Source organism: Manacus candei, unplaced genomic scaffold, assembly GCF_025592945.1.
Source record: "Manacus candei isolate 608988 ecotype Guabito, Panama unplaced genomic scaffold, ASM2559294v1 h1tg000065l, whole genome shotgun sequence".
In the NCBI taxonomy this organism is placed as follows: Eukaryota; Metazoa; Chordata; class Aves; order Passeriformes; family Pipridae; genus Manacus; species Manacus candei.
The window spans coordinates 3,351,821-3,423,909 of record NW_026138113.1 but is presented as its reverse complement, the minus strand read 5'-3'; the positions used below and the strand labels follow the sequence as shown (position 1 = coordinate 3,423,909).

The 72,089-nt window shown below is 41.7% G+C and overlaps 1 protein-coding gene and 2 long non-coding RNA genes across 3 annotated transcripts in view; all 3 read left to right on the top strand.

The window, feature by feature from the left end:
- Positions 1-1,358, top strand: part of LOC127479118 (uncharacterized) — a 3,914-nt gene extending 2,556 nt beyond the window's left edge. Inside the window, exon 3 of the long non-coding RNA XR_007907465.1 lies at positions 1,174-1,358. This is a non-coding gene — a long non-coding RNA (uncharacterized LOC127479118). The remainder of the gene's footprint in view (positions 1-1,173) is intronic.
- Positions 1,359-32,417: 31,059 nt separating this feature from the next.
- LOC127479117 (uncharacterized) lies at positions 32,418-38,693 on the top strand. Its single transcript, XR_007907464.1, has 6 exons — positions 32,418-32,462; positions 33,555-33,597; positions 34,560-34,668; positions 35,812-35,942; positions 36,472-36,520; positions 38,563-38,693. It is a non-coding gene; the product is annotated as an uncharacterized LOC127479117 (long non-coding RNA).
- A 4,696-nt stretch (positions 38,694-43,389) lies between these two features.
- On the top strand, positions 43,390-46,415 carry CBLN1 (cerebellin 1 precursor). Its single transcript, XM_051805683.1, has 3 exons — positions 43,390-43,992; positions 44,186-44,305; positions 45,477-46,415. Exons 1-3 carry the CDS (start codon positions 43,726-43,728, stop codon positions 45,672-45,674), a joined length of 585 nt encoding a protein of 194 aa, XP_051661643.1. The 5' UTR covers positions 43,390-43,725; the 3' UTR covers positions 45,675-46,415.
- The last annotated feature ends 25,674 nt before the right edge of the window (positions 46,416-72,089 follow it).

The following is a 72,089-nucleotide window of genomic DNA, read 5'->3' as shown; positions in this document are numbered from 1 at the left end:
CCACATAACAGTACCAAGTTTTTATGTTGTAGATGTAAATCATAATTCGAAGTCAGGTGACTCTTAATGTATGGACTAATTATAGAGAGGATGGATCTGTGGTATAACAAAGTTCTAATGGGTCAGAGCTGAAATACTACAAAAAAAAAGCAACTTTTTTTTTCCCTCTTTGTCTTGGAGCCATTATCTATTTTAATTCCTCTCTATTGAAGTATGAATCATGTGAATCCTACCTTTAATTTGTTTCTTTATCAGTGCTTTGTTGACTTCATAGGCTATACAAAGCACAGCAGGGGAGAACTGTGAGACTATGTATCAAGCATTATAGTGCATTAGAGTAATCACTTTTCTCTCTAACACATCAGATGTTGCCATCAAGTTTTATGAGTATAGGTGTTATTTTTCTCAGAATCTCCTGAAACTATTAATCTTAATTAGCAGCAGTATAAGCTTCTTCATAAAGTTGGAATACATCTTATCGTGAAGAAATTTTGTGGTAAATGCACCTGCTTAGTATTTATAAACAAAGTGAAAAAAAAATAAATTCCGTAGTTCAGAAAGCTTTCTTTTTGAAATTAATTTGAAACTGTTGGTGTAAGATTAGAAGTTGCAGTATTTTCCTCTCAAGAGATGAGATGGTAAACTCTGCTTTGTGGTTTTCAGTCTGACTGCTCTGTGTTCCTGAGCCCCAGCCTTGCTCCTGGCAGACCCCAGTAACTGCTGACACGGTGCCGGTTTGCCGGGTATGCAGGTTGCTGTTGTTGCCTTTGTTCTCCTTGCTGTGATGTGGCATGTTTTTTATCATCCTATGTGAATATGTAGATATTTCTTCTTTTTCCACTTTGGTCCAAAAAAACCCACCTTTTAATCGGGGTCAGCAAATGCACCACAATTCCAAAAGACAAACGATTGCAAAGATACAATCCAGCTGTTGATGTCCAATGCTATGAAAAGGTTTCTTAAATGTATGCTCAGCTGTTGCTCACCAAATTTTCAATGCAAAAGAAAATAAGGGCCAAATAGTCCCTGTTCCCTGAGCAGGGCATAGCAGTCAGCTGGAGTACCAGTTCACGAGCAGCTCCCAGTAAGCTGGCACTGGTGTTGAGAATGCTGTTCTACACAGTGTTATTTCTAGTCCCAGTCTTTTGCTCCTGTTTTTTTTTTTTTCTAAAGGGATTGATGAATAGAAGACCCTGAATGAAGTGGTTTGGCATTTGTTTCCTGATGTGGCAAACAACAAAAAAAAGCACGACCATAGCGGTGTTCAAGGCCTCCTTATTCATCAGCATCCTTAAAGTAGCTGTGCCCTGGCATTATGAAACGCTGTGGATATTTTTTTCGTCGGTTGCAAAGTGGAATTTGACAAGGAAAATGCTCAAAGGGCGATAAGCAGTAAGAGACATCTTGTACATTTGAATAGAGCACTTATAGATTATTTTTATTATCACCTTTTTTGCTGTGGGGTGGTTTACTCTTTAAAACTCTCAGCACTATTCCAAGTTATCCTTGCAAGATTTGCCTTTGGGTGAGCATATCCCCTTCACCTCTAAATTCTTTACAACCTCGTGCTGGGTACTGTGAGGCTTCTTGTGTTTAAGAATAAAGGTGTCTTACGGTGCTGATTGTCTGAGACCAGGAGCTGGTTCAGCACTGTGAGGGCCTTGGATATCATCTGCCCTGCTCTGGCTGGGGCCAGGCAGGAGTCAGCAAACCTGCTGACCTTGCCCTCTCATTCATGGGTTGTGTCATGCTGGGGGTAGCTCACATGCAGCATGGCTCTGAGTGTGCAAGGCAGCTTCATGTTGCTGTCTGAACACCCTGTGCTTTCATTTTCTGTTTAAGTGGGAATCCAGCTGAACTAGCATGTTTTTTATTGCAACCTTACTCTATGAAAAGATTATTTGAACTCTGAGAGCAATGCACATTGAATTATTTCCCCCCCCCAATGATGTTTTGTTTTCTAGTGTTGAGTTGAGTATGTGAATTTGGGTGTCAAAACATGTATCTCGAGTTCTGAAAAGGTGAGAAAGTGTGTCTGTATATATGCAGTCAGCATCACAGCTTTGTGCAGATTGTCAGTACTCTATATAATGCCTGGCAAGACAGGTTATAGCAAGTTCTGGCATTTATGGAGAAGCAGTTTGTCCGTTCATGTCACTCAGTGCAACAGCTGCATCTGAAATTTGTTGCCCTTTGTTTATAGGCTGATCCTGGTATTTGGAACTCTTAGAGTGTTTCACTGCTCAGGTGTCCAGAATTTAAAACAAAATCAATTATAACTGCCATAGGCAAGGGGGTTTATGGTCATAATGTTCCAATGACAGTGTCAGGGGAGAGCATCAGGAACTTCCAGCAAATATTTATTTGCAGACATTTCTACACAGTCATCTTAAAATAGCAGTAATTGGTACAGGAAAAGCAGATACAGCATGGTCTCTGTCCCCGCAGAAGAGTAACTATATAGATAGGTAATATAATGTTAGAAATAGAAAAATAAGATGTGATACAAAAATGCAAGTCATTTTTTAGATGGAAGATAGTTGGTTTTGCTGCACTGGCTTCTAATGGCAATGTCTTTGCAAGATACTTCAAAAGTGATGGATTGAGGCACACACATAATGACCTGTTCCAGTCAGAAACAGAGACAGCCTCAAAGGGTGTTGCCAATGAGATCTATAGAATGGGACGTGTGAGTGTATACAAGAGCAGTGTTGGTACCATTTTGCATGTATATCTTCCTGACAAAAAACTTAAAGAAAAAAAAGTCAAGACTGCACATTTTGGAGGATTAATCATCTGAGATTTTTCTTTAATTTATCACCAACAGGAGTAATGTTCACTTTCTGTTTTACAGGGACACCCACATAGACTTTAAAAAGCATAAATAAAATTATGTCCACACAGGCTGTGGGTCTGTGCAGCAGCTGTTCACATGACACTATATTTTATCTGCATACATTTAATCATTTTTTTTCCTAAGCAACTGTCTCAATCTGTCAAAATATTTGTAAATGGATTCAGTTTCCAGTGAAATTTGCTTTCACTAGCACAACAGAGAGACAGGGAAGACTTATGCCCAGTGGGAAGAAAAAAAAGCAAAATTGTTTTCCGTTGCAGGTTGAACAGCTCAGTCCTAAGGCGTTTGCCTTGATGGCTGTGTGAAGCCAGTACTCTCACTTAGCAGCTACCTCATTTCTGGGCCGAGATGTTTCATTTCATCAGACGGATTTCTCCACAGCTGAACAAGCACAAACAACATGGTAGGTGACAGAGGACAGCTCTGTATCTCAGTAGAGGAGGGACTCACCTGAAAAGAAGGGATATTGGGGATTTTTTCCTATTTTTACCCCTAGCACTCTGTGTCCTTCTCTTGTTTTCCTCCTCCATGTAATGCATTAATGCTTCCCTTTTGGTACCTTGGAAACCTCCATAGTCCGAGGGTGTCTGGGGATTTAGTGATAATTTACTACAACTAAACAGATGAGCTGATAACTGCCTCCTGTCAGTTCTGCAGCAGATTCAGTGTCTGTGTTATCCCAACCTCCTTGTAACTGACCCTCTGAGTGCACAGCTGTGGGAAGTAGATCACTTAACCTCATGGCTTTCCAGATCCATGGCTGTCCTTTTTGTGAGATAACAGAGATCCTGAGAGACTCATCAGACAGGGAGGAGCAATGTGTCCTGAGAAAACGGTGATGAGGGCAGGCATTATCATGATGCAAAATTGCTTTCCAGAACTCTCCTGGTTTAAAGCACAGGATATGGGATCCCTTCCCAAAGTGGAAACACACAGATAGGCCAACTCTGCCCACCGGTATGGTCTCAGTCTTGTCTAACTTCAGCTGCCTGTGGGCTCCCACAGCAGCTTTTGTACCTGCAGTCATACCAAAGCTGTGCACTTGTAGCTGCAGAAATCCACATGTTTTGATTGCACCCTGAAGGAAATAAGCCTTACAGCTCATATCAATATATTGAACTTTAACTTTGTTGTATAAACCAGAAAATCCTGATGTCAAGTCTGCTTTTAAGCCCTAATCTGTAGCAATGAAAGTGAGAGATTGATGTGTTTGCTAAAGCAAGGGGATTTCTATGTGCACAGGACTACCTGAGACCTTACAGAAGGCTTTGCAGGGGGAAGGAGCTGGTTCACTTAGTTGTGTAACTCGGTGGATGTTTTAGTCTGGGCAGGAGCTGCTTCTAGGGTAACTAGAACAAAGAACACCCTTTCCTTACACACCAGCAGCACTGAGCATTGACCACACTGTTTTGGCATAGTCTTGAGCCCATCCTTTTTGCCTCTGAATTAGGTTACAGGTACCTTATTTTCAAAGCAGAAACAGTTAACAGCCACCCTGCCTTGGCTGAGACTGTTGTGTATGCTTCCAACTGGGACCACTGATGCTCTTGTTGCTTCCAACTGTGGCTTAAGGCAGGCACTGGGACAAGGCTGACCATCTCCTGGCAGAGATAAATGCCTTCCTGTCTTTCCCAGACTTATGTCCCACCATATCAGCAATATAATCTCGCCTAGGCAATATGTGCTTCTTCAGATTGTTGTTCCATCAAAACTTTTTGTCATTTTCTGACAACCACCAGGAATGTTGAAATCTCGTGCATTTCACACCAAAACCATCTGCTGATGTCAGAGCTATGCACAGGGTCTTCAGTACTAAAGAAAATTAGACCACTGATTATTTTGCTTGTGGCTCCTTTGGCATTCTGGACTCGATACTCAGTGATTAAGTGGCCAGATGTCCTGAAGCTGTTGCATACAGCTGGACAATAAACTGTCTGCTACAGAGAAATAGCAAAGGCCTTCCTCCTTTATTAGGGTAAAACTGACAGTTTTATTGACTGGCTTTTTGCCTTGGTCATATTTGCAGTGTTACACTCGACCTATTTAAATCATTTCAGTAGCAAGCTGGATACTCTGAAAGCAGTTCTGATTCCAGACTGAAGAATAGGTAGTTGTTTAATGAATGCAATGAACTGTCATATAGCCACAGTTTAATATGAAAAATAATTATTCCTCTGTAACAGCTGACAGTTTGTTTTGCTGTGGGCAAAATACAGCTTTGATAAAGTACATTGCCTAAATGAACTCAGCTAGTTTGAGAAACACACTGCAGTAGCAAATCAGTGCTTTTACTACCTGTGTACAATGCATGATTTTATGTTTTTATACATAAAAGAATCTACTGCAGATATTATAAACACAAGATAAATAAAAAAAAAACAACCAAACCAAACACAGCAAAACCCAAAAACAAAACCACAACAACAACAAAAAAAAACAACCAAAGAGCAAAGAGAGCAAAGCCAAGAGCAAGTATCGGTCCACATCAAATTAATCATGTAGTTGATAAATGAAGGATCCCTGCAGCTCCATCTGTGGGGCTGTTTCTCAGGCTCTGGTCTTGTAGGCCACTGCTGCTCCGTAAGACATCAGAAGGACTTCTGTCAAACTGTGGCAAAGAGAAAAAAAGTCTCCTCTTAAAAAGACCCTAAGCATATTCCCACAAATGTAAGCAAGCAAAGTTTGTGTTTGCATGCAAAATTAACAGTGAATGTGCCTTAATTAGTTGTAAATTAAGCTATTGTGACAGCTTGACAGAACACAATCCTGGGAGAGGAGACACTCCTTTACTCTAAAGACATGACTTAGAAATATTATTCTAGGAAATGCAGCTACACTCTTCTTAATATACCATCCTGGTCTGCTGCCACACTTGTATCTCACCCCTCTCAGCCCTGTAAGATGTTCCAACAGAGGTGCCAGATGTGTTTCTGGGGAGCAAGTGACAGTCTCCCACTTCAGTGTTTACATTGGTGGCCGCACTTAATCAGAATCATACCAGTTTTTTTCTTTGTTGGTTTTATCCTTTTTCACTACAGCAGAGAAAGCCGGGATTTTAGAACCACTCTGCTGGAAAATGTCACGTAAATATTACCGACCCGCTCGGCCAGCAGGAGCTTTGCAGGGCACGCTGCGGATCGGGCTGTCCCCCATAAAACAAATAAATAAAAAAATTTGCTTTGCTGTTATTTGGACACTCCAGCGAGGAAAGTTCCGTGGGGCTTCTGTGCTGCCGGGGCGGGGCAGCAGATGGTGCTGGTGCTGCAGGAACCGCCGCTCGCTGCCTGTTCATTGACTGGAAAAGAGGTAAAAAGGGGGAGAAAAGGAAGGCATTTCCAGGGACTCATTTCTCTGGCTGTTGATATCGTTTAGGGAAAAAGAAAGTGGTAAATATTAACAAATTCTACTCAAAAATAGCGGACTGTGTGCCCAGCCATTTGACTAAGCGCACCAGCACAAGGCTGTTGCCAATAGTCTCACAAATAACTGAGATTTGATCATACAGAAGTAGTAGTTGCAGTAAAATAATCGAGATCTTATCATATAAAAGGAGTAGTTCGATTAAAGGTAGAAAATTGTGAAGCATAATGTATAGAATTGTTAGGAGTGCTATATTTGAAGTATGCAACCATGGATACCTCACCAAGAAGTTACTGGACTGCTTGGAAATCCCCTTATCCTTCCCATCTTGATCTGAGTTTCAAGAATTCCAGTCATTACAGCTAAATAGAACTAAGCAATAATTAGTTTTGAGTAAAGATATATAACCTATGGAACTGATCATTGTAAAGGTTAAATTCAAGAATGGACATATGTAACAGAAAAGAAGTATAGAAATGAATGGAAGAATGGGCTTATGTAACAGAAAGGTATAAAAATGAATGGGTGTTATTGCTAAGTGGAACAAATTTGGAGGAGTGATGCCCGTGTTCCCAGCAAACTGAATAAAGAAGTGTCTACTTGTTCACATCAAATTGGTGTTGGATAAGTTTCTTTTGTCCTGTTTGGTGACAAGGCTGTGCTCAAAATGTGCTTTGTTTTCAAACAGCTTAACTAAGTAAAAACCAACAAACAAAGAGCCAAAAAAACCCAAACACAAACAAACCCAACCCAATCTAACCAAAAAACCCACAAATAAAAAAAAAAACCAAACCAAATTGGAACAAAACAACAAACAACCCAAACCCCCAATCTAAGGTCTGTATGAACATGCTGAAAGACCCAGGAATGTCTCCATCCTCAACTGACTGAGGGAGCGCTGGAGAAATGTGGAGAAATGATGACAAGCACAGCCAAAGAGGGGTACAAATGAAACAGTTTCAGAAGAGAAGACAAGTTCGGAAAGAAATAAAAAAAAAGTATTGTGACGTATTTGACTACCCAGATCATGCCAGAAAGCTAAAGGGAAGCGTACAGGTATTGTACAAGAAAGTTTATTTCAGATTCTCTCTCCTGTACTAACAATATAACGTGATCCCATTGTACCTATTATCTCATCCCATCTATTGTTTTGCACAGCCAAATCCTTTTATGTAAGTTGTTATATCTCACCTGACTTCAGTCAGCACTGGTAACATATACCAGCTGTCTGTCCCTGTGCATCCCCCTCTGTTCCTGCCAGTTCTCTAATCTTTTCAGGAAGACCTCCTTTTTTCACCAATTGTTCTGTCTTTCAATTCTGAGACTTATGATGATTTACAATCCTTTCCAGTCTCATAAACTTTGTACTGCTCTTAGTCCTTGTAGTTGCTTTCTAATAGTCAACCTTCCAGTTACCTTAAGATCTCTTACCTGTATTTGTTGTTTCTACTTAGGTACTTAGCATCTCTCTAATTTAATTCTCTGTATTCTAATATGCAACTTGAAAGAAATACAACTGTTTATAATTGTGTGGAACTCCATTGTTGCCTACAGCATGTTGCTGAAAGGGCTCATGAAAAAATTAGAGAAAATTCCACATGATCTCATTGATTTTCCTTCTGGCTAGGAAAAACATTTGTTTAGCACAACAAACTTCTTGAACAAATGGAGTATAACATACATTCACTTGTTTGTCATGTCGGTGATTTATTTCTGGATGACAATAAAAGAATCTCATGTTCAGCTACTTCAGCATTGAAGTTAGCCACATTTTCAGCAGAACTTTGCTGCTATTTGGACACCTCAGTGAGAAAACTACTGTGGGGGACCATTGAGTTCTTTGCTATTTCAGGGTGTCACAATGGTATCTACTATTTAAAAAGTCTGGACCCAAGTGGATGTGTAGCGTTTTTTAAGTAAAAGCTAATAGCTGTTGCTGCTGAGTAAAAGAAAACTCTGTAAACCAGTGCCTCAGGGGAATTGTACAGGATGCATGTGTTGACTGTCTGAGCTGCTATGTATTAGCATAAATCCATGAGTTAAATCATTATTTGTAATTTGGAGTTTGCTGAAAATCTTCTAAAGTGAGACCAGGAAGAAGATGCACAATTATTTTTGTTTTGCATAATGAGCTTGGCTAAGTAGAAGATCACCTCAAAGTAGAATTTTTCAAGGATACCAACATTTCCTTATCCTATCCTGTGTGTCTGATAAAATGGCTGGGTCTCAAGATATGTGCTTCACTAATTGAAGGTCATATTAGCATGAAAGAGTCTAACCTTGGCTGATAGCTACCATTTCAATTTAACATTGGTTTTCTTATAAAGTAGAAATATGTTTCTCCTACAAGAGTTACTCTTCATAATGCAATCTCGTAAAATCTAATGTAGAATGGTATTCATGTCTATCAATTTAATCTTCCCCTTATTTTAAATAATTAGAATGAATGAATAGAAATAAAATCCACATGTAATAGCAAAGAGATAATATCATGTGTATATGAAATATCACTTGACACTGTTTCTACAGTGAATTAAGGCTTTGTTGATCCTAAGTAAAAAAAAAAAATAATCAACTGGATTATAACACATAGCTTCAGTGAGGGTTTCCAGGATCTTAGAAATTAATGCAGTGTTCATGAATATGGAAAAGGTTTCCTTGTGGGATTCAGAAATGAGGTGACAGTGCAGCAGCTGGCCAACAAATCCATGTGACTATTGGTACAAGGGTATAAATATCATCCACTGCTGCAAGCACAAGTTAAAGATGTGGCATAGATCAGTTTTTAAGTTGTCTGCTGTGCAAAAGAACTGTTGTCTCAACCAGGAAACACAAAAAATAAAACCTATGGTTTAGGTTTTATTGTGGGGCCAGGGCATTCCTTTGAAGCTTCAGGTGCTGGCTGAGGCAGGACACTTGCCTCAGTGATTCATTGCTCCTAATCAGGTCAGTTGTTTCTTACAAAACTAGCATTTACTAGGTACTTTGGTCTTATTTTAGCATTGAGAAGTGTTCTGAAAAAGGAGTATGACTCAGGTTCCTAACAGCTGTAGATTCTATTCAAGTAGGAAGAAGTTAGGTGCATTTTAAAAGTATTTAGAGCTAATGAAAAACAAAGTATTTTGAAATTAATGTCAGGTGATAAAACCATGATCCTAAATTGAAGTTCTCTGTAACTATGTTAATGCTGTCCAGCATAATTGCCTCGAATTGCCATCTAGATGTTAAAAATATCAGTCACCTCAGATAAGCTGTTATCAGGTGTGCAAATTAGTTTGCACATAAAATAGGTCTTGACAGGTCCCAAAATTAAAACTGCCTGGTTCTGTGTGGCACTATTTAGTCCTACTTCGCCAGAACCCCCCACCTGAAAGTTGTCTCTTTACTGATTTGGGACATAATGGAGAACTGGATTAATGATAGCTGGGATAGCAGCATGATATAGCATGTTAGGAAGGGGACATATTACAGCTGCCTTTGTCTGAGCATCAGTACGTGACTCTGGGAAGGTTTTGTGCCACGAGCTGAATTTCTTGTAAAAACTTGTCAGAACGATTGGCATTCTTGATCAAGGGGTTTGGGGTTTTTTTCTGCATTTGAATGAGAATAAATTATAACAGTATAGTTAGCATTTGTTTAGAGAGAAGAATTTGTAACCATACTGGAGAACGCTGAGCAAGGAGACAAATCTGAAGGGATGCCTCTCTTTTTCTGAGTAATTGGGCAGCAGGATCCCGAAGCAATTTGTTTCTTATACAATCTTCCTCGCAAAACTCTTTGCTGAAATATGTGGATACCTGAGATGTGTCACCCTGAAAAAAATCAGCAGAGGAGTTCCTGAAATTTAATTTTGTACACATCAACACGTTTCTTGATTAAACTTTAAGCTTTCAAAAAAGATGCCAGTGTTTTGCTGCAGTAAAATTAGGACTTAAATCTTCATCCAGTTGCTTTTTCTCACAGCACTGCTCTCTGTGGACAGAAGCAGACAATCTGCACATGCTTTGTTCTCTATCCACATCCCTGGCACATGGTCAGTGACATTGTATAGACCAAAACATTACTGCAAGCTCTGGTTTCCCAAACGCTGTCAGGTCAGAAAAATGGTTGACCAAGCTCAGGTGACTTATTTTTCATAGTTGTTGTGCTTTGTTTTGTTGATGTTGCTTTGTGTTTTTTTAATTATAGGTCAGAAGAAGAAAAGGCTCATTACAATCACAATATATGCCATGCATAAACCCTAATTTACAACTGCTGGGGAACACTGCATTCTGGATTACCTGTCAGTTGTAGACAGCAGCTATCACTTCAGAGTTACAACAAAGGAGAAATGGAAGGCTTCTCTGCTCCCAGGTACTGTTCTATTCTGCAGTGTCATGGTGAAATATTAATTACATTTATCAGAGCAGGATTAAACGTGGAATGAATGATTAATTATTTGGCACTGGGATAGATTAAAGTTCTGTCCGGGGTTTATGTATTCATTAATTACTTGTTAAATTAAAGCCACACCACTTTGGAGGAGGAGCAGTCTTTTCAGCTCTGCTGGTGCAGTGGTTTGTACAATTTATTTGGTGTTCAAAGGTGCTATCTGTAACAAATAATTGTCATGATAATATATTCTACTTCTTAAGCATGATGAAGAAACCTTTAAGTGTGTACTGCACAGTTTGCTTCCTTGCAGGTATTAGCCTTTTATTTTTGTCCTGTATGATGTTTTGAAAGGCCGTTTAAGATTTAATGTAACACATCCTTGATGAATTTTTGCTATCAGAGCAGAAGCAATAGGCTGAAATGGCTTTACTCGTGATCCTCAGCAGAGGAACCTGCTACCAGACAAGAGATAAGTGTAAGCCCTCCCTGCTGGATGGTTACCTGCCCAGTACCTCCACTGCTGTGGTCATTCCGTGCCAGAGAGGTCACGTATTCTTTAGCAGGACAGGACAGCAGGAGGCTCATATTAATGATAGTGTCTAAAATATGTATCTTAGAGTGTTTCTGAGCTGATAAGATTTTCCAAGAATCTTGGGAAGGCTCCACTTTTGTGTTGATGGCTTTGTGTACATGGAGATGTGTCTTGTGGTATTTTCACTTAACTTTTACTGGGCCGATGTCAAGATTGACCAGTTACTGCAGTTACTTGGATTTGATAGCACTTTATGCATATACTGGCACAGACTGAAGGCTGCCAACAGGTTCAGCTTTGCCCTGTCCTACCTTCCTTAAGAGTAGGTAGCCATGCTGTTCTTCATCATTATATTAAATAGCTTATAAATATAGCTGATATTAAATAGCTGCTGTGTTGCCCTGAAGTGGGGGAGTAGGGGACCTTGTAGTCATGTGTGCCATTGAACTCTTAGCTGATATTTTGTGAATGATAAAAGCCATCAGGTACCTTCATTGTCTTCTTTGTACAAGGAATTCCTCCTTTCTCCTCAAAAGACCTGTTTTCATGATGTTCAGTATTTAACAAAGGGAGCCAGGACAAGGTTTGCCACTTTGTGACTAAAGGTTTACTAACATAGGTAAATACTTATCCTTCAGCTTTTTGTTTTCTCTGTTCCCATTGCATATTGTTGAAGTGCAGAATCACAAGCTGTAGGGTTTGAGTGTTTATAGGAGTTGCAGAGGTTGATTAAAACCAGATTCTGTCTGGGTCTACGTGGATGTCACAGTGTGAAGAGAAAATAAGAGAAGTGGTCAGGAGCTCAGGTACTTCTAGAAATGAAAAATGGAGGGAAAGTGTCAAAATGTATGAACACGTTTGAAAATATTAACCTCCCCCAAGCACCAGCCCCCCCTGCTCCAGAGAACTCAGCTGTTTGGGACATTGCTAGGACCACAGGCAGCAATTGCAATGAGATGGTTATCCCTTCAGGAAAGCCCTACAGTTCCAGGACTTGAGAGAAAATATTATGAATGTAGCACTGCTGAGAGATGCTAAAGAACGTGTCACACTGAAGATGTGATATACCACACGGAATCAATAAACTGGAAACAGTGGTGCAGTTTCTCATTTCTGCCTCATTTAAATAAATCCATTAGTATCAGGAATCAAGTTGTGTGTCCCAGTGGTGCTGTGTCATGAAAGGATATTCACTAACCTAAGTGTAGGGGACACTTTTGGGGGAGCATGCCTTTTCTGCAAAGCACTTCCCAGGTTTTGGAGGCTGCTGGATTTGTGAGTTGTCATATTTATTAGTCAATTCCCATTTGTCACTATTATTATTAAAAATGACAATACCAGTTTTTGTATCCTGGACTGTATTGTACTGGTCTGAGTAATAACATTCTTTATTTTTAAGTCAAGAGCATTTTGTTTATGTACTCTATCCACAGGGGAAAATATACTTCTTCTATTGCTGTAATGCACAAAGGACAGTTAAATCTAATAAGTTAATCTAGACTTCTAGAAACAAAATTAAATTTTCAAATAAAGGCAAAATGACAGCTAAGGCATAAATCTTTTATTTAAAATAAAAAATAAGCTCATTCAAATGCAATCAGAGAAGACAGATGTAGGTAAAAAACAAGTAGAGGCAGGATATATGGTGCATAAATTTACTATGTCTATGTGATAGATCAAACAGGGTGACCTTAAAAATGTTCCTAAAACATCAGCTAAAATATTAAATTTGCATATATTTAAATACTGCTTGTTAATGAAAGATGGACTAGAAAGAATGTTAACACTGAAAGTAAAATATAGCACAGGTGTAAAGTGTATAACAGAAAGGTCACATTAGCTATCAGTGGCTAAAATGTAAATATTTACTAGCTTGAAGCTGGCAGGAAGTTCCATAAATTAGAAATATTATCTTCTACTGTTTAATGTATCTTCTTAGGGAAATATTTAGATGAAAAAAAAAAGACAGTGATTCAGCAAAGTTCATAACTAACTAAATGCTTAAAGTCAGACATCTTCTTAGATCCAAATTACCTTAATGGGACGACTCACAGGTGCAGTTATACTAGAGACAAGGGCAGGTCCCTCTGATGAAGCCAAAATCACAGAGGCTGCTATGAAATTCTGCCTTTGGATTGGTAAAAAGACCTATTTATACTCAGATTTTTCGAGTATTTTTCATTCTCTTTTTCTGGTCCAAGCCTGTGGTAGATGGTTGTGTTTCTAAGTGTCAGATCAGATGGGCATCTGGGAGGTGGCATTTATTTCCTATTCAGGAGAGAAAATGCGGCTTGTCAAGAGGACCTGATATTAAGTCATAAGGAGCTCTTTTGTGTAAATAGTCTCCTTGGACAAAAAAACTGCCTGGGGTTTCTTGATTCCTGCTGTCATTCTTTCCTGGAGACCTTTTCCTCTGTCACCCTGTCCTCACAGCAGCATGTAAGCCATGCTACTTCCTGGGCTAGGATGTGTTGGGATTGAGTCCCCCCAGGGGTCTGCAGTGAGCCTCCAGCTTTTTCACCATGTCCTCAGAATGGGAATTTCTCCAACTACGTGGGAAATGGCATAAGCACCTCTTGTTCAGCTCCAGTGCCCTTAAAGAGTTTGAGACTGGCCTGTCCATCTGGTCATCCCTAGAAGTACATTGTAATTATCTCCTGGTTCTTAATAAATCTGGGTTTTCTAGAGATTTCCTCTGTAATTGGATCAGCCATTAATGTAGCCCAGATTTCCTACAGTATTCTGCTGAGATTACACCTGTTCCAATATAGTGACCCAGTTAGAGCCAAGATACTTGTGTGACTATGAAAGAGGAAATCCATTTGTAAAACGTTATAAGTATTTTGATGTACAGTATCACAATAAAAGACATGTATTTAATGTGAAAAGCATTGTCCAGCCCCTGGAAACAGCAGATGGATGTGTCAGTGGCTTTCCACCAATCCAGATATGGATGTAGGTACTGATAGGCAGAAGGGGATTTATCTTTTCAATTGCCTTGTGTGATGTTTTGTTCTGCTGTTTGTTAGCTCATTAATGTTCTTTTGTGGGGGTTTTGTGAATGATTTGCTTTTAAAGTGGTATAATCCTGAAAGGTCTTTTTTGTATTCATTGCTAGGAAAAGTGTAAGTTCTTCAAGCCATTGATTAGTGACAAATGCCATCTTTTGAGAAGTTCTCTTAATCTTTGAGATGTCTGTTTTGAAGGTCACTCCCATTTATTAAAGAATTGCAACTGTACACCTGAATATTTCATGAATTGCTGGTATTGTTTTTAGCTTTTGCAACACTTCTGCATAGGAAACAAGTGAGATAGCAGAAAGATTTTTAAAATAACCCACATATTGACCCATTATTATATTGTCATTGGTAAAGCTGGATTTTTTCTGTCACATTTTTATTACATAACACAGGACAAATAAAAATCTGAGGTAGTGTATATGTGCACTGTGGGAATACTGTCTTCACACTGAGTGTCAGCTGTGTGGGGTTGTTCAAGCAGTCCTCATAAACCTCTGGTAACATCTGCAGCATATAGGGTGAAAATACAAACCCAGAGAGCAACAGAAAATAGCCAGGGGGGCTTGCAATAAAACTGTGTAGGTTAATCACTGGATTCCCTTGAATGAGTTGCATGCTACACGTCTTGGGCCCTTTTCTTTGGCCTCAGTTGCTGAGGGATGTCATTCTCTGCATAAGACAGGCTTTGGTGCATCATAAAAAGCATAAGTCTCTCACTGTTTCTTGATGAGGGCTCTTTCTGCATGTGGCAGGAGCCTGTCATTCCATAACAAAGGTCTTAGACTCAGTCTCCACTGATGATTTGTGTTTAGGTGTCTTACATTTGCACTGTCTCACCCCATGGGAATGGGCTGTTGAAGACAAGGTCCCTCACACTGTGGGATCATTAAATCCAGGTCATCTATAAAAGATTTGGTCTGTGAAAGAAACTTTCCTATATGTTGTTGTAATAAAACATGCCTTGGCAGGAGACATTTTTGAAATGCTGCTTGCAGGACTGCATCAGTGTAAAATTTAAAATTTGCCCTGTACTCTCAGCACTCTGAAAACTCAACTTCCAGGATTACGAGTGAACTTTACTCACCTACTGTCTTCTTTAAACTTGAAACTTTTGGCTGCTTTGTAGACCGATTTAGGTTACAGAATCATTACAGCTTGCTAATTCAGGGAAATTAGGTTTATTTGTTTACAAGAAGCCTGTTCAAAAAATGATATACTGTTCCAGTGTGGTCTTTCCTATGGATAAGGCACAGTAGAGTATGTGTATTGGGGCAGCCAAAATACAAGTAGACAATTAGCTTTTCTACCAGAGACTAGTTTTGTTAACATTCCCTTGATTTGACAGCTGGAATAGATGAATGTCATTACTGACCTTTTCGATTTTACAGCTTCTTCACTTCCATAATTCCAACTCCTGCAGCTGCACAATGGAAATGAACTTTAATAATGTTCCCCAAACTCCTGAAAATGCCTTACTTAAGTCACATTTTACAACACTCTAAACAATTGGAACCTTTCATACCGCTGCTTTTAAAACCATAGACTAAATCAATTAGCATTAGCAATTATGTGGTGGACATTTCTGCACTGTTTAGTAGAGCAGATCTGAATAATCATGCATTAGGTATCCACACTTCAATGTGATATATGATGATGGAAAAATTTATTCCTGAGTTTTAATTATTGCTGGAAGATATTCTCTAGGTTCTGCAATTAATGCCTTTCATTTAATGTTATAGGGTCAAATACTATTCACTTTAGTAATGTGAATTATTTTATTGAAGCTAATATAAGTAAATATAAAGAGCAGAAACCAGTTATAGAATGTAAGTTCCAAAGGGGCAATTGTGTAAGCTGTGGTATCCCACTGAAATAGAAGTAATGACAAGATGTTTTTCTAGATGAGACTGCTGTTGTTCTTAATGTAGTTAATCACAGTCTGCATTTTTTTGAATTATGTTCTAGTTAAAAAAAGGAGAGAATTAGAGGGGATTCCATCACTATGGAGAATGTGAGGTGAAGTAACTTAAAGCTATTATTACAGTTGGGGGGTTTTGTTTTGGGGTTTTTTTGTTTGTTTGTTTTATATACAAAATAAGACTAGTCCAGATTTGACTATCCAAATCCGGTAAAAACATAGGTTTCAAAATTGCAAAACAAGGTGAAATTGTACAGAATGGCAAAGTTAACCTTAGAAACAAGAATCCAAATTGTTAGTGATGTTACTTGATGGGCTCTAGGGGTGACTGGGGCCCGTTGGCTGCCCTGACCGTGGGGTTTATGGCATTGACCTCTTGGTCTTCCTCCTGCCAGACAGGCTGGTTAAGTCCACAGTGTATTAACCACATTTCAACATATTCTAATAGTCCTTTTGAAAGGCTTATTTCAAAGCTCTTATGTGTCTAATGGGTTGAGTCTCTTCTGAGAGTTCAAATATCCTAATGAGATTAACTCATTAAATAACTGCCCATCACTTAGTTGCTGATAATCTGTTTTGTTTCTCTTTGGAAGAGAGAGCTGCCTCTGAAAATGTTAGCACTGCTTGGAGATGATTTCTCTTTGAATATTTTTAGATTATTACGTTTTCTACCCTAGACAAGCCAGTATCATTTTCCCTGTCACACAAATGGATTGGACTGTGCAATAACAGTCTTTCTCCCTTCAGGTTGGTCAGGCAAAGGTGACAGGTTTTGCCACCATGACATTACCTCCTTCTTTAGGGAACAAGACTTAAACTTCCCTGTGACTAATTAGTTGTCTCTCAAGGGATGGATTTGTCAGCACTTACACAAGCAGAATGGCACAGATGCCTTCCACAGATCCCAAGGAAGGAAAAAGTAAAATAATGTCACCTCAAATTCTACAAATTGGCAAAAAAAACCCACCACAAATAAAATACACATATGAATATATATGAATCAGTAAAAAACATGGCAGAAAACACAGGATAGCACTAAAACTGTATGCTAGTGTCAAGTGGCAGGAGATGTTGCCTCCTTTTAACAGAGGTGGTCCGAGTCTCATTTCTGCTGCCTTATTTGTGCCCCAGTGATCAGGGACAGCTTAGGAGTGAGTGGCTCATTGGGGAAAGGCCAGAAAGGAGTTTGGTTTTGGAATGCCTCATGCAGGGAGCAGATGAGCCTTGGCATGGAAACAGGTGGCAGAGGCGCCAGGAAGAAGTCCAGGCAGCGAGACCTGGTTTGGCTGTCGAGTTATGCTGGTTGCTCCAGTTTCAAGACACAAATGTTCTGTCCCTGGACAAAGGACACACATAATGCCAAGCCTGAGATTCCTTTGAGGAGCTGGCTGGCCTTGGAGTCCTGGCATGCTTTAGCCTTAACGAGCCTGGGAATTTCCAAGCAGGATTGCTCTCAGGAGTGCTCAAAAGAAACAAGGAACTGTTTCTGTCACCTTGCACTTACACATGGGTAGTACCTGTGTACTCACGGCAGCAGCCTTTGGGAAAATAACAGTGCCAAGCTCTAATCTGAGATGTCCCTATAGCACAACCAGCACATAACCATGTTGGTTTAAGGCACAGTTTGAATGGTCTGAACAAGCTGGGATATTTCTGTCCTGTTAATGAACCCACACTTGCAAACGAGATGTGCTATTATGATGACTGATTAAGACCACACTGGTATTGTGATGATACTAGTGTAAAATCAGTAATTTCCTTTATAGCTCTTTAGGATACAAAACAGTATTACATGCAATGTTTAAAAGATTTCAGATATTTTTCTTACAGGCTATGCTGCTCAGGTGTTTGTCTACACACAGTCTTTCTGGTTGCTTCTAAAGAAAGCTCTGGTTTCTTGATGGTCAGCTGTCCAGGAAACTTGAAGGGTGCTCTTTAACATTTTTCAGTGGTATGAGATTGTCTTGCTTTTCAGGAGTTATTTTTGGTGAGAAAAGCTCACCAAAATTTATAGTTTGCAAATAAAATGTGAGGAGTTTGACTGTTGGTAAGGGAAAAATATAAACAACACCATTACATTTTTTTCCTGTGTTTAAGCTATTCTGGTATTGGTTAAACCATTTAAAATAAAAATGACTTTTGAATTAGGACAGAAAGTAAGAACGGAAAGTATTTTGTCTTGTTTTTTTGAAGCCGTGGTCTCTTATTACTGTCACCAGTAGAAGGACACAGAAAAATTCTTAATTGTCTTCACAGGGACACAATACATGTTCATTGCTAAGGTGAACAATATCTGAACTATTGAACCTACTAAAATAAATCCTTCTTGTGTTTGGTGTGGGGGGTTTTGTTGGCAATGCATTTTGAGCATAGCCCTATGGTTGGTCAAATTTTCTGACATGATATCTTCTATTAATATATTTCTGAACAGCCTAGGCTGTGACCCTAAGCACAAATACTGGAGCCTAAATTACACGTCTTTACTTCTTTTGCATTGTAAGATAATGTGTTATACTTCAGAACTGTTCTCCACATTCTTGGAATGAAGAAGTGGAAATATCTCTGTTTCCTAAGGGTGGACCCTGTTTCATTCAGATGAAACTGCAGTCAATGTCTGTTTGGATGTAGCACCACTTAGTAAATAAATCAAAACAGAGAGCAGCAACATTCATTGCTCATTTTTGCTTGCTGTAGACTTGTTTTAAAGACAGCAGAAGGAAATGGGAAAGGAGGGGAACTGCCAAAGTCACATCTGTACCTAACTGTGTCTAACATTATCTTTTATGTCAAATCATTATCATACCCAGGAAAAACCCCTGGTGTTTAGTGCCAGCTGTCTGCTGATTCCAGCAAAGGAACTGGGAGAAGACACCAGGAGCAAGGCAATCATTATAGAGATATGGTACCTCTGTACTATTGACACATTTAGGTGTTTGCAGTGTCACTGTGGGATAGTGGCAGGAGGCAGCGTGGTGTGGAGCTGGGAAGCACATGGAAATGACTTGGCCACTCAGCTGAGCTGTGGCAGCAGTGCTTGCTGCCAGTCCACTTTCCGGGAGGGAAAGGGCAGCAGGAGTGCTCTGGAAGAGCATCCAGCACAGTTGCTCAGGACTGGCCCTGACAGTAGGCATCCTAGTACTGCCTTCTGTTTGCTTCAGTGATGAAATTTGTTGACTCAGAAGTTTGATTAATATTTAATGTGAGGGACAACACGTTGATGCTGATTTAAAAGAAGTGAATGTACACTGTTATCTCTTGTGCTTTTCACAGATATGAATGACGACAGATTTCAATATTACATTCAGAATTACTCTGGGAAAGGACATGTTCAGTCCAGGATGCTGTCCATGGTGCGGGGTGTGCTCTGGAAATGCAAAATAATAACACCTTATGTTAGTAGCATAAACCACTGATTACATGTGCTTTGATGTGAAGAACCACACTGCCAATTGAACTTGTAGCTGTAGTCAGGGACTGATTCACCACATGATCATTTTTAGCCAAGCAGTTTCTGAATCATGGGTCTATAATTGCTTCAGATTCCTGGTATTGATCTCTTATGTCAAAATAATTGAACTTTATGGCTGACTTCTGATGCTTATTGAGAAATCATATAATTACTTCCAACCAGCTGTGAGTCAATAGCAGTTGAGTATATACCACTACTCAGAGTGCTTGATATATAAATTTCCTTCTAAATAAACACAAGACCTACAACATATTAATAAATCTAGGAGCCTGGATGCATGGTCCTAAGTTACATATTTTGTAATATTTGTAATACCTGAAATATCTGTTGTGTGTTTGCATATAAAATATGCCTACTCCAGCCCCAGCCCTACAAGCTGTGGGACTGCTGTGCCTGCAGAGAGCTGCAGCAGGCTCTGCACCAATGCAGCAGTTTGAGACACCGAGCAGGGATCGAGGTCTTGTTGGCCTGGTAGAAACTCTTCTATTTCCATTTGAAGTTCACACCAGTCTAGAAAATCCTGTCCTGAATATCACTTGCTTTTTTTAGCTTTGCCTTTACTCCTTTGTTTATACCAATGAACTGTCTGGAACCTTATTTACAAAGCCCTGTATCCAGCACACAGACATCCTTGTTCTCCTTCAGAGAGGGTCTTCAGAGTAGACATACATGTATAGTCTGTTCTTCAAAAAGCTTATACTTCTATGATTTCACAAAAACCTATCATTTCTGTTGACTGCAGGTTGGTGACAAATAAACAGTTGCAATCCTTTTGAACAGGCAGCTTAAAAAAGCTCCCTGATAAGCTGAAACTCTTTTTCCAGAATGGCTTAAACCGAGAACTTTTGCGCCCCACTGCTGATGGGGAATAGACACACAGAGAGCTGGTAAGGGACTTAGGTGATTAAAAAATGTTTTACTTGAAGGTAATGAAGGCTTCGTGTTGCCTCTTTGAATAGCTTTAGCTGTCAATTTCTACACCAAATCCTACCTGAGAAAGCACATTAGCTTTACTGAGTCTTGTTTCCCATGTAATCACTGTGCTGCTAGTGCTGGTTTTATTCACTCCTGCATTTCTTTAAATATTGTTTTATTAATTCTCTTTCCTTAAGGGGAATGAAGCATTAATCAGCCAGTGCATTTAGTACCTACTTACATTAATATCTAGCCAATGCAGTGATTTAGAATTCTTTACACCTTTTTTTGCAGGTTTTTCGTTATATTCCTTACTATCTTGAGGATGCCTTTCCTCATGACACTTTACAATAAGCCTTTGCAAAATGAATAGCTTTCATTATGAAATCAATGATATTCCCTCTAAACTTCAGGGGCAATGTCAAAGAAAAGCTACTATAATTGCTAATGCTGAGCCGTTTTTTATGGCCAAACTCTACTTTCCAGATGTCACAGCAATTCAGCCATCACCTTCCTCAGCACTTTTGCCTTCCCTTGTCACTGTGGTTCTCTTTCTCAAGAAAGTGATTGTCAGCCATGTTTTTTTCTGTTCTTGTGTCTTTACTCTGTTTTCTGTTTGAATCCAACCTTAAACATACCCTTTTAAGCATAAATGGCATGAGGTTTATACTTGTGACTCTGCATAGCAGGAACCTCTGGCCACTACCTCTCCTAAAGCATGATTATAAGAATGAATTTTAATTCTGAAGCACAAGAAGTAGTTACTAAGAACTTAATGTATTAATTTTAACTGCTTTTTTTTTCAGGAAGATCTACCATACAGACACAGAATACTACCTGTGACCAGTAGACTCTTCTGAGTACTGTCTTAGGTGTTAGAGATTTTAATTTGAAGTGGGGTTCACAATAGCATTTTTAAGAAGCCAAATCCAGGGTGCTTACTGGGACTAGCCTGGGTGCTTCTTGCTTGCACTGGTTGGGTCCAGATGTGAGCATTCTGCTCAGTTTGATCCTGGTTGGCACATGGAGAGAGTTATGGATCTCTGGGGCCCAGAGGAAATGGATGGACAGAGAACTTCCTGGGACTGCTGCATCGGCTGTAGACATGTAAGTTCCTCAAAGCTCTGTTCAAGATTCAATTAGGTGCATTGTCTCTTAAGGTGGACCTGTGTTCTTTTGTGTTTATCTATCACAGCAACAGGCAATGTGGACTACTGAGTTTGGTAAAAGCCCTGTGAACTAACAGGTAGAAGTACTCAGCAGTTGTTCATTAAAAGCAGATAGTGTGGCTGTTCCACTTTTCAAAATCTTACCAAGGTGCAAAATTGCATCAGCCTGTCTCTGTGTCAGAGACACGGTTTCTTCCCTTTCCATTTTTTAAGGTAATCCTGGGGTTCAGAAGAAAATGCAATTGAAATCCTAAAAATTGTCATCATCTTGGTATTCTCTTGATTAAAAAGTTTAATGTGTCTTCCTATTTTTAGTACAGAAATAGACATCTGAGTCACTAATTTATTTGCCTTCTTTGAGGCTGTTGAAATGCAAAAAAGATGAGTTAGCAGCCCCTGGCAGTAGGGGCTATAATGGAGATGTTGACAGGCAGACTTGTAGCAGGATCAGGGTACCAGGCACTACAATTAGATTTCACTCAGGGAAGTTACTTTGGCTTCTTTAAGTAATAGCTGTAGTTAAACAACTCTTTAAAGCCTGTCTCACTACCATACATGTTTAGATGATTGAATTTTTCTCATAATCAGTGTACCATACCAGTGGTTATCCTGATGCTCTGTTTCACTTCAAAGGCATACAGTTGTCTTATCTCATTTCCTGCCTTAATTACTTTAAATGTACTGACAAGAACAACTGACCAATTATTAGTACTTTTTCTCATCTTATCTCATTTGTTATCCGTGATGCTCTTCCACGTTGTAATTACTTCTCAATTTTTCATGACTCAAAATAGGAGATGTACATAATGAATACAAATAGCAAATTGATTAAATGTAACATGCATTGTAGCACCAGTGAGATTGTCATTTGTTATTAATGAGAGAGATTTGTCAGGTGCTCGTGAAAAGGCTTGTGACGCACAGCAATCCAAACCTAAGAGCTGGAAGGCTGTGGCTGACCTTCAGCAGTTTAATTGTCATTCAGCACAAAAGGAAGCTATGCATGATTTTCAGGATAATTTGATATTTCTCTGTTTTGGTGCCATCTTAATTTTTTGGGCTTTAAGAGTAGAACTTGCAATTCAGGACAACTAGGTATATTCCAATAAATGGCATGTCATTGTAAGGCACCAAATTTCAAAGCCAAAGCTGTCCTGTAGGAGCTAAAATACTGATTTTACAAAGCCTTTGCCTGCACTGGTGTGCAGGGAGCTCATGCAAGAAACAGAGGAACCTCCTGTTCAGATCTCTATGCTGGATTTAACCAGGCACACAAATGTATACCTTTTGCATCCTTACTAATTTACCAACCATCAAGCAATGGATTTTTCCAGGGCCTTGTTCAACTGCTCCTGATCAAACTGGTTCATGTTACATAAATAAGTATCCACTGGAAGCTGGTCTTCTACATACTGGAGGGAAATATTTACTCTTAGAGTTCGTGGCTTTGAGAGGCCTCTTCCATACCAACGTCTGACAAGAAGTTTGACAGTCAAAAATCTGTTGTGGAACGAGGAAAGTTTTCTTTATTGTATTCAAGAGAAACAGATCGGAAAGCTCAAAAATGAAAATGGCAATGCAGGAAATTACTTCCCAACCTTGAGCTCTGAGCCTTAAAATTCAAACAGCTGAATCCTTGCCCCCTAGATGCAGCTTCCTAATTTCAGTGTGGATCAACAAAGGGGTTTTTTTTCAGAATCAGAGCCTTGATAATACCTTATTTCATTGTTGATGTACATTGCTTTTTCTGCATTAACTTCAAAAATACTTTGCACCAGGTGAAGGTCTGACTCATGGTCAGTTGGTTTTAGGCATGGACCATACTTAAGTAAAAAAAACATAAAACATTCTTCCTTTCAAATTACAGTGTGGACATCAGTATTATTTACCTGAGTCTAACAAATCAAATGAAGATTAAACCTTGTTATTTAATTCTTTCATCTTCTGCTTTCATAAGTGAATGTAGGGATTTTATGGGCATTATTTAAAACAAAAATTTTGATCATAAAGCCTTTGAAGAACTAAATAAAAACATTACGCAGTTGTTACACACCACAAAAAGAAAAGAATCTTTGAAATTTACTGTGAAATTAGAGACTTTATTCTGCATAATTTATACAGTGAGTATTCATAAAAAGGACTACAATTGAAACTCACCTGTCATTGAAAGTAAAAGGATGGAAACAATAGCTAAGGGAGACAGGGAAGTAGTGTTATGGATGTTATTTCCTAAATATTTTCTAAGGAACGGTTTCTACCAGTTACTGAGGAAATTAAGGAAAAGTGACAAAGCAACAATCATTTGCAAGTAATAGTTCTTTTTTCTTTTCATTATCTGTGCTGCCTGCCCTCAGATCTCCTGCATTGTTCAGATTTAAAAACATTTCCTGCTGTAATAGACAAGCCAGAGACTTTGCAGCCAGTCAAGGAGGAGAGCTGGGCTCCTGCAGTGCAGCTCTTACCCAGGGCAGTGCTGGTTCTGCTGCTGCAGCTGGTACTGAACAGCCACCTTGGCTGTGTCCACTAATGATGGGTAATTTTGCTGGCTCAGAGCTTGGTTTGATTAAACGTGTGAAAATTGGGCTATAATTTTCAAATAATAAGTTGGGCTTCCCCCATTCTGCTTATTTTCTTTTCCTGGCTCCTAACCTCCCCAGAGGGATGGGACTGCTTTTTCTTGCCTTTGGAAACACTTCTGGCTCATCAGGGTTTTCTTTGCCCTGCTGCTGCCAGAGGTTGCCTCAGGAGCGCCTGTTTTATCTCCATAAGGGATCTTATGGCTAAACAAGAGTCCCCTGGGCAGGATTTACACCCTTCCTCCAGAAACACCGGAAGATTGTGTCAATTCCTGCTCTTTCACACTCATGTCAGCTTGTCAGGGACTATCACTCACTGAAAATTTAACAGAGGAAACCTGATAGGATTGGTCTCTTGGTGCTACAAAAAATAAATGTTTAATAATGACAGGATAATACATTTCTACTAAACAGCTGACATTCTGCACCTAAGCACAATGGGCTAACAATTCCCTTTAGGACTGTGCACCCAGTAAAATACTTACGTAACAGGTGGATGGACCAAAGGTACAGTGAACAGTGCAGAAGAGGCAACACCTTATGACCAAACTAGCAGAAATCCTTAGTGATTTTCTCACAAAATATGACTATTTGTGAACTCTGGAAGAGTTTCAGGACTCTTGGCCCAGAATTTTTATGTATGTTTGCCCACATCCATTGAGTATTAAAGGTTGTGCCATCTATGAAACTACTATGCCATGTTTCCAGCCCTTGTAGAGATTTCAGGTGCTTGTTCCAGATGTGTTATGAACAGGTGAGTGACTGCTGTAGCCATACACTTCAATAAACTCTCCTTTCATGATAAATCTGGCTAAATTTTGAAACTTTATGCTGTTAACGCCTAAGTCCTTAAGTTGTTCCACTGACAGCTGTGGGAGACTTTGTGGAGCAGCAAAATATCGAGCTTTATCTCTCTCTCTCTTCCATTTATTCACCTTCTTTCATGTATAAAGTCATGTGGTTAGGGATTGTTTGACCTGAAGGAGGAACAATGCATTTATACCTTTAAAAGTGTACCTGTTTGAGGTACCTATCAAATCCAGTTTACCCTAGTCTTCCAAAGTATTTCTTGAACATAACCACTTGAACCTGGACTTAGTTCATAATTGGAAAATTTTTAAGGACATTTTTCCTCTCTTGGCCCTTTACACTCTATTTGAATTGATGTAAATAGCAGAAGCAAACAAAAAATATTTAACGGTCTGATCAAAAGTACTGTTTCTTCACTACTTGTATTTTTACTTCTTTGTTGGATAACTCATGACACCACACAGACCGAGCAGTTCAAGGTAGGTTAGAGCAGAGTTACTCATTTATCCAATTAAGTACTGTTCTTCTCTACACCCACAACTGAAAAATCTGTGCCTCTCAGTCAAGTAGGGGTGGACACAAGGCAGTGTTCAGCAGGACTGTTCTCCATCATGGGAGTGGTGACACTGGACTGGTTCACCCTGGAAAAGCAGATGGTACAGTGGGTTGATACACCTTATACAAGACCTGCTACATTCTCCCTCTGAGCTACTTTCAAACCTGGGGCCTGCAGGCTGAGACTTAAGTTAGCAATGCATCTAATACATGTGCAAACATAAAAGGAATCTTTCCCTGCCTTTCTTCTCAAGTTACAGAAATATTCTAATTAGTTATTTCAGGTGGGAGAAGGGGAAGAAATTTGGAGCAGGGCAAATGTGTGACTGTTGACTTTGCAGTAGTTCTGTCAAAAAAATATATTCTACTTTTAATACACACCATTTGGAAAGCAAAGCCCCTTTTAAAATGCTTCAGAACTCATGTCCTTTTTAATTGCCTGGAATTCATGGTGGCTGTGTGAGAAAGCCATAAACATATACAATCATAAAAACACATTTAGACAACCCAAACAGAATCAGTGCCATATTATTTTAGTTTATTATTCCTGGTGGAGTACAGATTGGTCTTCCTGCTTTGATATTTATTTATACCAAGGAACTACAAGAACATAAATGCCACTCTTGGGATAATCCTAATGCTGGGGCCGAACAGAATATGCATTGCATCTGTCTCATTTGCAGTAAAATGAAGGAGTGTTTAGGTGTAATCCTGCTAATGAAGGACAAAGTTGAAGGTCAAATGTAGTTTTCAGAATGAATGTGTCACTGTGAAGCTGAGAGAACTGTAATTCTGCATTAAAAAGTTTTCTTAAAATATCAAATAACTAAGATGAGGAAAAGGAAAATGTAGCTCTTTGGTTTTATTATTCCTTTTTCTTTGAAGCCACTCAAGGATTGTGCTCGAGACTTTAGTGCTCACATGAAAAATTAATGATGGGTTTTTGCTAGACAGAAAGCCTTCTTATTTTGCACTTGATTAACAAAGAAAACTCAATGCAAAAGTGAGATACTCAGCAGGGGGTGGTTCTCTCAGAGTCCAGCTCACAGCTTCACACCACAACATTTATTGACACGGGAAAATACCCACTTTTATCCCAAGACAGTCAAACAGGATATATGCAGGGCTGTACGTACTGAATAACAAGGAACAGATTCTCCACAAAGGAAAATGTCAACCAAGATAAACAAACAGCCTCGCAGCAGGCTGACCCTGCCGTGCCTCTGGGCTGTTTGGAGTCTACTGCAGAGCCAAGTGCAATGTTAGTCTTTTGCTAGTTATTGTCAGGAAGTAGATTATGAGCTGAAAGGCTGGAGGGTGACTTCAGACAGTCTGCCTGTAGCAGAAGAAAAGCCAAGGACATGTAGGCAGTATATAACACATAGAAGCCAGGTCTGCACTCTGCTCACATGCCACTGTGATTTGATATTCCTCACCTACAAAGACCTCAGGTTTTTGGGGGGAGGGAGGAGGGGCCTGGGTACTTTTCCCACAGATCTTTTCCCACAATGTAAAATCACAGAGTAAGCTCACATGAGCTTGTCCAACTGAAAGCATCCTGCTTTAACCCTGTCATTCCTGTGTGCATCCCTCAATTTTTAAACCTTCTTGTTTTGGTCTAGTCAGCTAACTGTGCATTTTCTGGGATTCAGAAGGGCCATCTGCTACCCACACAGTCAAGAGGAAAGCCAAACAAAAAAGAAGGTATGAATTTTACAACTTATAATGGAATTACAGTGAGTTTTACTTATTTTAAGCTTAAGAAAAGACAGACATCTGTTACTAGCATGTATTTATGATTTGTCCCCAAATACAGGAGACTTCCATAAATCTGTTAAAAATAAAGGTGCACAGTAAAGAACTGAGTGGGGTTATAAATCTCAGGTCAGACTTGGGGTTTCAAGTGTGAAGAATGAAGCAGATCACTCGGGACAAACTGGACCAGAAAGCTTTCTTTTCTTTTTTTGTTATACTAGAAAATGTAGAATGACATTCACCCCCATGCTCCCTGCCCACCCCCAGCACCCCCTGCCAAATACTGCCAGTATGAACTACAGGCTCTATTTGTATGTAGGTTCCAAAAGGAGTTTTGAAAATACTATGCATAAGTACTCTTGCTTTTGAAATAAGGCAATCTGGAGAACGTTAAAGTTGGTAAGAACTGGTCTTTTGCAGGAGGATGCAAGGCAGGGTGTTTAAGTTATAATTTCTAAATGATAGGGAATCTGTTACTCTATGGATAAGAAGACATGAAGCCACAAATAGCTCACCTGATAACAGCAGTTGTGAGCTTTCCTGAAAGATTTCATATTTGGTCTGATTTAGTTACGATTTGTTTGCCTGAGCACTTCTTTTGAAGTTATCTACAGTGGTGGCACCAAGGTGCAGTGGCTAGTGTACAATTATAGAACCAGGTTGGCAGACTGATTGAACTGGCTAGCTGCCATTTTCACAGCAACTATATTTTTTTCTTGTGGATTTTAGATCAGATCCCTGCAGGAACAGATTGAGTGGAGTTTTTATATTGTTGTTATTAATGTTTTGATATTGCAGTAATGATTTTTTGATATTTGATAATAAAGCCTTGAGATTATAGCAGTGGAAGCCTCAGAGTACCCTTCATAATCTATTGATTTTGTAGGATTTCCATGGTGCTTTTTTTTCTTAGCTGTCATTGGTTGTTCATTTTTTTAATTATTTTTGTGGGGATTTCTCTCACTACTTTTGCCTGCCACACAGTGCTGCTGTGTATGAACTATATACAACCAATGCACTTACATTATCCTGTCAAGTGCTGCTAATCAAATACAAGGCAGCACAGCCCAAGTTTGGTCCTGCATCACTAAATTCAGGGAAAGCTTTACTTCAGCTACACTAAATAAAGGATCAGACCCTATCTGAGAACAGCTGGATGTTTTTGATACAGTGAGGTTATATTCCAGTTTGTAACTAAAAATTTAGACAGCTAGTAGGTTTTAGGACTGAACATAAATTATATCCCTAAATTGTAATCTCTCTAGAACAGGAATGGTATTGCTGTGTGTAATCTGCAAAACATCCTGACTATTTTGGCAGGGAAGGCAGAATTTGATGACAGACTTGTAATTGCAGCTGTGAAGCGCAGAAGAGGAGATGTGCCTGGGAGGGAGAGGTGCCCTGCACTCCTGGGAGCCTCCCACTCATGGGAGCAGATGGGTCACTCTTGCACCCTTGCCAACCAAGAAGCTGTCTCTGCTCTGGCTTGTCCAAATTTATCCTCATGCTGCTGAGTGGCCAGTCTTGGTTTGTCCATCAGCTGCTGCCAAGCAGATGGCACTGGCTGTGTTTCCCTCACCTTTGCTCAGCAAAAGCTCTAATTTGTGTGTCCTGCTCCCCAACCAAAAGTGTCCATGAAGTCTTACAGGCATGTATTTATTCTTGAGACTTACAAAGATTTTTTACTCTGACTGAGGTTGACTGACAGGCTCAAAGGTTCCTGTAAGGCAATATGACAGAAAAATAAGAACAGACAGACAGACAGTAATGGCATGACCCTCATTTCCTTAGGAAACCAAGCTAAAAATGAAAATGTAACCTCAGACCCTTTGCTGAGGGCCTCCCTTTTGAAAGCCAGGATGAGAACAGATATATTCCAGATCAGAAGAGACATGTGGAGATTATTGTATTCTTGTGACTATATTAAAGGAGCCAAGAAAAGAAAGTAATTGTGAATAACTTTTAAGTCCTCTTAAATCACCATTATTATTAAAATTATTAATAACAATGTTATTGTATTTACTTTTCAAAGGAAAAAATGGTCTCATGGTACAGTTAAAACCAGAGAGGGATACCTGGGGGACAGAATGCAGAGGTGCTCCCCTGCACCTGCTCTCTGCCCAAGGGACAGACTGAGGAGTGGCTGCTGTCCTGTACTGCACTGGGCTGCAAACCATGCAGCAGGTAAAAACAAGTGAAAAAGGAAGCTGGCATCGGTGCCCCTTCCCCAGGGAAGGTATGCATACAGCAGAGAGGTGTTCCATTTCTGTCTCATGTAACAGCAGCTGTGTGCAGCAAGCCCAGGAGAGGAAAGCTCTGTGTCCTACCCAGACTACCCTCACCTACAAATTGTAGGAGCTCACAGGCAGTTTGTAACCATTCAGGTGAGTGTTCTGTATCTGTATGACTTTTAAGTTTTATTGAAGCTCTTCAGTCAATTCACCAGTGACCTTGAGAGATCCTCTCAGATGTGCTGGCAATTGTGTAGTTGATGCATTTCCATACAAGGCACTAAACCCTTACATATTGGAAAAGTCATTTGGTCTGTCAGAACTTGCATGGAAAAATACAAATATTTCATAAGGACAAGTGGGCAGATTATTCTCAGGGTATTGATTCCACATTTTGGTTTGCTGCTAAATAGACCTCCCTACTGGAGAGACTGAGCAACATGGCCATTTCAAGGAGACACTCTGGGGATTTATTGATTGGACATGAGAATACTAATCATGAAATAGCATAGATTGAACATGCTTTTGTGACTACCATTTGCATAAAAAGGTAACACTTCAATATTGGGAAGGCAAGACATTTCAGAACATTAACAGTAGCTGTCTCAGATTGAGTCATATTCCTTTACCAGTTCTTCAGGCTTCTCATTTTCCAGGGTCTAGAGAACTGGGACAACACACATATAATGAATGCTGTCTGTAACAAGTAAGTTATCAAATACAGTTGCTATACTGGACAGATACTGAAAATGAAACTCCTATCTCCAGCAAACCTAGAGAGTAATGTTTTCTCTCTCAAACTTACTGGAAAACTGCATACATTTTGGATTTTGAAATAGCTTTCTGTTTGATTCTTGTAATCAAGAAGTTAATTCAATTAATTTCAATCAATTTTTGTAATCAAACACTTTAAACTTTCCTTCCTCTTTACATATTAATTTTGTCAGCTTGAAGTATTCAAAACTCAAAAATGAGGAAGCCCTTAAAATTTTGAGCAAGACTACACTGTTATATAGTTTACTCTATCATATTTGTATATTTTGCTCTTTATCTTTCTGTTGTGTTAGGGGGTTTTTTGTTTGGTTGGTTTGTTGTTTTTTTTTTACTTTACTTTTTTAGAGTAGCTCATCAAAGATAGAACGTGCATCTTCTTAGGCACTTGCTAGTCCTCTGCTTTGTCAGTGGACCCCCAGGCATCTCCACTGGCAGCCCCAACAAAAGGACTGCAAGCTATCTGCAGAGGACAGGCAGTTATGTAGGGCTTGGAGGACTTATGTCTGTGTATTTTATCTGGCTTGGGGCATTTGTCCCTTGTTGGCCACACCAGCCACCCTGTGAATTTTAGAGGTCAAGATGAAGAAAATAGGCACCTAGCTTGAAACCTGGACCCCAACAAACCATTCAGAAGGACCTAGATGTAAAGGCTGAGACAAATAATGTTTTAGGTTTGTTTGTGCTAGTGACGTAGGCTAGACCCAATGAAAGGTCTAATCTATGCTTCCATGCACAAGTGGATGCAAACTGCACTAATTTAGTGCAGAACACAGAATCACTGGAGTTTTCTCTGCTGCTGTACATTTGGGTATGTCAAAAGCAACCAGTATGAAGACACTGCACTTTAACTCCTAGAGTGTAGTACAATTTTGTTTATTAAGGTAGAAATCAGAATGGCCCAGACTGAGCTCTTCTACGTTAGGTGCAAATCCCTCTGATTATGGGCTGATGGTATGTTATACCTTGTGCCTGCTGTTCTCAGTTCCCTGCAGATGGGATTCAACAAGGTACCTCAAGCACCAATAACATGAAGTACTTTACTAAATAGGGTCCTGAAAGACATCAGACCCTTAAAAGCCAGTTTGGTCTGCTGAGAGATGAGCAACTTCACTCCACATCTGATGAGAGGATCCAAATTGTCAGTTCAGTGGGAGAATCTTTCTATTGCAGGGATGAAAAGCTCAGGGGATCTCACTCATGCTCAGTGGTCTTGTAATTAAATGTTACACACTTGATGAGCATTACATTGCAAGCCTCAAGGCTAATTTACATGTTACCACCAAAATGTCTTATTTTATTTTGCTTGTAAAAATACTGTGCAAGCATCATTGCATGTCATTGCAAATGGTTTGTTATCAATGATGCTTGGGTGACTCAAAATTACTAAAAGCTGTACATAATTACTGCTAAAAAGCCCCATACAGAACCAATAGTACTTCCTCTACAGTAGATATTTTATGACTAAGAAGGGTTTCCTGATGTGACTGACAATGTTAGGATCACAAACAAGTAGCCTGCCAGCAAATAAAGAATAGCATTTTGGGGAAACAAAGTAGTTTGATTCAATTATAGTACTACATGTATCATTAAAGTGGATGTTGCTTTTCTGGGAGCTGTCCATTAAATCAAAACAGGAAGGCAGGGTGGGAGGAAAGAGAGAAAAATGAAAATAGGTAGGAGCTTGTTGTAAGAATGGTGATAGGTATGATGTCAATATAAGATATTTACTGGCATATTTAAATGCTTTATGTTGTAAAAGTTGCTTTTACTGATTTGGGCCACATGACTCATGCCACTCTTTACACAAGATAAGAGAAAGGAGACGAAGCTTCTCAGGACTCTGGGATCCATTTAGCACATACTCCTGTATCAGCTTCTTGGTCGGAGGAGGTCATTCCACAGGAAGCATTTCAATGCACACGTATCAGATGGACTGAACGGCTGTTTCTTACAATTCTCTCTTTCTTTTATACTGGACTGACTTCAAAGCAATGCTAAAGCACTGCAATCATTTACTGGAATATATTAATAATAATAAATTACAGTTTCATTCACTGAATTCCAGTTCTTAGAAGAATAAACAACCTTGTGCAGATGCAGAAGAAAGGCAGAGAAATATTAGATGACTTACCCACAGTCTGCAGCAGGTGAGTGAAAGAATTAGATACAGAACCTCTGGCCTCTGGCCTTTCCTTCAAATAATCTTTCCTGTGTTTGTGCCACAGTAAAATGATTTTGCATATGTCCTGTCTCAGAAATATGAAAAATATATGCAATATGCAAAGCAGCCAATTGGGCTGCCTTTTGGAATATATCATCATTTATGAATGGTGCATCTTGAAGCCTAAACAGATTGTGTGCAATTAATTGCAAACTGTCAAAGAGACTACAGCACTTTACTGCCAATTTGTAAATAAAACCTACTATGCAAAAGGACGGAGGCAAGTGAGGTGAGTTTCTCTGGATAAAGGAAAGGCAATGCACAAATGCAGTGCAACACAATTTTTACACTCCAGCCTTTAAGAATTTTGCTGACCCTGTAAAAAAATGGTGTGGTGCAGAGTCATTGAATGCAGGTAAGCTTCTCCGTGGGTAAATATTTTACATAACCTAAATGAAGAACTCCCAGCTTACTTGATAAAAGAATAAAGAAGTCACCATGTGCAAAAAGAAAAACGTTCTTTTTAGTAAAAGCTTGGAAAATACATGAGCATTTTTGTACCCTAAAGATGTGCCGAACAATGGTGATGATGATGTGCAAACAAAGCAGATTCCCATTATGTCCCGATTATGACCCTCAAATGATCTTTGTTATAAATATACTCATCCTGGTGACTGGCCAATACCCGACTGGATTCCTTATCCGGTGCTGTCTAGCTCCCTTTGTATCACTGCTGTTACCATCCTACAGCTCATTGTTCCCCTCATAATATTCAATAAATACAATATGTTTGGTGCCACTGCTGATCTGCTGAGCCAGTCAGTGGCCAGCCCAGTGACTCAGTCTTGGTCTCAGCTTCAGAAGAAAAATGATGATGCCTGTCTTTCTAGGTTTGAACCCCCCTCCAGTGATATCCACAAATGTGATACAGACCCTCAGTAATTACTGAAACAGCAGTTTGTCACAAGCTGCCTGCAGCACTGATGGACAATCTGCTTGTGGATATAGTTAGAGGAAGGAATATGTAAGAAAATATGATATTTGTGACAGGCTTAACTTGGATTTTTTTTTGTTTCAGGGGATGAAATGTACATGTGGAGGCAGTGTTGATGAAGAACTAGGTACCCATTTTCATTAACAATTCTTCCCACCTCTCTGGTATTTAATATATATACAAAATTTACTCCAGTGTAAATAAGAATTTGGCTCAAGTAGCAACCACATCTACATGAAATGCAATTTGTATCTCCCCTGAAGTTCACATATATCAGCAGTTTTCAAAACAAGTAGATTTAGCCCTCGAGGAAGAGCAGATCTGCCTACATAGCCCAGTCACCCTTCACACTGGTACCATGGAGGGGGTCCTTGTGTCGCTCAGCAAAAAAAAAAAATCCCTTCTCTACTCCCCTGAGCCTCGTAACAGCCCAGAGCTTCCTGCAGCATATAGGCACTTCCCTGTGCTCTGTGCATCTGAAAAGAAATGGAAATCTAGAAGTCCTCTTCATGTGAAACAGTTCTCTTTATTCTTTTTCTGCCCTAATCTTGTAGTGCAATTGCAGCTCCAGAAATGACAAAACATCTGAGTCCACCGACGGTGAGGTAAATTCAAGGTTGAGAGATGATGAAAGAAAAAATGGACTCTTAGTCTGATAGGCTCTGGATGGAGCTTTACAGGGAATCAGGACACCACAGGATGCTGTTGTAGGGGGCAGCTGCCCATGCAGGGGAAACACAGGTCCAGCTGTCTGGAAAATCAGAAATCTAGAATTGAGAGGAGGGAATGAACTGCTTGGCCCCAGCCAAATTAACAACTTTTTGTTTCACAGCTTAATACGTTGTTCCAACTAGTCAATTGAAGACATTTTGTCTTCTATGAGATGTATTCTCTCCTCCCTGACTTAAGGCAATTTACTTCCAGGATTTTTTTTTTAACTAGATTGCACTTGGCTCTAGGTACAGGTTTCCTTCAGAAATCTTTGCTGAGTTGATGGCACCAACAGCTATGTTCCTCCAGACTCTATTAACTCAAACTGTCAAAATCTACGCGTCCACCTCCCCTCGTTTGTTATTTTGTTTATTGCAGTGCTGGAGATCGCTCGCGTTTCACCAGAAAAGGCTCTCCAGTCCGCAGCTCTCGGATTTTCCCTCTCGTGTCACTCAAGCAAACTGCCCTGAGCTTCCCTGCTGCCGAGGTCGGAGCAGAGCCACCGCAGCCCTCTGGCCCCCGCCGGGAGCCCGCACACCAGCACCCGCCCGGAGCCCCGGAGCTGCGGGAACACACAGACACACAGACATAGACACAGACACACACACAGACACACAGACACAGACACACACACAGACACACAGAGACACAGACACACACACAGACACACACAGACACAGACACACAGACACAGACACACACACAGACACACAGAGACACAGACACACACACAGACACACACAGACACACAGACACAGACACACAGACACAGACACACACAGACACAGACACACAGACACACACACACACACACAGACACACACACAGACACACACACACACACAGACACACACACAGACACAGACACACAGACACACACACAGACACACAGACACACACACACAGACACACACACAGACACACACACAGACACAGACACACACACAGACACAGACACACAGACACAGACACACACACACACACACAGACACACACACACAGACACACACAGACACACAGACACCCACCCACCCACCCACACACACAGACACACACACACACACACACACACACACAAGCTGGGCTCCCCAGCGCTGCCGAGAGCCAAATGGGATTTTGCCTGAATGAGTACTGGGGGGTGGGCGCTCGTTCAGAGCCACAAACAACTCGTTAAAATACCACGAGTGCTCCGAAGATGGAAATTTGCTATATTATGATTTCAGAAAACAGCAGATGAACACTGGACATAATCACAAGTCCCCCCAGCTCTGAAGAGCTCACTCAAACCCACTGAGCCTTCTGAGCAATCCAGCTTCAGCCCTTGACTGTGTTCATTACATTATTTTGATGCACTGTGATGAATGCAAGAGATCACTATACATTAAAGGCAGAGTTCAGTAACCAGTATGGAACAGTGTCCATATGCTGGCTGACAGCTTCACCCTACAGTTACTGGACTAGTAGTTTTCAGCCAAAAGTCAGGAGAATTTGGTACTCAGGGTTTTGCCCTCCCATTCCCCTCTCTCTGCCACTGAAGTAATAATTTTCAACTGAATATTTTTAAGTGTTATTTGTATCTGTAGTTGCCAGTAAGAGCTCAGCCCCGTTCCTCTCACCACCACCTCTGCAGATGCTCCTGGAAAGTGGGCAGGAGACCTCCACCACCCCTGGCTATTCCCAGCAGGACTCTGAAGTGTTCCAGCTCTGGTGAGGTACCAGTGTGTGGTGAGGAGCACTGATGGCCTCCCAGGATACTACCATGTATGTTATGTAGTGCTTGTATGTCACTAAGATTTTGGAGGGTAGAATAGAGAGAACCTATTATTTTCTTTAGAAACAGTTTTCCTCCTCTGTCATCCCCCGACATCTACCCCTCACAACAGGCTTGTGGTGCAATATGCACTGCTCTCCTCTACAAGGGCTCTGCTCCTTTTAGAAAAGGCTTCCAGAAGGATACCGACAGCACTGAAATCCCCTTTGGTCTGCTTGGTTTTTACCAGCCCTACTCAACTGCCCTGCAAGAAGAGAGAGGAATATTTTCCTTGCCCTCTGGAGTAAAGTCCTCCATTACCACGTCACAAAAGAAAACAGGCTGCTTGGTAGCTAAGGAAAAATGCTGACTTTAAACCTGAGATAAGGCTCCATCATTTACACTAATGAGCTCACTGGTGGGGAATTTGTAAAATATTACGATAAAAAGTAGCTGTAGTCAGTGTTCAATGGAATTTACTATTTTACTTTTTTGCTGAAAATAGATATAAGTACTAATAATTTTCCCATTCAAACCTAGAGAGAAATAACTGCAGCAAGAATTGTCCCAGTAGAAGTTCAAAGATCTTGTAAGTAATCCATTATTATAAAGATTTATTTTTTTAACCATGGGTTGGTCTAAATTCTTCTGGGAAGGCTACAGACTTTAATTGGTTGAATAACAAATAAGTTATTCAGAAGAAGCCCTTAATGAAATATTAACATGTCAGGATTTTAATTGCTGGTAACTTATGGTTATAAGTTAACCCCCTAGATCTGCTAGTCATCATTGTCCTGTCAGATTTTGATTTCTGATGGAAGTGTGCCCTGGGATGCCCAGGACGCCCTGTAGTGGTCTCTGTGCCAGGTACCACATATGTCCAATATGTGCAGCAAAAAAGAGAAGGTATTGAATAGCCTTTGTTATCATACAGTCTCAGAGCAGTAAATGACAACTGCTAAGGGAATCTCCAAGCTACTGTAGGTTACAAGGACTGGACCATTCTGTTCTGAGCCAGAATAAATGAGTATGGCTGGAGAGAGCAACTCTGCTATAAAACTAGCAAAAATGGAAGAAAGTAAAGGGCTGGGAGTAAGCAAAGAGGAACAAAGACATCTCAGCTAAAGGGCTGGAAAACTCTCTTAGTTTGGCATCCATGTGAGATATGAATGTTTCCAGCATGTTTTTCCTCCCTCTCTGATTTTTGGGTTTTTCTGTTTGTTTGTTTGTTTGTTTGTTTTGTTTGGCTTTGGTTGGTTTTTTAGTCCCTGGTTCAACACCTGGAAAAGCTGGTCAGAGATGCAATTCAGTGCATTGTCTTCATTGCCTGTGACCACGCACTGCCGCATGCAGACAAGAAATTAGTCCTAATGAAACATTCCATGTGCTGGTTGTAACCCTGTAGCCTTGTTTTCTGCCTGGGGGTATCTGTGTTTCTGCAGTGCTGTCTCAGCCACCTCATTCTCCTGATGGTTGTGGCTTTAAGTCATCACTTTGATAGCAATTTGGGAAGGGGTGCTGGGGTGTATGATAGACACTAATCCCAGACAAGGAATAGCTGAATAGGAAGCAATGAACATGGTGACTTGGTTGGGGTTTAATGCTGCTGAAAAGGACAAAGGGGAGAAAGGATGTAGCAGACAGGAGAAAAGTGTATGGAGTGGATACAAGAGGGCTGTCACTGGTGTGTTTTCCAACTCCGTGAGTCCTGCAAGCACTAGGAATATGACAGACCAACAAAAAGGATCAGTGTGAGACACTATGAGAAGCTTGTCTTGTATGCAACTGATCACAATTACTATAATATTTCAAGAACACATTGCATTTTTTCACAAAAATATTGTCAAATCCAAGGCTACTGTATCTTTGTCTTCATACGGCTCATCACGAGATTTGAATTTTCTGGTACCTAAAAGTTTGTCTGCCTGTCTCCTTTCCTCCATCCTGCCCATCACTTCGCACCCAATATGGAAGTGCTGAAGTGTTGCTGTTGCTGCTTTTTCCCAAGAAGAGCAGCCACTAGAGGGAAAGATGCACACAGGAAAAGTTCCCCTCAGCACCTCTGGGGCTTCCTCCGTAAGGAAAAAAAAAAAAAAAAAAATCACAATTTTACCCAGCATTTGTAAGGTGGCCTGGTTTATCCTTTCAGACAAAGTACATTGAATGTGATTATTTTTAGTATTGCAGTTGCACCGTACACCCTGAAACATAGCCAAAATTAAGGGCCAGGAAAAAAATCATTGGCTAAATTACACAGAGGAGATTGGATTACCTGTTCAAACAGAGCTCTTAATTCTGTGTATAAATAGAATCCACAAATACAAGTGCACTGCAGTAGAAAATAAGGCCAGCCAACAGCCCCTAATAACCCTTAATTATTAGGAGTTTCAGTTAACATTTGGACAGCTTTGGTCTTAATTCTTTTAAGTTTGAAGAGGCAGCATGACCGAGGTGGCCCCATTTACAATTACAGTGAGCACACACGCTGTTCCAGTCCATGCTGGCTTCAGCTGAGTGTTCTCTGGCAGCTTGGGCTGGGATTTTGCCCTGTTAAAATATAATTACCTATCTGAATGGGAACTAATTTCCAGTTTGAGTTATTCACTTGTAACAATGCACTTGTTCTGACAGAAGTCTGTGACAAGAAAAACAAATCAAGCTCCCGACCTTGGCATCATCACTCACTTAGGAATTTTTTGTACCTGAAAGAAAATCTGCTGATATCCCATGCAAGTAATAAATCACCTCACGTCATCAGTAAATACAGCTGTAAAACAGACATCTCAAGGTAAGACTGAAATCCAATGTTACTTTACAAAAAAAAAAAAAAAAGAAAAAGAAAAGCTTGAGAGTTCTATACTACACATGAACAATTATGGCTGTATAAACCAGAATGTTTAACAATTGTCTTAAGGTTGGTGTTTTCAAATGTCCTTAGCAGTGAGCTAATATTCTTTCCCAGTTTTAAATTTGCCCTATGTAATATATATGGGACATCAGAAGTCAAATACTGTATTGCAGGCAGTCAGTAAAATGCAGCAGGTGACATTTATCCATTTTATCTTAATAAGCTTAATAATTTTGTTATTCTTCAAACTATACAGACTCAAATACATGTGTAGCCCAAGGATCCTTCAAGGTAGATAATCTGATATTAATTTGCTGCTGCAATCCACACTTTGGTTAAGATTGTGTAACTGTTTCCCCTTTGACCTTCAGTTTGCAACTACCTGTATCCACCAAAAATTTCCACTCCTGATACTTGGGTTTGCCACTGTTTTGAACTGCAGTAGTCAAATTTTTATTTCAACATTTTCTCACAATCTTTTCGAACATTTCAAAACACATGGAGGTTCAGGGAAAACACTAAGCTTATTTTGTTTGATATTGTCTAGCCTGAAGCGAGATCCAAAAGTAAAAATTAGAACTCTTTTTCTGTAGGAAGGAGTGCATGATTAATGTTGAGAAGCAATCTGGTTTCATTTGATGAAATAAAATTACAGAACATTTAGATATGAGTACAGCAAATGCTCACCTGGCAGTTTTTGTCAGGTGCACACCTTGGAAAGCATATGCACTGTCTAGTTGTCCATCTATTGGTGGGTTTTACCCTCAGCAATGCCCTCTTTCTCCTGCAAGCACAAGTGATCATGAGAAAATTCCCTTGGCTGGTGGTGTTCTCCTCCTGGCACCCGAGCCAGCCTGTCTGTGCCATTTTCTGTCTTTTGTCTGCTGAGTATGACCTGCACTGGCAGGCATGTGGCACAGCAAGTCTCTGGCCTTTGTCATTCTACAGAGTGTGGAGCACTACAGATAATTTCTGCTGGATGGCACCCTAGCAGTTCATCTGCTCCTGCTGTGCACTCTCTCAGTGAACTCAGTCTGCTCTCTGAGTTACTTAACTGCTTGCTGTGGAAGCTGAAGGTGACACCATAAGCAAATCACCATAAATACATGCAAAACTCTCTTATAACAGCAAATCAGATGGTTGTAGATAGGTCACAGTGTGGACCAGCAAGAGTTGTTTTGCACTAAATCTCATTTTCACACATCTTTGGACTTTGCACGGAATCCCAGCAGATGCTTGGGAAGACAAGTATCTTAAGTTTATATGGATATAATTGCTTTTTGCTGTTTATACTTCATAAGCTAATATAGCAGTGAACAAACTGCATTTTCAGAACTGTGAACAAACTGAATTTCATATAAGTTATCCAGTTATGGGCCAGACTTTGCATTTCTTACTCAAGAAGGATTAAATCAAAAGGCAAGTAGTCAGTGAAAAGGTGATTTTATACACAGCTAGCTAAACTCTTACTAAATTATTCTCTCAAAGGAAAAATAAACGTTTCCAGTAGATTTCTCTGCACTTGTTTTTGGAGAAGCTGATGCCTTTGCCCTTAGAGGTTTTCTTCATAAGTGAAGCTGAAGTTAAATATCTAGTGAGATTGAGTTTCTAAGGACGATTTTCCTAAAACAGGATTAAGGCTCACTGATAGTTTAATGGAGGGCAGGTAATGCTGCTGCTGCTCCTGATTTAAACTGCTTTGTGGCTAAACTATATTTTGGTTTCCACAGATAACAGCTCAGTACCTCTGAGCTTTAAACTTACTTCTGGCTCTCCATAGTTTTTTTTCTGGAACAAAATAAGCAACCCTCTTGTGATCTGAGCAGGATAGTATCCAGTCCTGAAGACGTTCTTCAGAAACTTAATGAAGATCACTCAATTATTTTCTTCCCTTCAGATTATTTCCAAGTTGTTTGTTTGCTTGTTTGTTTTCTTTGGGTGAAACATTAGGGGAGTTCTACAAAGTAAGAGTCTGTGGTCAATCTGTCAACATTAGGGTAGTAGCTAGTTACCACACAATGCACAGTTTACATATTTTCTCCATATTCACAGAAATTTTTTCTTAAAAGCAAACATCAAAGAGCTCTGCTTGACAAATACCTTAGTTTCAGTCTAACAGCTACAACATCCATTAGTTTGTAAATACCTTGACACCATTTCCATTGTATCTGAATGACAATTGCCCTTTTGTATCTCAATGACATTGATTAACAAGGCAGTTTGTAATTAGATGGGTAACATAATTCCTGTCCCTCTGTAAACATCTGAATTTGCAGATCTCGACTCTTAGCTTGGGAGCTCTCTGCCACACATCACTAATTACGCCATGTTCTTATATATCAGTCCCTACATCCTCCTGCTGAGCATCTCTTCTTTGTTCCCAGTACGAGTCAGAGACTGTTGTCAATACAGAGAGAATCAACACAACTGCCTAGCACCGCATGTGACATTTAATGAAAATGAAGTCATGTCTCATTTGCATGGCAGGTGTTACTTTATTCCAGCCAGAACTGCAGAAGCTGGGTGCTACGGTGCTAGTCAAGTGTGCAAGACTGATAGCCAGTGGCAACGAGGGTGTCTGGCACAGGAATCTGTACATCTCCCCCTTGCCTGTCTGCCCACCTCCTGTGTGAGGAATAGGGCTCCTGGTAAAGCAATTTGTTCATTTTTCCAGGCCCCCCTGTTCTCGTTCTTTCTGGTAACTCCGTCCATCAAAGCCCTCAAAGTGGTCAAGGTGGTTGGGGGTGGAAGGCCCACCCAGCTTCCTGCCAGGGTGGTCACCACTAAATATCAAGCAACTTCCAGCTCAGGAGGGAAGACTCTCCTGGATTCAAATCCACAAGCTAAAAATAAAGAGCTCTATAGCACAAGAGAATTGACTTCTGTCATGCAAAAGAAGTGTCTTACAAGAGTAATATATGAGTATTTTTTTACATAAGAAAGAGCCATGTATGTTGAAAGAACGGGTATGTTTTGAGTCAAGCCCTCAAAAAAATTAAAAGGGCAGAGTCTTGCTCCTTCAGTTTCCATTCCCCCTTGTCATTTTGTCAATTCTGACAAGGATGCAAAATGCTCATTTTTGCTTGATTTTTATTTGCTTTAACCTTATTAGTACCCCTTAGAAATATTAATTTTATTTTAAAGTTTCTGATTCTGACTTCGAACTCAGTTAAGACCGTCAACAGTACTAACACATTGCAAATCTTAAGCGTATGTCTTACATGAAGTGACTCCGCCCACTCACTTTTATCTCACTTTCTACTTCTCAGGAGAGTTTTTGTTTCTATTTTATTATCTCCCCAACTCCTCTCTGACCACTCTCCTTCCCCTATAATCATTTTGCCACTAATTTGGTTTCCAGAGCGCTTCACTGCTGAATGTCTAAAGTAGGTGCGTGGTACTTTGATCCTCCCTGAGGAGGCTCCTGATGCCATTGGTTACCGCTACATCCCGTCCCCTCAGAGCCAGCCAGTACCAACCCACGGGCAAACTCGGACACTTCGCAGACACTCTGAGTAACTTTACAGACGCACATTTCACTTAGCAGGGCAGTAATATGAAGAAAGTTTTATTTAAAGCAGTTTTCAGAAAGAGAGATCGATTTCCCACGCAAAAACTTATGAACCCCACAGTCGAACAGCACAGTAAAATAAACTAAAGCCGTTACCAAAATTCATAATGATTTGCAGAGAAGCCCAGTTTTGGATGATATTCAGTTTCCCAGAGAGGATGCTACAAACTCCATGTAAGTTTCTATCTCTGAATATAAGTTTTAACTTTAGAAACAGATCTGCCAGTTAGAAAATTACTTTGTTCCAGTCGTTAGAAACAAACGGTTCATCGGTAAATTTCTTCATTTACAATATCGGGTGATGATCTTTTTTGACAGCACATCCAGAACGAACAGTGGTCAGATGTCCACAGAGACAAAGCAATCTTTGCACTTTAGGAAACAACGACAGCCCTACAACCGCGCTCCGGGCTGGACCCATCCGTGGGCAGGGCACGTAGTGACTTTGTCTAACAGCGGGGTGCTCTGCCGGCCAGGAAAGGCTCTGGACGCTGTCAAGAGTTTTTTGTTCGGGAACCCTTGCGGTCTGTTCCTCCCCGGGATGCGAACGAGACGGCTGAAGGAGACAGCGGAGCCTGGACACCCGGGGAGGGGGACCAGTGGCGTCCCATCCCTCGGCGCGCTCTCCGGCGGGGCGGGCGCGGGCTCACCGCGGGTGATGCTGTAGCTGCTCGGGGGCGGCGGCAGGCCTCTGCCCCGCGCAGCAGCGCGCTCCCTTCCAGCCCGCCTCGCCCGGGAGCACCGCGGAAACCTTTGCCTGATACCCCGGTCCGCGCCGAGCAGCTCCGCGGGAGTTCCCGAGCCCCGCGCCCCCCGCCCCGCCGCTCCCCGGCGCTCCTACCTGCGCGGCGCGGTGAGGGCTGCGAGGTGCGGGGCTGCGGGGCTGCGGTGCGGTGCGTTGCGGGCGGCTGCCGGGCACCTGCTCCCGCGCCCGCGGCCGCGCCGCCCCACAAAAGCGGCGGCGGCGGGCGGCGGCGGGCGGACCGCGCGGCCATTGGCGGCGGCGGGCGCGGCGGGGGCGGGCGCGGGGCGCTGACGCGAGCGCGGGGCCGGTGGGGAGGCGGGGCCGTGCCCCGCGCCGTCTTTGTGCTCGCCGGCAGCCCCGGCAGCGCCGCCGCCTCCCGCCGCCTCCCTCAGCCCCGCGCGGCGCGGCGGGCGGCTCCGCTCCGCCCGGTCCCGCTCCCGCACCCGCAGCGCTTCCGCGCCGCGCTATGTGTGCCGGCGCTCCCGTTCCTCCTCGCGGCCGCTTCCCAGCCGGCGGGGCGCGCCCGGCCCCGCTCTGAGCGCGGCGGGGCAGAGGGAGCGAGCGGAGCGGAGCCTGGACGTGCCGCCCGGCGCGGCGCGGAGCGGCGCGGAGCGAAGGGAGCGCGGCGCCATGCGGGGCCCGGGGCTGGGGCTGGGGCTGGGGCTGCTGCTGGGCGCGGCGTGGGTGGCGTGCGGGCAGAACGAGACGGAGCCCATCGTGCTGGAGGGCAAGTGCCTCGTGGTGTGCGACTCCAACCCCACCTCCGATCCCACCGGCACGGCGCTCGGCATCTCCGTGCGCTCCGGCAGCGCCAAGGTCGCCTTCTCCGCCATCCGCAGCACCAACCACGAGCCCTCCGAGATGAGCAACCGCACCATGATCATCTACTTCGACCAGGTGGGGAGGGCGCGGGGGGCTCCGGGCGCGGCGCCGCGGGAGAAGTTGCGGGGAAGGCGGCGGGGCCGGGCCGGGGACGCGCCGCCCCGCGGGGCCCTGCCCGCGGGAGGGGGGCCGCTGGGGGCGGCCGCGGGGCAGCGGGACTGGACGGCGGTGGCCCCGCGTTGGTGCTGACGGTGCCCTTCCCTTTCAGGTACTAGTGAATATCGGCAGCAACTTCGACTCGGAACGGAGCACTTTCATCGCGCCCAGGAAAGGGATTTACAGTTTCAATTTTCACGTGGTGAAAGTGTACAACAGGCAAACCATCCAGGTCAGCCCCGAGCGCCGTCGCCTGGCTCCGCGGGCACCGCGGGAGGGAGCGGACGGGTCCGCGGCCCGGCGGGGCCGGGGCCGTGCGGGCGACCGTGCGGGGACCGCCGCGGGAGCGCAGACCTGCGGCGTCCCCACCGTTCGAGGGGACGGTGCCCAAAGGGCCGCGGAGCCCCACCAGGCCTCCACTCGGCCCCTGCCCGCATGAGCTGTCCTGGGACGGGAGGTGATCGCCCGACGGCTGCCTGCCGCCCCCTCCCAGCCTGCCCGGGCCCGCGGGCTGCCCAGTGCCGCGGAGCGCCGGCAGGAGCATCCCTGAACAGAGCCCGTGGGAACCGCGGCCCCCAGTGGGCTCCTCACTCGCTCTCTGATGGCAGAAGGTTTCATAGGGATTTGGGGTTCGCGGAGGTGCCTATGGCATGGATGCAATAATGAATCTGTGCATGTGTATGCAGCTACCTTATACATGCCTTTTGTATGTGGTTCGATGCATACACACCTCCAGATAGGGTTAATAAATTACCGGCCTGAAGCCAGGTAGCATAACCCAGACAGCAATGACTGCATAGCAATGCACATTGCAAAGGTGAATGTGCAGCTATATAGCACTGTTCTGGTGTAAGTGGCTTCACACCTCTAGATTCGGCAGGTAGTGTATTATTAATGTGGGGTATGCAGTCCCGGGATCATTAATTCGAGCTGAGCAGAGCTTATTGACTGTGTTGTATCATATTGTCTTTGCTGCCTAACAAAGGAAAACTACCTCTTGAATACACTTCAAAGGCGCTGACTCCGGCGGCTGTGGCTCTGCTGCTCGCTGTCTCTGAGGTTTCACATAAAGCCATCTTTCAATAAGTACGAGCAGACCTCTTTTCATAGCCTGAAAACACAGACACCCTATTGAAATTCTCCAAAATAGGATCAATGTTCTGCTTTATATGCACCGGGTGTTTTGATGTGGTTGTCGGTCTAAAACAGCGGTGAAAGACTTCTTCCTTTAGAGTACATACCTTAGCTGGGTTCAGATTGGTATTTCTTTTTTTATGGGACTGGAGTTTCAGCTGTCAAAAGAGGCCTTTTCTTAACTAAGTATCTCTCCTGCTAGGCGAGCCCCGGCGGTGTCGTTGTCTGACTTTAATTGACAGAGGGCTTTGTTTTATCTTGCTCTTTAGGTGAGTTTGATGCTAAATGGGTGGCCAGTGATTTCTGCCTTTGCAGGGGACCAAGATGTGACCCGAGAAGCTGCTAGCAATGGAGTCCTGATTCAGATGGAGAAAGGAGACAGAGCTTATCTAAAACTGGAGAGAGGAAACTTGATGGGAGGCTGGAAGTATTCAACATTCTCTGGATTTCTAGTGTTCCCACTTTAAATCACTTCTCGTCCAAGAAAAGGGAGAGATCTCTTACAAATTCCCAAGTCGTAGCTGGGTTTAAAGAGTCATGGACAGCAGACTTTTTACATTCAGATATTAAAGAAGCTAAATCCTGCTTAGGTTTGTGTACATCTGCTTTGAAGAATTACTACTTATTTTTGTTGTGTTGCGGCCAACAGGCGGGAGACACTATAATTGATCAAAACCCCATTTATATTCTTCTCTCTCCTCCCACAAAATTAGTTCCCATCTCTGTGTCACTGGTGTAATCTGCCATTGTTCCCCCATGGCTTCTGCCTCACACAAGTAGACTTTAGATATTTTCATTGTCCTTTACAGCATATTTTGTAGTTTTGTTTTTAAAACATGTTAATCTTGACTCTTTCTCTGAGTTTAACTTTTAAAAAAAAAGCAAAGTATTTTTTGAATACATGGATGCCATGATGGAAGGGAAAATGCAATTCTTGCTGTGTACTGGCTGGCAAAAGGAAAAATTTCTACATGAAGAACTATTCACAGCCAAGGCTGACTAGAGTATTTCAATATTTCTATGTAATTCTGAGTGATTGTGAAATTTAAGGCTGCTAAATGTTTTGATGCTTGTTTTGCTCTTGTACAATGTGGCCCAACCAAACGCCAGGAAGTATATTGAACTTTTACTATTACTCTGTAATATAATGTGTGAATATCGAAAATTAATTTTTGCTTTAATTCAATAAAGTTTAAATGGGACTTTTATTTTTCTTAACCAGAAATAAGGTTTCTCAATGCAGGTAGGTGGGGGCAGGACCGGCGTGGTCCTGGGGCTGCGGTGCTGGGACCGGATCGGGCGGGCCACCCCCCGCACCCCCCTGCCCCGCAGCCCCCCCGCGCGGGTCCCGCAAGCCCCGCGGGCGGTGCCGGCAGCCCCAGCGGACCCGTCTCTAGGAAGTTTGTCACCGACTCTGATATCCACTTATTTATAGCATTTATCTGTATTATATTCTATAAACCAGATCGCATTTTATACGGCCGCCTAAAAACAACCGACCATGTGCTCTCGACGCTGGTACTATTGATTCGCTAGTATTATTTGTTTACCGTCTTTTAAAGATGTAAATGCTATAATTTTGCAGTACTCAAAGAGATTACTACTTTTATTAAAAGGTGCGTACGAGGATTTCGATTGTATCTAAACTTTAACGTGAAATAAACCGGTGAAACGACCCCCGGGCTGTGTGCGTGGCGCGGCGGCGGCCGGCGCGGGGCTGCCCCGCGCCCCGGCTGCGGCACTGGCGGAGCCGCACGAACCCCCGGCTCCCGCGGAGGAATTTAATTAGCTCCAAGCAGTTGGGGGGGATTAATACGAGCACAATAAGCAACGCTTCTCGCTTTATTCACAGGTTCTGCCCTGGAAACAGACCGGCGGGGCGGGCGGGAGCGCGCTCCGCGGAGGGGCGGCGGCGGGGAGAGGGGCCGGCCGGGCTCAGCCGCAGCCGGGGATGGCCGCGGCCCTTGGACTCCAAGAGGAACACACCAGCCTCCTCTCAGTTCCTGCTCCTCTGTCGCCCAGGGGTGTGGGGGCCAAAACTGACTCTGGCTCCGCGGTTGCCTGGCGCATGTTGCGATTTGCGCCTCGCAGGAGAGGTGGAGTCGCGGCCCGGCCCTCCTTAGCCCCCTCGGCCTTGCCGCTGGCCAGGAGCCGTGCGAGGGAACAACGGAGATCTCTGAAGAAGGAATAATGACGGAAAGCAGCTGGGCTGTGTTCACCTGGAGTTACAAACTGGCCAAGACAACCCACACGTCTCATTCTCCGGCCGCACGCTCCTCTCTCAATGCGAGACTTCATTGCTCTGCCCTGAAGGCTCTCACCGCTCCCGCACCGCGCTGCCTCCCACCCGCCCGGCTGTCAGAGCCGCGCCCCCTTCGCGCCCCCCCCCCGCAAGCGAAAGGTATGGTCAAGGCAAGCAGAGCCGCTCCTTCCTCCCGTGACCGCGGCGAGTGAGCAAAGTAGGCAAAAAAAAACTGGGAGGGGGGAGCGAAACAACAATTAATAGGTTGCAAGAGAAAGGACGGCGGCCTTGTGCCCTCACCGCGCCGGGGCCAGGCGGCAGCTCCCGGCCGGGCCCGGCGCGGGGGACCCCCGGCCATCGCCGCAGGTGCGGGGGCTGATGATGCTGATGCTTGTCTTTTGTCTTTTTTTTTTTTCCCCTTCTTTTTCCCTCGTCTCCCTTAACGCGAAGCAAATAAACCCGCCACCTTCCGCTGAAAGTTTTCCCCTGGTTCTGAGCGTCTCATTAATATTGTGCAGCTGGAAATTACATTACTCCAATCGCAGCAAATCGCTGCTCTGCGGCTGTTACAAAACGCCGCCGTGGCTGCTTGAAACAGACTCGTCCGCTGCGCGCCCGCGCAGCGACCCCCCCCCTCCCACCGCGCTCAGCGAGCCCCCCGCACCTCGGGGCCGCCGGAGGCCCCGGGGAGGGGCGTGAGTTATAGCGTCTTTGCTGGGGAGGTAAAGCCGCCGGCCCGGAGACCCCATGGAGCTCGGCTGCCCCGTCGGGCCAGGGAGCCCTTACCGGTGCGCTGCGACTGAGACCTTACTCCCGCCCCGTCTCTCCGCAGGGGCGGGAGGGTCCCGCCGCCTCCCCGCCCCGGCCCCGCCCGGAGCTCCCCCGACGGCGGCGTTGGGAAGCGCGAGGGATGTGTCTGGGCTGCTGCCCGGTTATTTACTTCAGCAAACGGGCCGTGTTTAAAAACTGCCCCTTTTTGCCATCCCTATGACCCCGGCGATCAGGGGAGAGGGCGCCGGCCCCGGCAGAAGAAGGCCGTGAAGGTGCCCCTTGATCGGGTGGCGGGGGGAGCCTTCTCTCCGACAGGGCGGGCAGGGCGCGGGGCACCGCCAGGCCGGCCGGTCGTACCCGTGCCTGGGGCCATCGCCGGTGCTTTGACCCCTTGTTTTTGGCAGAGGAATGTCAAATGGGTGTTTGGTTGCACCGCCTCGGAGCCCGTTTTCCTCCTGGAAATCGCCCGCACTCGGGCGGGCGAGGCAACGCTATTTTCCTCCTGGGGCAATGCTGGGCCGTGCGACCCGCAGGGCCGCGGGCGGTTTCTAGGAGGAGAACGGGCTCTGAAGGGGTGACCACGGCGAAGTAATTGGACACAGGTGCCGTTTGAAGTGTTGGAGCCAGACAGGTCCCGGTGTCTGGCTGCGGGCACCGCCGTCCGGGCTGCGCGGAGCTGGGGACAGACAAGGGACCGGCTTTGCTCGGTGCCCCCGCCACGACCCGTGAACAGCGGGCGGGAGCCACGAACGGCCCCTCCACCGAGGGGTCCCTCGCAGCGAGGCCGTGTCCCTTCGGGGTCCAGCGGCCTTGTCCCCGGCCCCCGCGGCCGTGGCACTGCTGGGCTGCTCCGGGCACGGGGCCGTGCTGCCCTCAGAACTGAGCAGCCGCTGCTCCGTACCCGGCTTTAATGTGTTTTCAGTTGATGTAAGTAATGTCTGATTGAATTTATTGCTGATTAGCGTTGAGCATCAGTTTACACAACAAGAAATTATGTTTTATTCAGTTCATTAGCATGTCTAGTGTTTGGTTTATGAGCATATCACTAATGGTAATGACCAGTGTTGATTGATTTCTAATGTGAATATAATTACACAATGTAGGGGAATTAAAGGAAAAATCCACATTTTTAATTGTTGGGTTTTTAGGGAGTGCGTGTTGGGGGCAAGGGGGTGGAAAGGGAGAAACAAACGAACTCTCTTATGCGCAAACGATGCGAATGTACAGATTAATGACTCCAGCAGGAGACTGAGAGTTTGGTCCAACAGAAGAGCAAGTCAAATGCAGTTAGCTCTGGGAATAGTTAATGCACACTCGACATTGCAAAACATAATTTCCCTCCGTCTGCCCCCCAGGTACAGCTGGAAGCCCAATAAGTTCGTTTGGAAGCGGCCGTTCCCGAGGAGCCAGCGGAGGCAGGGCTTCGTGCATGGCCGGGCAGGCGGTTCCCTCCAGCCCCGCCGGCGGCTGCGCGGCTCGGAGGCAGAGCCGCTGCCGGGCGGGGAGAGCTGAGCCCTGCCCGGGGTCAGGGGGGCAGCTCGCCCAGCTGCGGCATCGGCAGCGGCAGTGCCGCCCCCGGCAGGGAGCGCCGTGCCCGCCTCGCTGCTCGCATCCTTCCTGGGAGCTGGAGCTGGAGACCGGCAAGTGCTGAAGAGCCCTGGCTGCAGCAGGGCGAAGGGCTGCAACAGGTAAGGGGAGAGCAGCGGGACTGCCTGGGCCGGCCACCGGATGGGGTTTTAGAGGCAATGGAGGGAGGGGACAGTACCGTGAGGACTGGGGGTAAGCAGATTTTAAGCAGCTCGTGTACCCCCTCTGTGCTCTGTGTCCGTGAGGGTGACCTCTGAGACTCTTTTCTGCTTAAAAAGAAAGGTGGTCTGGGATAGGAGACATCGGAGCATTTTGTTGGAGTCATCTCCAGTGAGATATGCAGGGGGAAAGCTCAGGTTCTGAGGGAAACCTCATAGTGCAGAAATCTCAGGGGTGGGGGAAAACTTGTAGAACTGTTTTGTTTGCCTCCACTTGGTCAGGGTCAGTGGGTGAAGTGTGGCGTATGCTCTGCCAGCTAAGAGTTGCCAAAAGGCCTCTCTTGTTGCTTGCCCCAAAAGAAAAGAGGCCTTGTGTTCTTGTGGAGACTGAAACAATCTGTGTGCCTTGCTGTGGGAGGAGAGGGCTTGGGCAAGGCTAGCAGTAATCAGTCCCTGTGTCTTGGGGCATTTGCACCTCTGTACTTTCAGCACTCACTGAAAACCCAGTATGGGCTGGAGGCAATGTTGCCTACACAGGGTGTATCGGCATTAGGTACACCTCCCCACCTTCCACTAGCACCTCCAGGCTTCCTAGGATGTTTTCCTGGGGTACAGGGCAGTGGAGTGCCACTGCTCTGGTGGCCCTGGGTCAACAGTAGTGTTGATTCCAGTGTAAACAGCTGTGTGTGTCTGGGTGCAGAGCATTCTCCCTCTGCCCCATGACAGCTTTGAGCCTTCTGTTGGACAAGTGAGCAGGATAATGCCCTTTGCCTTTTTGCAGCTGTGTTCATGTGCTGGTGGGGAGATGTGATAATGAGCTCTGTCACATTTCACCAGTTGCACTTAGTTTCTTATGGTATGGGATTCCTAAAATGAAACAGTTGTCCCAGGACATATCTGGGATGCTGAAAAGCCCTGCTTGGAAAATTTTTGTTCAGGAAGGAATTGTGGAGCTATTGGAGAATGGTTCTAGCACTGCATGGGCATGTAGACTGGAAAAATATTCCCAAGGGTCTCCTGTCTTTTCTGCCTAGATCACTAACAAAATGGGTTCAGACAGTACTGAGTGTTCCTTGCAGCATGCTGCTCCCAGCACTCTTGTTTTTGGTGACCTTCTAATTGACTGTAATTCTGCTAAGCTATCAGAAGAAAGAAGACCCGAGGAAGAGATGCTGGAAGAGTTTGAGCAAAATGAAGACAGAACGTGTGAATAATTGTCATTCATATCAGTAATTTATGTTGTGTAGAGTATGTTAAATGAAATATTGGTGCTTCAATGTCAGTTATATTTCCAGGATTTTTTTCATCTACACGACACTCATTCAAGGACTAGAGGTTCACAGGAGGACTCCTGCTTTGTTTGCAGTTAATAGTCATGCAGCTTGTAGTGGAAATTCTCGCTTCATTGTTGGGCTTCATGCTAATAACTGTAATGTGTTTTCAATGTTTTGGGCTTCAGGGTCATTCAAGTCAGGGCCATCCTCCTTGAGCTGCTTCTGTACTGACAGTTTTTTCCAGTTTTTCTAGTAGTAATAACCCTTTTACAAAGGTATTTAAAATGGAAATTAACATTGTCCTGCATCTTTTCTGATAATAAAACCACCATGCCACTAATTGCATGATAGCTGGTTTTGGTGTTGCTGTCACCAAAGCAGGTCAATATTTCTTTCTGTTGTGAAATAAAAATACTGAGTCTCAGGAAAAAAAAGTTATGAACATGTCATATTACTAACTCTACAGTTCTTTCCTTCAAAATTTCTTGTAAAACACTACAGGATATTGGTCAGACTGCCTGCTATGTTGACCTTATAAATACCATTTCCATGGAAAAAAAGGGAGAAGTATTTTGTACTTTGCCATGCATGTGGTGCTATTCCTGATTTCATAATTTTTAAAATCTGGTCCACAGGACCAGATGGGTCAGTTATCCTTCCTTACTTTGACTCTCCCAAATTCTTTGGCACATATTGAGTTATGTTTTCAAATTATTGATTGGCATGGACTCATAATTCCCTTCTGAATGTTTTTACAATTTCTTGGTTTTGCATCTCCCAGCTGTCAATAGAGTTGAATTTTTCTACGACTCTCTCTGTTCAGGTGTGGGGAAGGAGAAGCTTCTGATGTCTCTCTTTTTAATCTGGTTTTATTGTTCCTTTGCTGTCTTCTGAGTGATTAATCTCACTATTTTAGCCTTCAAAGAGCCTTTCCAGAGGCTCAATTGTTCATACAACCCAGAGAATTGCAGTCTCTAGTTTTGAAATGCCTCTTTTGAAATGGCAGGTCCAGCTCTATCCAGAAGAGTGAGATGAGGCTCAGCAGTTATTATATACATAACAGAAATACTAATTTGAGTAGCTGTGAGGTTTGTCATGTGGCCAACTTCTTGCAGTGATGTATTGAGCAGAGATCTTCACTGAGTTTCCTGCAATATTCCCAGGTCCCTATTGTGGCTTGATTAAGCTAATTGAGAGCCCTGCTAGTAATTAACCACCATTAATATACATAAACTTATCAGCTTTGCACTTAGCTTATCGTGCACATGAAAAATTGCACAGCTCTGACCAAACTCAGAATTAAATTATTTTCCCATCCTGAAGTAAGACATCACTGAGTCTTGGAGCACTGGTTTAATGTAGCATTTTGACCTGTGAAAGGATCTTTCTTTTTTAAAGTAGAGGTGCCAGGGCTCATTTTATAAGATATGGCTTTAAATTCCAGTGGGTCATTAAATGAGATTTTCTGCTGACATAAATTTGCATAGCTGTGTTGCAGTGCAGATTCTTGCAACTTATTCTGCCCATGGGATCTTATGGCAGAAGCCAGGAAATTGTGCTGTTACAGAAATATATCCCAGTCCCATTTCCTCAGTTGTTGCAAACAGTAGATACACTTGCACGAGACAAGGATTATTTGGATTACTAGGATTTTTGAAGAAACCTGTTCATATTTCTTCTCCCATTTTATTTTATTTTTTTCATGTGACTTTACATAACACACCTTAATTCTTTTGGCCATGTTTTCAAGATTGTGTAAAGCTTCTGGACAAGTATGGAGGCATTTAATAGCTTTAGTGGCAAACATATGGTGGAAAGATTCTGTTGTCCAAAAAAATAAGATGCTTAGGATAGGTTTGCTGGGTTTTGTTTTTGTTTTTTTTTGTTGTTTTTTTTTGTTTGTTTGTTTGTTTGTTTGTTTTTTGTGGTTTTTTTTGTTTGTTTGTTTGTTTTTGTTTTGGTTTTTTTTTTAAAATCATTGGAATGTCACAGGGACAAACTGGTCCAGTGCTATACTGATGGTCATGTTAAGTTCCCTCAGTGTAGGGATTTTGGTGCATAACCCATGGCAAACTTTACCTGCTTAAAATATTTATATTAAAGGTGCAGAAAAAGAATAACATCCATTGAAATTAACATATCAAGTAAGGTATTTATTTAAATACTATCTGTTACTATTTTCTCTTGAAATGGTAGATGGTTTTATGGAGAAACCATCTCCCCTCTGTCTACCAGCAGTCTTTCAGAGGGTACCTAAGATTTGAAGACTTGTCCTGGGAAGTGGGAATGGAAATAGTTGAACTGTTCTAGAGCTGTTTTAAGACAAAACAAGTAAAGTGCTTACAAAAATGTATAGAACAGAATATAAAGGACAAATACAAGCTTTGTTTCTGATACAGTTTTGTGTTTTTATAGCTGAGATGGTCATCGTATTCACTCCTCAGAAACCAGGCAAACTGATGCTCGGGTTCCCTGGGCCAATTAGTCCCTACCCACAGGTTTGGTCATGACTGCTTTATACTCATAACAGTGGTAATGGAGCCAAATCCCTTTGGTTACACTTCAGCAGCTGCAAAGATGAGTTCTGTATAACCACAGATCAACTGCAGAATGGCAATTTTAGTTTAATGTTTAAGTATGTTTTTAATGTTCCCTTACTGTAATGTGCTTTGAACAAAGCTAAAGATGTTGCAAATACAACGTTGGGGTGTTGTTTGTAAATTGATATAATTAGGAGGTGGTCTGATCAATGCTGTTAGTGTCAGCATGTTCCAAAGAAGGCAGAGCTGTTTATTCACGTTGGCTTCACATGCATTCACTTAATTTGAAGCTGTGTGAACATATTTTATATTTTCCAAATGTATCTGTCACATCCTACCTTAATGGTGACAGCACATCATATCACACTGTGTTTCTGTCTTACTGTACCTACACTAGTGTCTAATGAATGCTTCTGCACAAAGGCTGTTGTACACAGTGCAGCTGAGTGAGGTCCTGTCTGACTCAGGTGCTTTTCACTCAACCCCTGCAGTTTACGGAAATTTTCCTCCCGTTACACTGTGGCCAGGCTGGACTAACCCTATGTATGTTCTCAGGGCCAGAGGAAGATTGCAAGACACTTCTTCCTGCAGCTGTACATCAGGAAAGTGTTTTTGCAAGCTTGAACAGAAGGACTATTGCACAGTAGGAAGCACTAAACACTTTTGAGCAAGCGAGGTAAGCCCTGGCCACATGTGACCACTTGTGGCAGAGTTTTAAACCCTTTGCCACAGCAGTTTATGTCTTTGCCTGCAACATCAGTAATGTGCTGTAGAAGTACAGTCCTTTATATCTGGAGATATATTTTGTACATTCCTTCTGTTGCAGTTGCTCATTTGCTGAGTTTCCTCTACAAGTTGTGCAGCTTTTCAGTTTTAACTGCTTTAGTAATCTTTCTTCTCCTAAGGCCCAATACTTGAGCACTGCCAGTCATGAGGAGAGCCTCTTTACTGTGGTAACTGGGTTTGTGCCTGCCTGTTTGTGTGTTGACTGCCTATCATCCTGGAGATTAACTTAAAATAATTCTTGCCTTTAGTAGCCCTTTCCAGTTTTTTTCACTGTTTTTATAGGTTGTTCGTGCTGTGCTTCTGCTTTTCTAACTTAATTTTTTTTTCTTGTTTAGAAGAACCCTGTTGATATACAGTATTAGGGGCTGTGCTGGAAACCAGTAATACGTTAATTCTGGATGAAGTACTGACTACCCATATCTGTGATTGGTTCCTCAGGAGAGGATGGAGATAGATACCAATATATCTAGTTACTCTGTTGAGAAGCCTACTGTTTTGCAAAACACTTAAAAATGTGCTTGATGTGAAAAATATGTTCATCCAGTTGAAAGCAACAAGGTGCTTCATGTTCTCAAAGTTAAAGCACTTAAGCATAAGCTTACTGGCTATGTATGCCTTCAGGCTAGATAACAGAAGTACAAGAGTTGTTTTATATCTAAACTAGCAGATAAAATGGCCTTTTGAAAACTGGAACATTCCTTTAGAAGGAATCACAAGGAATACTCAGCTGCTTCTAAGGTGGATGGCAAATGTGCATTTGTGAAGAAGACAAATGTGGAGGCTTGTTCTGTATTTACACATAAACCCAAGTTAGCAAGTTTGTTTCTTTGACTAATAACTTACTTCACTGAACGTTATTGACCCTGACTTGTATACTGCTATGTTGTGAAGTGCAGTAGCAAAAACCATTAAAAAAAGGTTGCTCTGCGTGGTAAAGTTGTGCAATACGTGAGGTTTAGTTTCTGTATCTGTTTTACCAAGGAGGTAAATTGTACCTGTTTCTTTGGCTGACGTGGATTAATTTATTAGCCATACAGGATGGGACAACGACTCTTCCCTGTCCCAGTTATACGTGGCATAAGAGCCCAGAAGAATTATCCTATTGGTAGTTCCTTACATAAGCATCCATCCAGGCTCATGACTGAGCATGAAGTTTCTTATGGTTCACAGTTAAATGTTACAAGGGAATAAAATTCTTCTCAGTAAATGGTAGTGAAAACACAGTAGGAGGTATTTTGTTCAGGGAATACAAGGTATTGTCCTACCCTTGTCCAGAAGGCTGCATACATCAAACAGAAGATGTCTTCCTTACGTTCTAGCTAAATCAATGTTATTTCTTCCAGAATACTGCTGCTTCCATTCCTAGAGATAAAAAAACATAGCTCACTGTCAGCAGATAATTCCTTCTCTTGGGCTTTCTGTCCTTGACCAGTAGAAGTTTTTATTTTTCTTAGACAAGGAAGCCTTTCTTTATCCCTGGAAGATTAAATTGCCTTGCTGGTAGATCTGCCTTGCTGAAGAAACAGAGGAGGAAGAGCAGAGAGGGAAGAAATAGAAAAGGAAATAATTTCAGGGTATCTTTATAGTCTCCTATTGTTAGGATGTCAATTACTATCATATATCACCTATACTGCAAACTTGTCATACCTTGGGGTATTTTTCTTTTTTTTTCCCCTCCACCTAGTAGAAAATATATCAGTTATCCATGTGAAATCTTTTTTATTGCTGGAATCATCTTTAAAGTATAGCCATGATGCTCAGGGGAATTTACTTTTTAACGTCCTATTCAGAAGGATGAATATTAAAAGATCATAGTTTTTTAAAATCCAATTGGGCATTCCCTGGGAATAATTGCAGAAAATATTGGCCTTTTCAGCTTTTTTAGTTGGCACAGCTCTCATTTTAAGTGCTGTTACCTCACATGACAGAATGGTCAAAAATGGTGGATTAAGCAGGGTATCTGTAACCGTGGGCCCTGATTTAACTACAGTACTCATTCTGATGAGTGCACAGTGCACTTAGTTACTGTAAACATGGATTTTTTTTCAAAATAGTGTTTAGGAGCAGAAAGGAGGTTAATGAACACCGAAAAACCAAAATTGCTTCTCTAATTGACAAAAAGGCCTGCAGGGAGTCAGCCAGGCTGCACACAAGGGAGGTACGGGGGCTGTGGTCAGTGGTCCAGGGTGGTGGTTCATTACTGATGGCTGTGTTTAGGGCTCTGCTGACACACAGCTGCAGTGTGCCCAGCTCTTAGCAGTGGGTTTTTGCCTCCACAGCAATCAGACTTCCAGAGTACCAGGAAAGAAGGAAAGCACTTATTCACAAAACACATCAACTGGCAGACTTTAGATACGGGTCTTCCCTTTTCTTGGTGAGGGGGGAACAAGACCTGACTTACGTTCTTTGGAGCCCAGATATTCCTCCCCCATTGGAAGGAGAGTGCAGGTCCATCACTACATGCTGGTGGTGTTTGCGTGACCTTCTGAGAGCAGCTCCTGTCCCGAGTGCTTTTCTTTCAAGCTTTGACACTGACTGTGGCCAGAGAAAGTTTGTCAGAAGGGCTCCCAGCTCTCCCTGGGAACAGAAGACAGAGGGAGAATAATGAATAGAGCTAAAAGGTGAGAGCTATCTGCTAGTTCAGCTCTCCCTTGGTCAAGTATTCCCTCCTTGATCTACCTAATTCTTACGTAGAGTCAGTCCTCTATTTCCTTTCAATTAGAGCTCCATCCTACTCTTCTGTCCCTTCCAGTTTGTGGATTTTAATCCTTTCTCAAGTCTGTTTCACTTGTATTTCTTTGCTTTCATGACTCAGGACTTTTTTTTCTCACTTCCTTCACGCTATGTCATTTCTTCTGGCTGGAACAATGTCCTCCTTTTCTGAAAGGAAACATCAGTCCAGTGGGGGGATTAAAGGAGATTTTAAAATAAATTCATAGGGAGTCTCAACCCCTTGCAAAAACTGGAAAAAAATGGCAGCGAGTTTCAATTCTAGTGAGCTTTATTTCTGTGCAGCATAATGTAATTCATAATGTTATCAATGCCTATAAAAGCATAAAGAAAAAGCAGCAGTAGGAGTTACAAAAAAAAAAAAATCAAAAACCTTGTAAAAGATATAAAATTAAACTTCAAAATACTGTAGAAGAGGAGAAAGGGCCAGAACCACAAATTGCAGGCTATTGTGGAAAAAACAACTTTGGAAACATCTAGAAGTGAAGCCAAAAGATGGAAGATGCTCCCCCAACCCAGCAAAAGAGAAGTTCATCTAAACCAGTTTTAGCTGAATAGGTTAGGAGCTGAAGAGGAAGGAAAAGTTAAGTGATTTTAATTTATGTTGTATGGAAAAAGAAGAAATAATTACAAACTTTCCTCTGGGTAAAGGAGATCGGAGAAACACTGTCAGTTTGACTGTATTGCTGAGACAGTGTCTAAAAATAAACAATCTCCCAGCTTTCTCCTCAAACTTCCTCTCTGTCTTTAAATAGCATAAAAAACTCCATAAACCCATGACAAAATATAAATCTCAAAAACGAGCTGTCAAAATGACAGTTTCTTCTTTAAACTTACTGTTAGATGTTAGATCACAAATTCTCTTCTGCTATAATGAACATGGTTAGAACGATAGGTGTTCCCTTCCATGCCACCTTGAAATGCAAATAATTCAATGGAGAACTATATTGATAAAGTGTTTCATGCTCCAAGTTAACATGAATTTCATACCAGCTGCAGCTGCTATTAGCGGGGTAAAGATTTGGATAACCTCTGTCCAATTTCCCCCAGACAAATGTGTTTCTGCCACCAATGTGGCTCTACAACTTATGGCAAGGGCACAGTGCCTTGGAGACTTACGACCTTTGCTTGACATAAAAGCAGAACTGAATGAGATTTTGAGAAGAGAACATCAATAAGATAATGATAAGATGCATCAAGAGATACATTGGTTATAGTTTCTTTTTTGTAGGCGTGGTTACTGCTATTTTGTCCCGAAGATTATTTTCAGCTCATTGAAATCTGCCTATCTTTAAACTCACAAAGCAACTTACTTTATTTATTTGTTTATTTATTTAGGCAAGTGTTGATCTGCACCTGTTCTCATGTGTAGGAGTCTCTGCTTCATCATATATTAAAACTACTGCCTTAAATGTTCTGCCCAGGGCCTGTGCAGCATTATGGATTTGTATGTTTGAAACAAGGAATGTTTCTTCCAGTTACACAGCTAAACAACTACTGGAATGGGTGAATCTTTCCTTGTGATCTGTAAGAGAAATGTTTCCCTGTTCCCAGTTAACTAAATTGTTTTGACTCCAAGACAGACCTGTTTTGGGAAGTGATGAAGAAACCTCAGACAAAACAATAGATTTTTAATTTTACTAGTATGTCAGGTTGTTCCCATGTTAGAGTTGTTAATGCTACTTGTACCTAACAATACCTACTTTATTCTTTTGCTAGTAAAATGTTAGATGCATAAGGCTCATGCATGTTACTAATATTAGGGTATTCAAGACTTTTTTTTCCTTGTCAAATAAGCAAATCCTTGGCTTGGCTTTTCAAAACTCAGATGTTTAATTTTTCTGTTTTGTTTTCCCACTGCCATTTTAGTAATCTGATTGATCTGATTTGAGTTAGTTCTAAATGTTGTTATGCAGAAACAGGGAAAATGGGGGTATCTATCCCAGGCTAGAGAAGTAAAGAACTAAATCTGTGACCATTCCCTGATAGGCCCTGGTGTGTGTCAGATCTGTGTTTTCAATCCCACAGCCCCCTGATGTGATTCTCAGCTCTTACGTGATAACACTTGCTAATGGGAACTGCCCTTGCAGAATTCTGCTAACCATAATAAGGTGCACATTGTATAAGAATAAAACCAGCTCAGCTTTATTGTGTGACTTGCATGCCTGGTAATGAATAGAAGGAAGGCACACACCTTCACGAACAGAGAAATTTAATATAGTCTCTTCCTGGAGTTGCACCAGTGGGACTGAAAGTTTATTTCAGCATTCCAAGGGCAATAAAAATCTAAATTTAAACTCAAAATGTACTCAAAAGAGTACCCAGAGGCTATGTACTGTTCAAACTTTGTTTAGGTCATAACTGCTTATGTAAAGTTAGTTTATACCAGCTAGTTAGGTTTTATGTTTTTGAGCAGTATCTCTATTACTAGGAAAGACATAGCAAGTGGAGGGGATGCATCTGAAAGTTCAGCTCTGCATTACTATTGCATTTAATTCAGCTGCTTACTGCTTAGTGCACAGCTATGTGATCTGTAGCTGTTCACCTTCATTGTGCAGACTTCTTTAAATCTATTCTGATCCATTCCCATGATTAGACATCTCAGAGATTTGGGGTTTAAGGTAAATATGAAAGGGAGAGGTGAAGGTGGGCTATAGCAGGTAAACTCCTGTTAACTCTAAACACAGATTGGAAAGACTGAATGCAAACAGTAACCAGATGTTAGCCAGTGGGCTCTCAGTTCAGTGTTTTGCTTGTTCAAACTGCTTCTAGCTTTAAAAGTGGGGATGAGGAGAAGGGAACCTTGGATGCTATGTCTGCAACATGAGTACAAGTGGGACAGGATAAGGGAATCAGTTGGAGCTTTTCTGAAGTCACATGAATGATCTGGTGGCAGGGACATCTGTGGATCACAGGATGGCTCAGGTTGGAAGGGACCACAGTGGGTCATCTGGTCCCACCTCCCTGCTTAAGCAGGGTCAACCTAGAGCACATGGCACAGGATTGTGTCCAGATGGTTCTTGAATGTCTCCAGTGTGGGACACTCCACACCCTCTCAGGACAATCTGTTCCAGTGCATGGTTACTGCACAGTAAAGAAGTTCTTCCTCATGTTTGGATGGAACTTCCAGTGCATCTGTTTCTGCCCATTGTCTCCTGTCCAACTGCTCTGCACCACTGAGCCATCCTCTGACACCCTCCCTTCAGATGCTGACAGACATTCCCCTCTCAGTCACCTCTTCTCAAGGCTGTCAGGTGCTGTTATGAGGTTATGAGTTGCCACAGCTTTCTGGAAAGGCTGTGACTGCTGGATTTAGCCACCGTAAAGGAGAAGTAGGGGTTGGAGGGGCATGTGAGGGGGTAGTTTTTGTGAGAAAGCATGAGGGGAAACAGCATTCTTGTTTAGTGCCATGTTCCATCTCTGTATCATGCTTACATACATAGGAATACAACCAGGCTTCCACAGAGCCAGCAGGCAGGAAGTGAGGAACACGTTTCAGCAGTGCTGATCTTAATGCCACAAACACTTTCTCCACTGTGGCTTGCAAAGTCTGTCAGCCTGACTTTGCAGAATTGAATGTTTCAAGTTTTCTTGGAGCAGATATCAATGTGAGTGGCCATGGGATGTGAAAAGTGTTGGCTTTCTGACTTCTCAGAGAGAAACTGTAAATTTCCAAGCATTTAAAATACAATTTCTGAGTGTCCCTTTGGATAATTGTTAAAGTTAACACCTATGTTTATTTACTCTCAGTTTGTTTGTTCTTTGAAATAGTTGTGCTATGGGAAGCATGACCAACATTTTTTAGGTATTTGATAGCACAACAAAGATTGAAAAAAACTACATTACATAAAAATACCTTTTATTATTCAGAAAAGGTCAAAAAAAGTTTCAATGTGTTGGAAGATTAACATGCATAAAATTTAATCTCCAAAACTGACAGTGTCTAAAACTGCAGATAAGTACACAAGAAACCCAGCTGAAGAGAAACCAGTGCCTTTTTACACACCAAGATGTATTTACAAATCACCTTATATGTCTCCTGATAAAGGTTCCAGCTTCTTTTTGTTTCTTCTGTGTACTAATTGCCAGTCCCTCTCTTCCATCAGCTCCTGTTTTATGCACCCTTTGTCAGTTTTACCTGCCTTCCCAGACCTACTTAGATGTCCTTAGATCTCCTTTCATCTTTTGATATTTGTTTCACCATAACTGCTGCATCCTTCTGATTTCCTACACTGTTTGCATTCGCTGGCATTCAGCCACTGACATTGCTAGTTTTTTTCCAGTCCCAAAACAGTGTTTTAATACAGTTTTAGTGTCCAGTCTAGTCCTTTGTGCATGGAAATTCCCACTAATCAGTTTTCTTTTGGTGGGCAAACACACGGGATTCCCTGTGATGTCTGTGGTTGTCCAGGCTTCCACCTATCAGAGCCACAGCCAACTCAACTTTCCTGAAAACACCACATAATTTCTTCTTTTCCTTGACTATCTCACTTCACACATACTGTATTCATAGTTTTCTTGTTAGTTTTATTACAGCATTTTTATAAGATTGTTTGTCCTCACCAAGATGGCTTTCCAGTAATGAGCAAATGTTAGCAATTCCTAAAATGTGTGCACGCATGTTTCAACAGTACTTGCCACCATGATCTTAAAAGATAAATATTTATTACTCAGTAGAACTGTTACTCCTAACTGTGGACATGTTAGGGCCTTTTGAACAAAATATTTGTGGATTGGATTGCGTTCAGATTGGAAAAACACCTAGATGTTTCTAATTCTTCCCAAGTTTATTTAGATATTTTTGAGAAAATGAGATTTTTGTTTCTCTTAGTTTCTTTTACATGTGTTATTTTTACTCTGACCTTAATAGTCTGAGAACTATAGAAAATACAAATTTTCAAAGCAGACAAAACATCAGTTGCAGCCTTAGAGGCTTCTCTAACAAAGCTGTTTCCTCTAACTCACTGAAGACATTGCTTCAGGGAACAAAAAATATATTTGTTCTCTGTGGCACTTCATTATTTGGCTTTCTTGAAAGAGCCAGTTAAGGAGCTGGTTGCTTCTGATGGCAATGGCAGTTGCTGCAATCGGAATGAAGTATCTGACTGGTTCTAGGATTTGTGACATAAATTATAGCTTGGATAACTTTTATATATTAAACAATTTCACTCACTGAACAAAGGCATCCAAACAGTTCTACACTGATAATTTGAGGCTGTTGGTGTCGTAATGAAGAATCATTTATTTTTACTTGCATGGCTTACAAGTATTTGCAAGAAATCCGACTTTTTAGGTTTCTTCATAGTTATTGTGTAGTCTTTATATTGTCTGTTCTTCTTCATAATGTCACTGATTTATTTTTACTCACAGGACCAATGGTTGCAGCTCCCAATCTCTTTAGATTTACTACACAAGAGTGAACACAAGAGGGTTGTACAAATGCAGCTGTGTGCCCAAGAATGGCACACAGACTGGCAAAGGCCTGGGTAAATGTCCTATTAGTCACATGCATATTTTACAAAGACTTTGTAAGCCCTTTTGGATTCATGTGAGCACGGTGCAATGTGTGGTGCCACAAACACAGTCCCTAGGAAATGTACAGAGAAGATGAAGGTAGTTATTACTTGCCATTAAAAATCACATAGCTACTAGAAAAAGAAATACATCTAGCTTTAGTACCTTTTCCCTTCTCTTAAATAATATTATAGTAATTAAATTTTAATATGTAAGTTCTTTGTAGGTCATTAGTGGTATAACTCTGCATATAGGTGCCTGCTTCAGAAAACAATTCAGTCCATAATCTCATAATGTTGAATTCCACCTGGCAGCTTTATTTGAACTTAATTTCTTTTTCTTCTAATGCTGTTACCCCAAGAGTTATGAGACAGGCATCAGCTGACAGCACCAGGGAAAGGATAGGTATTGGCAATGGCATAAAAGCAAAAGGGGAGGAAAAAGAATAGCTATTGTAGCATTTATCAGTATTCTATTAATAGTCTGCTCTGACACAACTGTGGAATAAAACAGACATTCATACTGCAATTTCTTGCAAAGGTTGAAGCTATTCATCTGCATGGTTACAAGACAGAAGTCTAAAGCTTTCAGATATTATAGCTGTTTCATTGTCCTGTCGTAATCAGAAGAAACACCTTAAAAAGCCCATTGCCTTAGGTGTAAATATTCCACCCCATTCCCATTGGAAGGAACACAGATACGGGCAGCCAACCTTCCTGGAGTGCTTTTTAAAATAGTGTCTTTACATGTTAAAAAACCCCCAAAAACTATAGCCAGATATTCCAAGCAGGTAACAGGGGCAAGAGACTTTTGGTTTAGGGCTGGATTGACCACCCATAGAAGAGTACAGAGGGCCTCTAGTTGTTTTCCATGTTTGTTTTTATTTTTCAGTGAAGGAGCATGTTTTCACTGTGTGTAACCAGGCAGAGATATGCTCCACAAGAGCTTATGTTCTTTTTACTGTAGATGAGACTTGAGCAACAGGGTGGGAAAGGTGCCCAGAGACAGCTGTCAAGTGTAGAAGTTTGGAAACCCACCGGACATACTCTGGGAACGTACAGAATAGCCAGAGAGACCTTTGTAACTCTGATTCCAGGCAGCAGCTGTGCTCCTCCCTGTGTTCTATTTCAGTGCCCTCACTGAACACACACCTTTTAGGCTGAAATAGAAACGGACTTTTAGGGGAGGACAGTTTAGATCCTGGGCTGGTTTCAGACTATGAAGCTGTGCTATCTTAAGGCATCTGCATTAGGAGCTTGGGAGCACTCTCGTGTAGAGACCATCTGACTTGGCATCTGCAGGTGTCTCCTCCTTTCTCCTTGATACTACAGGGTTTCTAGGGCAGCTGCTTTCTTAATTAGGGACCTCACTTAAGTGTGGTCTGTTAGGGGGATGACATTGGGCTTTGTTGCAGAGAGAGTTATACAGGCAAACTTGTGAACCCCCTGTCAGGGAGAATAAAACAAACAAACAAAAATATCTCCCAAACAAGCAAAGAAACCACAGAAAAAACAAAAACGACAAAAAATGGGTTGGGCACTTGTTGGCTTGACATTAGCAGACCTGTGGCCTATTACTGCTTTTTTGTTGGAGGCATTACTCTTACAAACTGAAACAAAGTCAACATTTTCTTTCAAGTTGATGGGCCTCAGATTTTGTCCAAGGTCTTATTAAAAAGAGCTCAGTGCTTCCTTTGTTACAATGTGATTGTTAAGCAAGGAGAAAGAATTACAGTGAACAATACAGGTTGTCAAAGATGGCATCTCAAAAGGTCCAAAATACTCCTCAGAATGGGTTGTGGTTACCCAACAGTTTCCTCAAGAAAAGCAGGGAATTAATTAAAAAAAAAATAAATGCTTTTCATATACTCAAATATTTAATTTTTGCATTAGTGAAGTCAGTCAGTCTGGTTTGTTTCAAGATGTATCAAGAGGATTAAAAATTAACCCCCCACCCACCATTTTGAATTGCAAAAAGGAGCTATTATTTTAAATCCCAGTTGAGAAAATGAGCTAACATATTTTACTTATTTAGAAAAGCTGTGTTTTACTACAAATGTTTAAAGTAATGAATTTGTTCTTTTGAGAAATCCTGTATTCTGAAATTAAAACTGCCATTTAATTTTCAGTTGGAATATTTTATTGCTGCAGTTGTAGAACAGAGGTAGTTAGCTGGGATCCATGTTAAAACCTATTTAGTCAAAATATTAGAAGACTGAAGTGGGTTCAGATTGCATTAGAGAGCACTTGCCTTGTTCAAGATTATTGGCAGAGAAAAGAATCAAAAATAAGTAATATTCTGTCAGTATCCTCAGTTGTAAGATTTAGGCATTATTATTCTATGTACTTCAAATCATTTGTTCTTCTGTATTTAGTCATGTGTGTTTAGCTTTATGCAAACTGAGTAAGAACATTTAAAGAAAGTACTGCTTTCTGATGGAATGGTTTTCTGTGCTTTAAAGTTATGGGGGATAATTGGAGTGTATTTTAAGGACCAGCAGTATTTGGTAACTCTGTAATAATTACATTAATGTCTCCTAGTTTTTGCTCTTCTCACTAGCCAGCCCTTGAAAAGAAATATTTTGTGTGCACGTTTCTGTTGTCTGCCTTGTGTCACAAAATGCATGTAAAAAGCTACCAAGTCTGACACCTACTTTGTCTCCAGTGTTTTCCTTGTGTAAATGACTTCCCAGCTGCACGGAAATAGAAAAAATATCTCTTGTTTCAAACAAAAGTTTCGGCTTTCTGGAGGTTATTCTTGAAGTCAGTGGAAGGGAACCCAACTGGACTTGTTTTATGTGAGATGAACTGGTGTGAGAAAGTCTCAGAGATGAACTTAGCTGTCCTTTTTTTTGGTGAAAGTTTCTGGCAAGCAAAATGCATAGATGAAATTAAATTACCTCTCCACCCCCTGATTCGTGTATCAGAGATTTTGCCATGCACTTGTTTTCATCCAGTTTTATGAACAACATTGAGGTTTCCACTGTCTCAAAGTTCTAAGACCAAGCTTTTGTCTCTTTGATAGCTGAAGTAAAAGGAGGCACTGTTCTAATTATGAATGAAGAATTTAAAATTTAACATTAAAAAGGCAAAATAGAAACCCAGTTACAAGACAGTAAGCTTTGTTGAATACACTTTTGTATTGCAATATTTTAGAAAAATCACTCACTAAAGATATTTTTAACAGAGATGCATAAGAAGATAATTCCCTTTTTTGACACGCTTTACCTTTGCAAAGTTACTGGGCTGTTGACAGGTACAACAAGACGTGCTATGCTTACATGCTATTAGTGCAGCAGGCTTTGAAAAATGTCTAATGCATTGGCATATCTGACAATTTAGGGTATTAGTTAACAGGGAGACTCTGTAAATAGAGTGAATTTTAGCTACAACTGCTGACTTGGGCCTTCAGTCAACATTTGCAGTACAGGGCTGAACAACAAATAATGTCATTTTATACTATGGAGATGGAAGTTGGCGTTATACAGTGTGTATGGTTCAGCCTTAGAGCAATGGTAATTGCAATGTATTGAAGTTTTGCATTGTAATAAAAATAGAGACCATTAGTGGATACCATTTATGTCATTAGTATTTAGTGGCTGTGTGTTGCAGCTTTTTTAGTGCTCATAAAACTGTCTCTGCTTGCAGATATGTGACAGCACTGATACAAATTTAAATGTTTAGAAATCCATAAGACATAAAATATAGATAGTAAATAGGGGCATAACATTATAGACAGAACCTTAATAATTTGGCACACAAATGTTTATATATTTGCATGTCTAGTGCAGAAATTAGCATAATGATGTCCATGTTTATACTACAGAAGAACTTGATTAAACAAAGAATAAAAAATGAGTTAAAACTGAGGCAAATCATGTAAAAGCAGCAAAGAATATTTTCAGGTCCCCAAAAGGGAATTTGTGATGTTGGAAGGTACATCCTTTACATACATCTGGTGGGATATTGATTTTTCTCTTTATAGACTTTTTACTAGTTACAGCACCTGTTCCACTAACTAGCATTACAGTTGTTCATAGGAAGTGATTATGTTAATTAACTAATAAAAAGGAAAATAAGGTTGTTAGGTAACCCTAAGATAGAGATTGGCTGACACTAATTTAACAGTAATGGAGCCAGCATAGGGAAGGTCATATGATATCTAGCCCAAAACAGCAATGTCTTGTCAGAAATTGGAGGCTGCTGTGAGGGCAGTGAAGGAGCTGACTGGGAAAAGACTTCTTTGGAGCATGGGGTGGGAAGAAGTCCAGGAATATAGCACAGGAGGATTTCCTGAAATTCCAAGCATTATACATGAGACACGTGTGCAAGCCACAGTTTGGGCTTCCAAGTGATTTTTATTCAAGAAATTTGGAAGCCTGTTTGATTTCCATGCAGAAGATCTCTGAGAAAGCTGTCTTCTTCCTTTGATTTAAGGAATGTCACTTGGATTCTGCTGGCAGCTACTCTTAACTTCTTTAAGAGGTTCCTTTAAGATTTTCCTGTAAGAGACTCCCCTTTGTGCTTTACTGACCCTGGTTTCTGTGTCAGTGACGGATTTGAAGCAAGAGATTCTGAGACTTGTCCTCTGCACACCCCATCCCCACTGTCTTCAGCTCTGACCTTTACATCCTGGAAACACCCTGGAGGTTTGTCACAGAGCTCTCAGGGGATTTGGAAATCAAATTATACAGCACTAAGGGAGAACACAGAAAACTATAAAAACACTTCAGTCATTAGGAGTGAAGTGACAGGAAGCAGTGTTAGAGAATGAATCTTTCCAATTAATTTTCCTTTCAGGGCCCTTTCCCCAACATTTTTAATTCTAAGTGTGTATGAAATCTTTGGCAACATTACTTGTGTGTTTCAAAAGAAGAGGAAACCTTTGATAAACCTTCTGAATCTCTTAACAGTGATAGCACCGTGATTATTTTGAGTCCTTTTAGTTGGGAAAGGTGATAGTGGGAATGTACATTTGCAGAAAGTTTGTGGCTTACATTAATAGTTGTTAAGGTTATAAAATGAGATGCTTTTCAGAAGCTCAAATAATAAGCAGAAGCAAAACAAGCTTTCTGTACAGTGAATATAAATTATTCTTTCTGTCACTCCTAGTATTTCTTACAATCTAATTCTGGAAAGTGTTAAACTGGAAATCATATTGCTCCTTTTAAAAACATATTTTTGTCTGTTTATCCGTTCAAACCAGACCAAAATGTAAATCTGTAAAATGCTTTCCATCTTCAAAGCAGCTATTTATATGCATCTAAATTCTGAAATCTTTTTGAAACTTTCGGTTTTATTTCTGATTGTGGGATTCAGTGTCACTTCTTAGCACATTGAGTACTGATGGCTTTGAACATACAGTATGGCACAAAGCGATAACTTGTGCACACTACCCTGCTGAGAGACAATTCTAAAGGAAAAGTGATTTTTATGCTGGGGTTTTGTCTGATTTTAGAATTAGGGGAAATATTAAAGAGCATAACAAAATATTTTAATTCCTCTATACACCACTGAATTACTTGTTACCTTATTTATCCAAGTAACAGCTACCTGAGAGCAGAGGCTGCTTTCTGAAGCCATTCTCTACATAGAATTGTACTAAAACCACTAAATCATGAAGTGAACAGACAAGTTTTGCAGTGAAGAGTGTTATTGATTGGGTCTGTGGACACTTACCAAAAATATATGTAAAGGGAGAAGAATATTAGAGTGATATAAGAAAAATGGACTCCCTAAAATCTATTCTGTCATAAGGTAGAAGGAAGAAGACTTTGGGTTTCTGGCAAAACCTGGGTGAACGTGAAATCATGCCATACTTTGAGGTATTTCTACTGGAATAATTGTAGTAACTGTAGTTACCATAAAACCTGATACTAAATCTGAGTGTATCATATTTCCTTGAGCAGGACAAGCAGATGTAATGTTTTGAATTGGACATGAATGTTGAATTGGTGGTATCTAAAATATATTTTCTTGATAATGTGTTTTTCTGTATTTTCTAATCTCTATTTTTTTGGTTCATTTTTTGTCTGACTTCTACATGATTCTTGGTATCCAGCTGCTCTCTTGTACTTCCTTGTATCTTGCTTGTAGATGATGTATCATCCCAAATTCTTATGGGGCATTCAGCTGTACTAGATTGCCCAAATTACCACAGGTCACAGCTGAAATGCATTAGTGGAATTAAATAGGAAAGCTTGCCCAGTATTGACTCTGCTCTGTTCTTACTGCTTCTTATTGTTTTCATAAGAAGAGTGGGAGATTATTGAAAGACATATTTATAAAAGATACAGTGCAGTTCAGCTACACTGCAGGTTTATGCCAAATTAGGCCTTGAACCTGAATGAATTCAGGCATCTGCTGCAGTTCAGATTACAGTTCACTGTGTGACCTCACACATGTAGGTTGGCCTCCTCCTGGTTTGTTTAACCCACCCACAAAATTGAGAAAAACAAGTACCTCCATGAAAAAACAGGTGTGCATCTGGGCACAACTGTCCTGGGTAAATAGATTACAAAGAAGGCAGAGGCTCAAATGAAGGGATAATAAAGAGGAAATATAAGTCTCTTTGTCTCCTACCCACCTTTATCATTAACTTAGTGGTGCACTGTGTTTACATTTATTGGGCGTGTTTAGTCTCACTGGACTTCCAGCAGAACAGATCTGAGGTCATTGTCTTTTCCTGCAATTCAGTGCATGAGAAGCACTATGTGGTTAGTCTTATTGGAGGAAACACAGGCACAGGCTTTAGTGACTTGTGAATGAATCAATAAAGCATGTTCCTGTAGGTTTCTAAATTGTCTCTTTCATTAAGAATGGAATTGGGCAGCAGAAGATCGATTTTTTGTGGCAAATCAGAGGGGTTTTGTCAGACCTTCATTTAGGTTGTGGATTTTTGGAGTAAAAAAGCTTCATCAAAAATACTATGCAGGATTTGAACTGCTACAAGGATCATAAATAGTTTAAATGTCCTTTTTCAGAACACGTTCTTGACCTCAGAATTACGTGAGACCTGGTCTTTAGCAGTCCCCACAGATAACTAAATGAGTGGAAAGCTGCTAAGCTCCCACAGCTGAGGATCGTGGCTTATGGAGCAGCAGATGTGGTATTGGTTAAAAGATATTTGGAAAGGGAAGCATTCACACAGAAATGTTACTGCTGCTAAGGTTATACATGTCTTTGTATATCACAATTGCTTACAGCAGCTCTTGATGAGTGAGTGTGACATGAACTCTGCAGGAAATGCAGTCATCCTTTAGAATCATCTAAAATAATGATTATTGTACAGGTATGGAACAGGCAGAGAGGTGTTTCAAATCTACTGATTTTTGTATCATCACCATAGGGCTATGAAGTTCTGAAGACACTTACCTTTACAGGTGTGGTTCATCTGAATATTCTTTTCCTGCATGGCACATACAAACTTACTCAAGTATGGTAGTACACCTTGACAGTGTTCTTCTAGGACAGTATAACTTGCTTGTAGATAATACAGTGTTCATCTTGGAATCTATGCTTTTAGTACACATATATGCCTTTCTAGCATCCTGAACCAGTGTTATTTTCATGGATAGACAAGGGCAGTGCTGCATATGCATTTCTTAATTTTTTAATAGGCTCATTAAGTAGAAATTTGTATTTCCAAATCCTGAGGGAGCTGGAGAAACATGGATGAGGCACAGTGCTGAGCCTAGACAAAAATTAGCTGAATCTAAATCAAGAGCAGCATCAACAGTAATACTTAGAAGCACAGAGCTTTATTAAGAATGGATAATTTGCCAGGCATTACTTTCCACATAGACAGTGTTGTAAGAGGTTGTCTATCAATAAGTCGCTACATATTCCAAAACAAGTTGAAGCCAAATAAGTCATCATGTGTCATCACCTCTTATATAGATTTAGCTTTAGCTTGCATGTACATACCTACAGAAGATAACAGTGTTTTCTAGCAATTCTCTTGAGAGGCAGTTACATTAATTTTCTAGTAACTGCTATGTAAGAATTTCATGTAAAGGGTTTATGAATTATTTATTGTTTGGTGCAAACCTGAATCTTGATTCTGCCCTGTTGTTCCCTCTCTGGGGTACTTGCATTGAGATCCTTCTACAGTTTACTGTAGAAGCATGTTTATATCTGAAGGGTGCTTATAAGTGCTACACATAAAGAATTAAAATGTTACAGCTCTGCTTATGGTGCAGTGACAGATGCTGGTGTTACAGTGCCTTAGTGGGTGGTTTCTAGTTCAATTTTCTGTTACACAGACATTATTTATAATACTGCTTTTGCATTGTTGTGTTGCAAATACATCAGTCAGGGACCTATTAAAGACGGGTGAACTCTGCAGGATCTAGAGGTCTGGGTGAGATAACCAAAATCTCTAGTAGTTTTTCAGAGCTTAATGAGAGGTGGAGTTTTCTTTTCTATCAGTGCTTTCAGGTGTAAATCTTTCCCTTTGCAATGATGTATCAATTTTTGCAGGCTGCCTTATCATCCAGGAGTAGGAGACAGTGAGCTGAAGGTATGTGCTTTCTGTACAGAGTAGAGCATTCCTCAGCTGGGGCTGAACATCAGCAGATGTTTCTGAGGAGTTTCCTAAGCTGGGTTTTAATACTGTCTTTGATGTCCAGAGGAGAACACAGCTTTAACCATGTAAATTTCTCTGAAGCAATTACTAATGTAATAGCCATAATTAAGGGTCTGTCACACTGGAGAGACACAAGGAATAAGAGATTGATCGTTATTCAGCATCATGTTTACAGAAGAGGTTATACAGCTCTCACTGGAGACAAACTGATAGCTGTCACTCTGGGTGACTGTTTGTGTGCTCACTAAAGGTGAATTGGTGTACATTATTTATCTTGATTTTTACAGGATCCATTGCAAAGAACACCCAAAAACAGAAGACTTTATTGTTTCTTACTCATGAAAAGAATCTCTTCAACTTGATCTCTTCAAGTCAGTGAGTAGTTTAAATGAGAGCAATGAAACTGGTCCATAGTGGAAGTTTTTTAAAAAGAGAGGTGAGTGGCATTTTTCTTGTCAAAATTTGACTGTGGTTGCATGGCAGGAAATGGAAACTCTGGTAAGCAGGTTGCCCAAAAATTAGAACCACCCCTCAGAGGTGTGGGAAGGTGCTCTCTGTGTTAAACTAGTCATCATTTCCCTATGAGTGTGTCCCAAAATGGAATATATTTGGGTCTGCTCAGGAAGAACATAGGACATATCCTCCATTCTGAGCTTTGATGAATCCTGCATGGTAAAAAGACTTGCCAAGGATG

What these genes read in the sequence shown, in the direction of transcription:
- CBLN1 (XM_051805683.1), top strand. Translation starts at nt 43,726, where the DNA reads ATGCGGGGCCCGGGGCTGGGGCTGGGGCTGGGGCTGCTGCTGGGCGCG. An exon ending in TGATCATCTACTTCGACCAG is followed by an intron (nt 43,993 to 44,185) that starts GTGGGGAGGGCG and finishes CTTCCCTTTCAG; the next exon opens with GTACTAGTGAATATCGGCAG. An exon ending in ACAACAGGCAAACCATCCAG is followed by an intron (nt 44,306 to 45,476) that starts GTCAGCCCCGAG and finishes CTTGCTCTTTAG; the next exon opens with GTGAGTTTGATGCTAAATGG.